This window comes from Haliotis rufescens, unplaced genomic scaffold (genome assembly GCF_023055435.1).
Source record: "Haliotis rufescens isolate VD_foot unplaced genomic scaffold, xgHalRufe1.0.p SCAF_8, whole genome shotgun sequence".
NCBI classification, from domain to species: Eukaryota; Metazoa; Mollusca; class Gastropoda; order Lepetellida; family Haliotidae; genus Haliotis; species Haliotis rufescens.
Genome location: NW_025964372.1, coordinates 21,345,117 through 21,397,160, shown reverse-complemented (window position 1 = coordinate 21,397,160; position 52,044 = coordinate 21,345,117). Strand labels below are relative to the sequence as shown.

The 52,044-nt window shown below is 40.9% G+C and overlaps 3 protein-coding genes and 1 long non-coding RNA gene across 6 annotated transcripts in view; all 4 read right to left on the bottom strand.

The window, feature by feature from the left end:
* Window positions 1–451, bottom strand: part of LOC125376946 (sodium- and chloride-dependent glycine transporter 2-like) — a 3,366-nt gene extending 2,915 nt beyond the window's left edge. Inside the window, exon 1 of the mRNA XM_048389549.1 lies at window positions 362–451. Within this exon, the coding sequence (XP_048245506.1) occupies window positions 362–430 (69 nt within the window). The 5' untranslated portion in view covers window positions 431–451. The remainder of the gene's footprint in view (window positions 1–361) is intronic.
* A 9,968-nt stretch (window positions 452–10,419) lies between these two features.
* On the bottom strand, window positions 10,420–13,097 carry LOC124115760. The gene is made up of 3 exons (XR_006858019.2): window positions 13,068–13,097; window positions 11,247–11,424; window positions 10,420–10,549 (listed from the first exon to the last, which is right to left on the bottom strand). It is a non-coding gene; the product is annotated as an uncharacterized LOC124115760 (long non-coding RNA).
* A 2,129-nt stretch (window positions 13,098–15,226) lies between these two features.
* LOC124115733 (ankyrin-3-like) lies at window positions 15,227–32,799 on the bottom strand. Of its 3 annotated transcripts, none has more exons than XM_048389008.1 (8): window positions 32,406–32,799; window positions 28,986–29,998; window positions 28,450–28,578; window positions 26,493–26,650; window positions 25,587–25,701; window positions 23,797–23,932; window positions 20,026–21,065; window positions 15,227–17,011 (listed from the first exon to the last, which is right to left on the bottom strand). In XM_048389008.1, exons 1-8 carry the CDS (start codon window positions 32,587–32,589, stop codon window positions 16,988–16,990), a joined length of 2,799 nt encoding a protein of 932 aa, XP_048244965.1. In that variant the 5' UTR covers window positions 32,590–32,799; the 3' UTR covers window positions 15,227–16,987. The 3 variants fall into 3 exon arrangements, with proteins under 3 accessions (XP_048244965.1, XP_048244964.1, XP_046332790.2); XM_048389007.1 differs by lacking the exon at window positions 15,227–17,011 and having other exon boundaries at window positions 18,700–20,257; window positions 20,357–21,065; XM_046476834.2 differs by lacking the exon at window positions 15,227–17,011 and having other exon boundaries at window positions 18,700–21,065; window positions 32,406–32,798.
* A 5,803-nt stretch (window positions 32,800–38,602) lies between these two features.
* On the bottom strand, window positions 38,603–50,956 carry LOC125376987 (serine-rich adhesin for platelets-like; the record flags this gene model as incomplete). The annotated part of the gene is made up of 9 exons (XM_048389742.1): window positions 38,603–39,036; window positions 40,042–40,339; window positions 41,333–42,033; window positions 42,961–43,485; window positions 46,444–46,752; window positions 48,421–48,858; window positions 49,249–49,924; window positions 50,786–50,869; window positions 50,912–50,956. Coding segments are annotated over 9 exons (3,510 nt in total), but the record flags the coding sequence as incomplete, so codon positions are not given.
* Between the last annotated feature and the right edge of the window lie 1,088 nt (window positions 50,957–52,044).

Genomic DNA, 52,044 nt, shown 5'->3' with positions numbered 1-52,044 from the left:
ATCCTATCTCCACCCAGGTATCTGGAGAAGGTCAGGTTCAAATATAAAATATATGACGTCAACGCCAGAGGATAAAAGTCATTAGCATCCGTGGAAACAGATTATATTGGGCGTAGAGGGTAAAATAGTGTTGAACATTATAAGAATGGATGACGTCAAGTGTTCGCGAAGAGGGTCTGCATGCCTTGTCTTACCGGTAGAACCGACTAATAAACTTCCCAAACTCATTACAGGTACAAACCGGACCGGGTTGCATGACTTGCATATCATCGTACCTGACCGCATGCATCGTTGCTAAAATATTTAATCACTTGTTAAGTAAATTAGTTAGATCTACAACAAACAATGAATCAAATCTAACCAGAAGCATGGCTGGGGTGACATAACACCATGTAATCTTGAAGAACAGAGGAGCTGGTCTGCCAATCATCAGTTCGACGTCGTCACTGAAACGGTCAATACCTGGAAACAATATACTACCCGTGAAGATTCCGGGTTAGAATTGGTCTTCAGCAACCCATGCTTGCCGTAAAAGGTGACTATGCTTGTCGTAAAAGGCGACTAACAGGATCGGCTGGTCAGGCTCGCTGTCTTGGTTGATGCATGTCATCGTATCCCAATCGTGTAGAGACCCGTGAAGATTCCGGGGTAGAATAGGTCTTCAGCAACCCTAGCTTGACGTAAAAGGTGACTATGCTTGTCGTAAAAGGCGACTAACGGGATCGGGTGGTCAAGCTCGCTGTCTTGGTTGATGCATGTCATCGATCACAATTGCGTGGATCGATTCTCATGAAGTCAATCACTGGATTGTCTGGTCCAGACTCGATTAGTTCCAGACCACTGTCATATAGCTGGAATATTGCTGAGTGCGGCGTTAAACAACAAACAAACAAACAAAGAATAAACATTTGTAAATGTCTATAAACACCTTTGTGAATGTCTTTAAACATGTGTTAATTTCTATAAACATGAGATTTTGAAAAACAAAACCACTGAAAAACATCTCAAATATGATTTATTTCTGGGGGTGTCCTACAATATCAATAGTGCTATTACAGCTAGTGGGGAGAGTTTGTGGCATTTGGTTGACAGTCATATGCTGATTACACGTTAAAAAATACAAAACTGTACTTCATACATGAAAAATAGTTCACCTTATGAAGCAAGGGCGTCTCCTTTCTTACCAGCGAACGAAATACATGATCGAATGGTCAAAGTGATGGGGAATGATGACCCTCATGCCACGATTGGAAGTCGATGGCCCAGAGAGTTAAAAACGTAAAAGTAATGGATCTATCCCGTGAATTTGTAGTTTCAGTGGGTAGAATTGAACGCATCATTTACCAACACAATGACATTTCTAATGTGTCTTATGAGTACCCAGGAACCATCATCTGCTTGATCTTCACCAAATGATTGTGTACAGTCAAGAGTCCCTTGAACACGGATGAAAAAAAGTTTGTACCATGCTTGGTAACGGGTGATGAGACGTGAATCAGTGAAATGGAAGCATGTGGCATCTTCTGCACCTTGGTTTGTTGTTTAACGCCGCACTCAGCAATATTCCAGCTATATGAAAGCGGTCTAGAACTAATCGAGTCTGGACCAGACAATCCAGTGATTAATATCATGAGCATCGATCCACGCAATTGGGATCGATGACATGCATCAACCAAGTCAGCGAGCCTGACCACCCGATCCCGTTAGTCGCCTTTTACGACAAGCATAGTCACCTTTTACGGCAAGCATGGGTTGCTGAAGACCAATTCTATCCCGGAATCTTCACGGGCTTCTTATGCACCTAAGCAGGTTTGGACCCAACCCTCAGCTGGAACGATTATGCCTACAGTATCCCCGCACCCTTCACGTCCAGTCCAATAGTTATCCAATTCGATATTATTAACATTATCCAATTACATATACGAGATTAGAATCGAGTCACGCTATCATGGTGATCTTTTAAAGTGTCAATGTGTTTGGTTGGATGTTTTGTTTACAATAAAAACATGAGCGTAATGAGGAAAAAATTCAATCATCTGCTTCATTGAACTGTTTGAAAGCATTATTCAATTCATACCATAGATCCATGCAACTGTGACAGACTCCACCAAACCTGTGAAAATGAGAAAAATGGCAACAAGGTACCAGTCCAGCAACTGGAACACGTACACTCCACCCTGGAAAAGCAGAGGGGAATGGTGAAAAAGGTTATTAGGTTGCCCATATAAATGGTGATGCACTAAGGTTTAGAACAAATGTGACCAACAGTTTACACAGAGCGTGGACACTTCGGGGATACGGCATCATGCATTTCCCCTTCCTAGTCATGTAACCCGTGAAGATTCCGGGGTAGAAATAGGTCTTCAGCAACCCATGCTTGCCGTAAAAGGTGACTATGCTTGTCGTAAAAGGCGACTAACGGGATCGGGTGGTCGGGCTCGCTGACTTGGTTGATGCATGCTCATGATATTAATCACTGGATTGTCTGGTCCAGACTCGATTATTTACAGACAGCCGCCATATAGCTGTAATATTGCTGAGTGCGGCGTTAAACAACAAACCAAAACCAAACCAAATCCTAGTCATGGGAAGGTGACACATTGACTGGTCATGTCAAGGGTGAAGGACGCATCTTGAAGGAAAGCTCGCTTGATAATTCCTCAAGGGACATTTGCTGTATGTTAATAACACTTGGAACTCGTTATCCTTGGGTTGGGGCCGCTAGCCGTAAAGACTTTGAGAAACCTACGCACAATGGCAAGGTAACCGCGAAGGTCATTCGTAAAGAAGGTTTGCAAATTTTGTGATTATCATATAAAAAATCGTGCTTATGTTGTTTGAGTACTCTTCTATGACAAGTGATGGCATTTTATCTTATGAAATCAGACGTAGGTGACCTTATTTCAATGAGTAGCATATTCTATTTTATTCTATTTCATCTTTAGTGTTGAACCACAAGGTCACAGTGAAGGTCATTCGTAAAGTACATGTATATTTTTGAGTTTTTAGTAAATGCCTTTTTCTTTTTTAAGTCTTATGTATGTTTTCGTTATATCATTTGAATACATATGTATCACAAGTGATAGCAATCTTGATAATTTATTAAAGGACAAATTCATTATCAATAACATTAAGTAAAAAAAGTATACTTTGTTCGCGTACGTAAACGGAAGGAGTATACGCTGTAATAGGATGAAATTTGGTGTACATCACCCTTAGACAGTGGTATTGTATTGTAACGTGTTGAACGGCTTTCAAGGACAAGGTCACAGAAACGATCGTCCGTAATGTAGTTCTGCCCGTTTTTGTACTGACCTAACCACCTTTTGTAAAGAATTGCATTAGATACGTGTTTCCCAAATTGGTGTCATTAAAACAGAAGTGCTTATAATTTGTGTCTCACGCTTGCTATTTTGTTTGGCATTAGAGGAGATGTGTAGTCAAAGTTTGTTTGGTTGGTTTGTTTGTTGTTTAACGCCGCACTCTGCAATATTCCAGCTATATGACGGCGGTCTGTAAATAATCGAGTCTGGACCAGACAATCCAGTGATTAATATCATGAGCATCGATCCACGCAATTGGGATCGATGACGTGCATCAACCAAGTCAGCGAACCTGACCACCCGATCCCGTTAGACGCCTTTCACGACAAGCATGGTCGCCTTTTACGTCAAGCATGGGTTGCTTAAGATCTATTCTACCCCGGATCTTCACGGGTCTGTAGTGAAAGACGTAAAAGGAGAGGTACCGGTGAGGTCAACTGTAATCTGAAATGGTGAAGTCAAAATGTTCATGATACAGGCGTCTGGTGGGAAAGATTTTGGGGCATTCAGGGAACGGTTGTGATGGGGCTGGCTCCTTTTCTGATGATGATTTGATCTATTTTGGACAAGTTTCTTTGTAGAAGCATTTCGTCGTTACAAGAAAGACCCGAATTAAACATATGTCTGGGAATATATTGAACCTATACTTACTAATAGGTATTTGTTTAACAAAAATTAGATGATATGTTGATCAAAAGTCTGATTGTATGTTGAAAAATATCAGGAGACATGTTAAACATATGGTTGGTGATATGTTGAACATATAACTGTTGATTATATGTTGAAAAAAGGACTGATGATATTCTGATCACATGTATGAGGTTATGTTAAACAAAGGTTAATGCCATTTGGAATACATGTATGATGTTATGCTGAAAAAATACCTATACTGACCTCAGTGGTCATCACAAGCCCAATGAAGAATGATACAAGACAGTAAACGCCATTCACTAGTAACCTCCACCTCAGAAGGGCTGGGTATTGATCTAAGATGGCAGTTACAGTTGTCTCAACCATCGAGAACCGAAAAAGGAAAACAAGGTGTAAGCTTTACGTGAATAAATTACTTTTATAAATAAATATTTATTTGTTTCCAAGGAACAATAATTTATCAGAATATTTTACGAACACAATTTATTGTTATGCTAAGAACTGCAGGGATGTAATCTCAATTAAGCTTCACTTGTGGAAATGACATGCATTTGTCATTTGAATGTTAGGAAAATCTTTAAAAAAAAATACTTTTATGGTTTTTCCATTTCATGTCGTTTTTACAAACAGAAAAAATCCAGTGACTCCCATGTTACAAAAAGAATGATTGCCATGATCTGTATCAGTTCCCCCTGATAAGTGATGTACTGTGATGAAATAACACTGGCCAAGTTCATCCTAAAAGTTCTGGAACGGTGAAACGTGCCTTGCATCTTTACATGACATAAAAGAATATTTGTACGATTAAATGGGTCATCATTTCTGAATAGATATCGAAACAAAGCAAGCTGTTTGGTGATATTTACTGTCGCTTGAGCCAGTGTATCTAGCAAAGTTCCACTCATTTGCAAATCATTTTCCCCCGATTGCCGCAAACCTGTGGCTACATGTAAATCTGTCTATAGAGCCTATTGGAACAATCTACTATTAGTACGCAGGAAGTGATGTAGGACTGTATGTTGAAACCATTGGAGCTTAATTTCCTAAAGTGCACCTAAAGTGAGTGAGTGAGCGAGAATGTTTTATGCTGCTCTTCGCAATATTCCAGCAATATCGCGGCGGGGGACACCTGAAATTGGCATCACAGTGTGACCATGTGGGGAATCGAACCCGGATCTTCAGCGTGACGAGCGAACGCTTTAACCACTAGGATACCCCACCGCCCATGCACCGTAAGACTACTCTACCATAATTTGTCTTCTGAAGAAAGCATGAAGAAGAATTGAGGTGATTTGGAACTGAGTTGGAAAAAGACATCTTTATGATGTTTTTTTTAGGATATTTAAATTTAATGTGGGTATATATTTCTTTATACAGTATTTTGAAACAAGAGTATACAAAGTTAATGTTGATGTTCCTACCATCGAGTCCAATGCAAGGAAGATGAGCATGATGAAGAACAAACAACTCCACAATTGAGGAAGCGGAAGTTGTGCAAGGGCTTCTGGGTAAATAACAAAGCCCAATCCAGGTCCTATTACAGAAAATGAATCATAAACATTTTTTTTCATTTTACATTGTCGTAAATACACGCGTGAGACTGTGTTATTATGTGTGTTTTGCTGGTATTGTATCCTGTCATCTGTTAAGGGTAGTTGGTTGGTTTGTTGTTTAACGCCGCACTCAGCAATATTCAAGCTATATGACGGCGGTCTGTAAATAATCGAGTCTGGACCAGACAATCCAGTGATTGCTATCATGAGCATCGCATTTGGGATCGATTACATGCATCAACTAAGTCAGCGAGTCTGCCCACCCGATCCCGTTAGTCGCCTTTTACGACAAGCATGGGTTGCTGAAGACCTATTCTACCCCGGAATGTAAAGGGTAGATACCTGTTATCTGAAACAGGGCATTGTCGAAATATAGGATTGTCAGGTTAAAATCTTGTTTGCAGTATGACACAATATGGATACCGTAGGTGAACGCGGTTGTAAAATTGAGAAAAATAAGTATTTAGATTTGTTTTTAGGCTTGATTGAAACGTTATAGATACTAGTATACGATTTAAATTGTTTCTAGGCATGTGTGAGACATAAAAACCTGATGAAACAACATCCGTTATTGGCACGTGGGCCTTGTGGGCCATGAACCCCAGGACTGAGAAGATAACAAGGCCACCAAACAGGCTTGTTCCTTCACACAAACATGTGAAAAGAATCGCATTCCTGAATTAAGAAGAAAAGAATTCTTATAATATTTTAAAACATACATTGGGATCTTGCTTAATGTTGAAATTGTAATGTTGACTTATTCAGACATTTTATGCGGTGAAAAACGATATGATTTCATTGTGATGAAAGAAACATGTAAAAATGTAAAAATAGTGCTACGGCACTGTAGCTCACGTGCATATGCAGTAAACAGTTCACAATGTCAACAGAGACATCAAATTTTCGTTTACATTGATATCCGTATATATTTTCCTCTGTGAATATATTAAAATATATCTGCAACAACAATAGTTTTATCACATTTCGTTCTTTTTTTAAAAAGAATTTCTTAACCTCAAAGGATTTGCTTGAATACTTAAGTAAAGAACCATATTCAGTTCTATCAAACATTTGTTTTTTCCACTCTGCAGTACACCTCTATTCTACACAACAAACGTAAGGAACAATTTCTTTCCTTGATCTGTGGGGAATTTGTCATACTTACATCTCAATCCAGTCCCAGACGAATTCGGAGGTAATTAAAAGTTCTCAAAATTATTCGGCTAAAATTACAAACATCTGCTGCAAATATTGCGGTTAAAACGTTACCATATTCCCCGCAAGAGTTAACACAAACCCAATTACTTCTCTATTTGTTTTAAATACCTTGCTAAATATTTAGACTTTTCAACTGTATGTAGTCAAAATTACTTAATTAATTACATAATAAATTTCCAATTTTGTTTGATTATTATATGATTCGTATTTTGTATGTTTGAATCACATGTTAAATGTTTGGCATCATTCGAGTGCAGAATTACATAGGTAAACTTAAAATAATGAAAATTAGTTAATTGATGGATTTTGAAAAAAAGAGCAAATTACGTGAATTTTCCTCAATTCTGCGGTCAGTTACTTTTCCTGTAAACCTTTCCGCGACCACGGAATTCGTCTGGGATTGTCCATCTTCAAAGGTGCAGGAAAAATGGTAAAAGATTCAAGCCAATGTTTACTTATATGAAGTTAAATGACGAAACAATATGTGAAATGCTGGAGTTTCGCCTAGATACCATCTGTGTGAAGTTTAGGGAGATGACATTAAGGCAAAGTAGTATCCACATTGGCACTATTCGTGGTCTTCTCCTTGCTGATCTATTTCCTTAACCTAATGGAATTTAGATATTCTGCTCGGGTTGGCAAAATCAAAACAGGGGAATTTGGTCCAATAACGGTCAAATACAGTCAACTACGTTTATAACGAACACGCTTATAACGAACTGTCTTTTTTTGTGCCTAAAATTTGCTGTAGTTATGTTGTATATATGCTTATAACGAACAACGGTTATAACGAACTAAAATTAGTAGTCCCTTTGAGTTCGTTATAACCGTAGTTTATTGTATTCAATTTTTTTCCACTGATTTACCAACCTGGACTAGAAATAAAAGAGCTCGGTGGAAACCACATCACCTGTTTCATATGAAGATCTATCCATAAAGTTTCAGAGTGATAACAATCATAAACGCCGTATGACAAGAGAATGCCCCCTTTCTACCAAGCTTTCAAAAATGCCATACAACTGTTGCACAATAGTTACAGCAAGAGAACCTTTCAAAAAGTTTAGGGTAGACATGTGAATGGCATTTCAAATCCGACGCTTCAGTGACCACAATTATATCCGATGCAATGTCCTATTTTGATTTCTACCATATGTTAAAGTGAATACTTGACTTGCCTTTGCATGTGTTAAAGACGGGTGGCACCGGTAGGGCGGGATACGATCTCCCTTTCGCAAACATCTGGCGTCATCACTTTTGGATAACGATTCATAAATACATGTAGTGATGAAGTAAGAATCGGATCGTTGACTGTACTGCTAGCAGAGATTTCATATGAGAATGGACAAGGTTATGTCGTTTTTAGTATTCGTGTTGGTGATTTTATGAAACTTCAAACTTATTTGGAGACAAAACTGTGTGCTGGGTTTCAGCTAATCTGGTCAAGACACATTCTGTTAGGACAATATCATTTGCGTCCATTGAAGTTAAGTGCCTCTCTTGAAGCTTTGATTGTTTTTATAGCCAGTATTATGTATGCAAGGGGTTGTCAATCTTGAGAATAATATCTTTGAACACTCTGTATAATTAATTTAACAAATAACGAACATTATGTTTGAACAAACAATGATATATTTAAGTGAAATTAAAGCGCCAGAAGCATTTCAATTATCATACGGAATCTCTACTAAATGCAGAGTTCATCACAGCTCCGGCAACACATGTACAGCTGCTCAGTACGGTAGAGTGGTAGAAATGATGTCTCCTGAGTCCAACATACATTTTGACAGAATGCAAGAGCATGGTCAGAATGCAAGAGCATGGTCAAAAGGCAAGTTCAAATCAAACTTATGATCATGAGAAATTTGACAATATGCTATAAGCGTGTTCTTCAATATGGCTGCCATAAATCGCATCAGAAATTTGGGTTCCATCATTCATGCGAACAAGAAAACCTGTGCAGATTGAGTATTGTTTGGTGCATTGGTTTTGGTGTACATGTTTGTAGATGGTGACATCTGGCAACAGGCAATAGACAACGGGCTCAGGACGGCGGACAAGACGCAACAACTTAAGCTCATTTGACTTTCAGTCAGATGAGATCATGTCAACGTATGCCATTTGTAGTTATGGGCATATTAACTTGAAAAGCCTGATATTACCTGAGGCAGTTGGTATTGAAATTGGTGTAGCTGGCCATGGTGATGATACAGCCCCAAGCCGGGCCCAGGGATTAGAATACCTGGAGACTGGCTTCTAACCACACCTGCAGTCAACACAGGGAAACTAACACTAACGTATTAAAATATATATATATGTATAGGGTAGTCACAAACATATTTTCTTTGCGATGCAATTCGCACATAAGGTCAGATTCTAGTTTTAGGTGTAAGTTCCTGGCCGACAGGTGGCGAAAATATACAATATAAAAGTATTTTCAATTTTGTTTCTGTTAAAATATATGTTACCTGTTCATGAATATGTTGCCTGTGATGACAATAAAATGCGCAGTTTCAATTGTGGTGAAAAGTTTGCCTTCAGTAGAATAAAACAATGCTGCTTTTCAGAATTTATTTTTATTCTACTGTTTATTGTTTAGGGTCGGTGGAATTCGTAAGCCATAAAGAAAAACGGGTCTAAGCTAAACCACCAAAATCACTGTATTACATACTGGATGATAATGTATATGATTCTCTTATGAGGGAATGTGTACTTACAGTGAAATCCCATGAAATCTATGGTAGTGGAAAACGACTGGTTTAACCCATAACATTGTGCAAAGCTATACTACAGCTGCCTCATATTGAAGCAATGTGTAGAGCCGATGACCAAATGCTGTTGTAAGTTTCAAGAGACTTATTACCGATGTAGGTGAGGTTAAATGGGGTGTAACGTCGCGTCCAAGATACTACCGATGTAATGATTGATCTACAGGTGCACTCGCTGGTTTCCCCTCGCTGTAATCAGGCCGTGCATTGATTGGTTGGTTAGAATCAGTGACCACCCCGCAAAACAGCCGAATGTATTCAGTGGTGGTGGAGGGTTGGTTGGTTGGTTTGTTGTTTAAAGCCGCAATATTCCAGCTATATGACGGCGGTCTGTAAATAATCGAGTCTGGACCAGACAATCCAGTGATTGATATCATGAGCATCGATCCAAGCAATTGGGATCGATGACATGCATCAACCAAGTCAGCGGGCCTGACCACAAGATCCCGTTATTTGCCTATTACGACAAGCATAATCGCCTTTTACAGCAAGCATGGGTTTTTGAAGACCTATTCTACCCCGGATCTTCACGGGTCCGGTGGTGGAGGGAGGTACTCAAGACAAACCCTTCAGATATTAACGCTGAGATGAAAATCACAATAGTTTCAATTAACAAATTAATGATCCAAGATCGAAAATATGTATAATTTCATGCATAGAGCTGTCTGTTTTGTTTATTTATTGAAATGTTACCTATATCTCTAGAAGTTTATAAATTCTCCTCAGAATCATAGATATAATGTCATTGGCACACATACAAGATACTTACAAAGTATTTCTTGTAACGAAATTCAAGAATTCACGCGTCACAACTACATCGCATCATGAATGTGTTCACGGGTGGTGGATGAACATTGTGTATACAAAGTATTGGCGATGAGTCAGTCGATATAAGATAGTCTACCTGTATCTCCAGGAGTTTACTGAAGTTTGGAGTGATGTAAAACAGAACTCCATCTGTTCCTCCAGGTAGAGTCAGACCACGAATCAGCAGGACAATCAGGACGACGTAGGGTACGGTAGCTGTCACGTACACAGCCTGAACATCAAAATAAGTTCAGTCTCAAACAACTTTATAATGTTAATAAGTGCCCCCATGATGCCAGGTGTATGAAAGATATACTTATGTAAATAGAGTTAATGATGATATTTGTGAATATTCTGTATTTACTATCTTAAATTAATTACCCAAAGTGTTATATTCAGTCATCATAAAATCATGAAAATCCAAGTACTCAGTAAAATGCATTTCTACAATCACAAAGATCAGTTCTGCGTCAGATTGGTCTGAATTGGGACACGCTCATTTACATCATCACAGAGTAGAAACAGGTGACACCAGACCCCTTCGCCTCCCTTTTGCCCTCAAAAATGCTCATTTCTGCAAACCATTCATAGGTAATAAAGAAATGAATTGGCTTTACATACTAATATATGTATATAACAAAATATTTTCTAAAACGTTTTTGGAATATTTGAGTCACCTCAAGGCATTATTTCAAAAGGGGGCGGTCGGGTAACCTAGTGGTAAAAGCGTTCGCTTGTTACGCCGAAGACGAGGATTCAATTCCCAAATGGGTACAATGTGTGAAGCCCATTTCTGGTTTCCCCCACTAAAAGTGGTGTAAAACCATACTCACTCACTCACTCACTCACTCAGTATTTCAAAAGATCAAAGAAGCAGGACTAACTCTAAAACCAAACAAACGTAATATGAGACAAAACAAGTCACCTACTTAGGGCATATCTTCAGTTAAAATGGCATCCATGTTGATCTACTTCAAAGATAGATTCAGTTACACAGATCCCACCCTCTTAAAATGTCCCTGACGTGTGTCTTCTCTTAGATCTGGTCCCCTATTAGCACAGACTTGTAGCAAATCTTCTGGCATCGCCTCCCCTCTATACAACCATCTGAAAAAAAGAAGTGTTTTTCGAATGGTCCAACAATTGCCAACAGGCATTCGATAAGCCCCCTTCCTTGCATATCCCAACCAAAACAAACCCTTCATCCTCACAACTGATGCATCTCAAACTGCAATTGGGTACATTTTAGACGAATTTGATTCCATGGTGTAACTTGGAATGATGTTGTTAATTCATGTCTTTGGCCAAACAAGTATCTTCCTGTTCTGTTTTTAGGAACAAACAATGCTGATTGGTAACGTTTCGTTTCCTCGTCAGTTTCCATGTAAGGGCATATGATCATTATGGTCATTTCCCATCGAATCAACAACTGTTATGGCCTCTTGAAATGGAGGATTTGATAAGATAAGGGTAACAGGCATGCTGTTCCTGTCAAAGATTATGGCTTTGCTCACGAAATATTCTGTATTGGCCATATTGTGGCCGAGACGTTTTATTGAGGCTGAGTTATTTTTTTTAAAGCAAATGGAGGCTGAGTATTTTTATTTAAACAAAATTATGAGCTGTATTTCTTTAAAAAAAACCAGCCTGCCCCCTCCTAGAAATCAAATGGCCCGCCCCTAATTATGTCTGTGAAATATTGTTTTTGAAGAAGGGAGATGGTGCACTGTGTTATCAACACCAAACTATTGACCATATTTTATGAGCGCTTCAGTTCGTACGTCCAGTTCTTGTGGTCTTCCGTATTAATACTGGTAGGAGTTATTTCCAGGAAGCATGCCCTCAAAGTAAATAGATTTATATTAATCGAGAGTTTACCTGTGTAGTTAAAAGAACCCAAGAAGTATTACAATCTCCAATCTCATGTCATATCAAATGTACGGACACGAATGTGTTATGCTCCTGAATATACATTAATTAAATCTAAGAATAAATTATTTGAACCCCGAACGTGCCAAATATTACATTACAATTAACTTTGCAAAACACAAACTCTTTCCTTTGTCAATGATGCAAATGTTGAGACACGACATGCATTTGTTAAAGGGATAAATGATTTGATTATTTTAAACATTAAGTTTTGCATCATAATAAGTATAGAGTTAATGCTCCCTTTAGAACAGAATGTGAGGAGGGGTGAAAATCGGATAAAAGCTGTCTCAAAACACGTATCTTGTTTCTCAATGTAAAATAACATTAATATTATCGTTTAACTCAAATGTTAATAATATGTCAATTATTAACATCACTACCATATTGAAAATTGAATAAGAACTTCTCAAAGAAAATTACAGTCATCATAAGGAGGGACATACACGCCAATATCTTGATTCATCACTGTTAAAACTGGTCAGATTAATAAAGAAAATGAAACACTAATGTTGATCTGCGCTATATACTAATCATGTACCAAAATACCACATACAGAAAAGTGCCATGTCACCGTATTTCACTTGGACTTGAGATTCTTGTGAACATTTCATCATTTTTAGAAGGGGCGGTCGGGTAGCCTAGTGGTTAAAGCGTTCGCTCGTCACGCCGAAGACCCGGAATCGATTCCCGACATGGGTACAATGTGTGAAGCCCAATTCTGGTTTCCCCCGCCGTGATATTGCTGGAATATTGCTAAAAGCGGCGTAAAACCATACTCACTCACTCACTCATTTTTAGACTTAAAATTAGATACTAACCGTGTTAGCCCTCCTGTGATCTCGAGTGTGTTTGCCAGTTAAACAGGGACTTCCTGTAACTTTCCACTGTGGGCGACATAATTGTCCCCATAAATAATTCATGAATAATGCAAAAGTGTCTCAATGCTATGAAGTACGTTGTAATACATATGCAGTGCATACTTGGTATACAGGATGATTTTCATATGCTAATAGACACAGATGTTGTCACAGATCTGTAAAGTTAACTTATTTGAGGCAGTTATGCAATTAATTACTTGAAACGTGTTGGACATGCCACCCCATGTACCGCGTGAGCCGCGTTTGCTTGAAACATGCATGCTCATCATCTCTTGGAGGCGACTAAAAATGACTTCAGGGAATGAAACATGATACAAATAACGAAATTATGTATGTACATGTACATTCAAAGGCATATGTTATTGTGACATACAAAAAACATTGAATTTGAATTAAAAAAATTACTGCCGTGGATGGAAGTATGGGCATGGCATGGAAATAACAGTGTCTGAAGGTCACGAGCAACAGTTCCTGTCATAAGTACTGTCACATGAGGGGCTCCAGAGGCAGCAGCGAGTGTGTCCATCTTGTACATTGATGCAGGAAAGGATGCATGAGGCGCCAAACGTTGAAGAAAGGCCCAGGGAATGCCATTATGCGTCTGAGGGAGAATAAGCCGAATCTTGCAAACTTGTTTGATTGTTAACAGCTCAGGGATGTTGCAGGCAGAAGGAAACGTAATGGACCATTTAAGTGGACACTTCTCTACTGACGTGCTGTCCACTGCAAGGTGTTGTCTGCACCACTGGAGACGTCCATGGTGATGCTCTGCGGTCACGATTGGTCGTCTGGCTGGGCTCTTCGCATGGATGGGATAGATGTGCTAACGTCGTCAGACTGTCCTCGCAGATCATGCTGTGTTTCTATTGAAGGCTGTGAGAGTTGTGTGGAACCTGTTTGAAAGATACATGGTTGGAATCCATATGTCTTGGCGAGGGTTCGTCATGGCTTGGCACCCACCTGGTTCTGTTGATGACGTCGTGGTAAGTGCTATACAGTGTTCCTGTACACTGACGGCGGTCTGTAAAATAATGGACCAGACAATCCAGTGACTGACATCATGAGCATCAATCAACGCAAATGGGATCGATGACATGCATCAACCAAGTCAGCGAGCCTGACCACCCGATCCCGTTAGTCGCCTCTTACGATAAGCATAGTCGCCTCGTACAAGCATTGTCGCCTTTTACGGCAAGCATGGGTTGCTGAAGACCTATTCTACCCCGGCTTACCACTTAGGCATGGTACTGACAAACCTAGAACCGGGTCGAACCGGGATTCGAACCCACAATCATCTGGGGTGCACATGGGCCACAACTCTGCACAGCGATTTGCAGCGCGTTGGACGACTCGCCCACCCGTGTCCTCTTGAAATCCCCTTGGAATGTTTCAACGCGACAAACTCCAGGTCAATTTTGCCTGGCAATCTATATCCTCTTTCATTTTTTTGCACAGCGATGATTACTGCTTGAAATTGTTCATGACAATGATGGATAGTGACCCCGCTCTGAAGTTCAGATACTCAAAGTCTGAACACACTGTTTAGATACACATCATAAATATATTGTGACTTGTGACATAGGATATTGTCTCTACTGACATGTTTTATTCTTGGAAACTGAATTTACTGAAATTTATAAATCGAATTGATCAGTCAGACAAATTGAAATAAATCACGTTTTTCAACCAATCAGTTCAAACAAAGCACACACTCTTATTCTTAGTATTCCAGCTATGAGCTTCGCACAGTGTACCCATGGGGTAATCAAACTCCCAGAATGAACGGAGGCTTTAAACACAATGCCACCTCTTTTCCCCCAGAGTTGAAATGATTTAACAGAATTGTATGAACATTTAAAGTTTCATTAAAATTTTTCCTGACAAAGGAGAATAAATGTTCAACATGGTGTAATTATTTTCTCAAAGTATACATTTATTTTGCAGGTGTAACAAAACGGTTATGACAAATTAGATAAGAACAAGAAAAGTGTGCCACAAGCGTTATGTCAATCAAAAATCTCAATATTTCAAATTGATATCAGTTACATATAACTGAATGTAGGTCATGTTCAGGTATGAAACACAAGTAACTCAATATCAATATTTTAAAATTTATCTGAAGGACACCAATAAAATACTATATATGTTTCTTTTTATTATTCAAAACATTTTAAATATTATAGTCAGTAATAAAATTCAATTCATTCAGTAAACATTTCGTGGTATATATGAAACTCTGTGCATCAAACGTCTCAATGACAGTTGCGATAACTGACATGGTAGGCAATTCCTATGACCTTCTTGTAACAAATGAAAACCACGCCCGAAAGTGGACATTAAAACACGTTCTACTGTTCCCACCTCTCAATGAGAGCTAATGTTGGTTAGCATATATAAAAGGCATTAGGTCACATAGACTTTATGTGAATTGTGAACACGATGTCTTTATGTCAGGCTCAGTAACTTAGTTGATTGTGTGTCATCATTAACCGACATCAGTCACTGGTTTGTCTGGTCCATACTTGATTATATACAGACTGCTTCCATATACCATGTAGCTTTAGATAGTATAATATTGTGTACAGAGTAACAGAAAGTATATGTTATTTATAGTCGACTGAAAACAGTTTTGCGCATTTTGAAAGCTTTTTGAATGAATGATGATAGGATTTGTTTGTTTGTTGTTTAACGCTGCACTCAGCAATATTCCAGCTATATGACGGCGGTCTGTAAAATAATCGAGTCTGGACCAGGCAATCCAGTGATTGACATCATGAGCATCGATCCACGCAATTGCGATCGATGACATGTATCAACCAAGTCAGCGAGCCTGACCACCCGATCCCGTTAGACGCCTTTTACGGCAAGCATAGTCGCCTTTTACGGCAAGTATGGGTTGCTGAAGAACTATTCTACCCCGGAATCTTCACGGGTCGAATGATGATAGGAAGACCTAAAACTCTAATAGAAATCTATGCTGGGTCTCCAAGCAATCTCATTAAAATGAGATCTTAGTTCTCTCTACCGCTAAGCAAAGATCTGAGGACATCCCATTAGGGTTCACGACCTTTCATCTGACCAATCGGAGCGTCGCTTACCAGATCATGAAAGTGACAGGCGGAATGCGATTTCCAATCATGCAGCCTCCAAAACTTTAAAACGGGTATTCCGAACGATAGTTACGGGCTTAACGACTGAATCTATACAATCTAGACCATGTATTAGCCATTCGAGAATGTACTTTCCAATTTTTTTAAGGGAGAATTTGTCAAAATATGTTTCGAAGCGTAGTCGCCAATTTGAAATTAGTGCCGTAAAGCACGAGAAAGCTGCCTTCTGATTGGCTAATATCAACTTCTTGTTAGTAATTTCATTGGTCGGTTAGAGTTCGTGAAAGGTCGGTCTAACGTGACCCGTAATGGGATGTCCTCAGATCTTTGTTTAGCGGCAGCGAGAACTAAGATCTGCTTTTAATGAGATTGGGTCTCCAAGTGGTAGGTATTTTTAATGGTGATCAAAACTTGACCACCTCAATGTTAAAAGTATGTAATCGGATATACGCCCGTGGAGATTGCTGTTGTCAAAAGACAAGCGGTGGTATATCCCCCGTGGGTTTTCCTGTCTGTGTCCGAGCGTTTTCAAACTGCTTCAAAGTTTCTGAAATATTAAGAACCGAGGAATATTCGCCATGAATCGGATATACTGTTAATATTCTGCAGTCGATAATACAAATGTTTCAACTATTTCCTTAAGCATACAACATCAATATACTAGTATAAAAGAATATTCAGTGGTAACAGTGTTTGGAGATACGCAAAGATAAGCATTTTGGTCAAATATTCTTTCCACACATACAGGTCTTACAAGTAGAGAAATCGTGCAACAGCTGTGACACTTGCACCACCCTTGATCAGAAGTACGCCTACAGATTCATGTCCTTTCTGACAAGCTTTATGTAGTGAGTGAGTGAGTGAGTGAGTGAGTGAGTGAGTGAGTGAGTGAGTGAGTGAGTTGGGTTTAACGCAGCTTTTAACAGTGTTCCAGTTATATCGCGGCATGTCAGCTTAATGTGGGAGGAAAGCCCGAAGTGATGCAGGTCTCAGACATTTACCACTTGGTGAAACCCACGAGCACTGGTATGGTGCTGACAAACCTATAAACATAATTGGGGCGAACCGGGAATCGAACCCACAATCATAGGTTTCTGGCGTGCCCAAGGGACGCAACTCTGCACAGCGAATCGCGGCGCCTTAGACGACTGGGCCACCCGTGCCCCCCTTTATGTAGTGCCGATCATCTGTCCTTATTACGAGCACAAACATTTGCACCACTCTTGATCAGAAGTGCAGCTACAGATTCATGTCCTTTCTGACAAGCTAGATGAAGAGCCGCCTATTCGGCCTTATCAACAGCTGTAACACTTGCACCACTCTTGATCAGAAGTGCAGCTGCAGATTCATGTCCATTCTCACAAGCTTCATGTAGTGCCGTCCATCCATTCTTGTATTCAGACGTAACTCTTCCATTCAGACAAGCTTGATGTAGTTTCGCCGATCTGTTCTTATTAACAGCTGTAACACTTGCACCACTCTTGATCAAAAGTGAGGCTATAGATTCATGTCCGTCCTGACAAGCTTGATGTAGGGAGGTCAGTCCTGCCGGCCATCTTGTTTTTTAAATGAAGATTATCACAATTCATCACATTTCAGCTTCATTAACAGAAAGAACAAGAATCATGCTTATGATGAATGTCTAAATAAAACATTATGCCTATTCTTGTTTTATTCTCTATGCTTATTTTGCCATGAATAGAATATTTATTCAAGAATGCAGCTTCTTTTGATTACCAGGGTATGCACTAATTTTCCAAAATGGTACCATCCAATCATGGTACCTTCGACGTTGAGTGTAAAACTAGGAGGTGTGCCGGGATTAACATTACAACAATACTTATATCACATGACAGATGGTGACTCTATCTATCGACTTAAACATCGTTCTGGAGCTTGCGGCGGGAAATATGAAAACAAAAATCATTCATAGGTAAGTTTACTAAAAATTTCAGTGAAAATTTTAAACTGGCGTCAAAACAAATAACTACTTTGCCATATCACAAAATGTTTTTGACATAAATTCAAAATGAAAAGTGTTTTTTATTAATTTTCACATAAACCAAAAGTTGATGCCTAAACATGCCTAAACCTGTATAAAATTATGTATGTACAAAATTAGCCTGAACTACCAACAAGATGTGCCGTCAATCCGTCCTAATTAACACCTGTAACATTTGCACCACTCTTGAAACAGTGCAGCTACAGATTCATGTCCATTCCAAGCTTTATGTAGTGCCGTGAATCTGTCCTTATTACAAGCATAAACATTTGCACCACACTTGATCAGAAGTGCGGCTACAGACTCATGTCCTTTCTGACAAGCTAGATGTAGAGCCGCCTATTCGGCCTTATCAACAGCTGTAACACTTGCACCACTCTTGATCAGAAGTGCAGCTACAGATCCATGTCCATTCTCACAAGCTTTATGTAGTGCCGTCCATCCATTCTTGTATTCAGACGTAACTCTTCCATTCAGACAAGCTTGATGTAGTTTCGCCGATCTGTCCTTATTAACAGCTGTAACACCTGCACCACTCTTGATCAGATCTGCGGCTACAGATTCATGTCCTTTCTGACACGCTTTATGTAGAGCCGATCATCTGTCCTTATCAACAGCTGTAACACTTGAACCACTCTTGATCAGAAGTGCGGCTACAGATTCATGTCCATTCTCACAAGGTTTATGTAGTGCCGATCATCTGTCCTTATTAACGGATCTTAACACTTCCACCACTCTTAATCATAAGTGAGATCGCAGACTCATGTCCATTTATACACGCTTCATGTAGCGCCGTGAGTCTGTCCTTATTCCGACTATAAACATTTGCACCACTTTTTATCAGAAGTGCGGCTACAGATGCATGTCCTTTCCGACAAGCTAGATGTAGAGGCGTCGATTCTTTCTTGTCTTCAGCTGTAACATTAGCACCACTCTTGATCAGAAGTGCGGCTACAGATTTATGTCCATTCAGAGAAGCTAAATGAAGTGCCGTCCATCCGTCTTTATCAACAGCTGTAACACTTGAACCACTCTTGATCAGAAGTGCGGCTTCAGATTCATGTCCATTCTGACAAGCTAGATGTAGAGCCGATCCTTTCTTATTAACAGCTGTAACATTTGCACCACTCTTGATCAGAAGTGCGGCTACAGATTCATGTCCATTCTGACAAGCTAGATGTAGTGCCGTCCATCCGTCTTTATCAACAGCTGTAACACTTGCACCACTCTTGATCAGAAGTGCAGCTACAGATTCATGTCCATTCTGACAAACTGGATGCAGTGCCGTCCATCCGTCTTTATCAACAGCTGTAACATTTGCACCACTCTTGATCAGAAGTGTGGCTACAGAGTCAAGTCCATTCTGACAAGCTAATAGTAGTGCCGATCCTTTCTTATTAACAGCTGTAACATTTGCACCACTCTTGATCAGAAGTGTGGCTACAGATTCATGTCCATTCTGACAAGCTAGATGTAGTGCCGTCCATCCGTCCTTATCAACAGCTGTAACACTTGCACCACTCTTGATCAGAAGTGTGGCTACAGATTCATTTCCATTCTCACAAACTGGATGTAGTGCCGTCAATCCGTCCTTATTAACAGCTGTAACACTTGCACCACTCTTAATCATAAGTGCAGCTACAGATTCATGTCCATTCTGACAAGCTAGATGAAGTGCCGTCCATCCATCCTTATCAACAGCTGTAACACTTGCACCACTCTTGATCAGAAGCGTGGCAACGGATTCATGTCCATTCTGACAAGCTAGATGTAGTGCCATCCATCTGTCCTTATCAACAGCTGTAACACTTGCACCACTCTTGATCAGAAGTGTGGCTACAGATTCATGTCCATTCTTACAAGCTAGATGTAGTGCCGACGATCCGTCTTTATTAACAGCTGTAACACTTGCACCATACTTGACCAGAAGTGCGGCTAACGTACCATGTCCATTCTGACAAGCTATATGTAGAACCGTACATCCTTCCTTGTCTTCAGCTGTAACACTTGCACCACTCTTGATCAGAACTTCGGCTACAGATTCATGTCCATTTTGACAAGCTAGATGTAGTGCCGTCCATCCGTTTTTATTAACAGCTGTAACACTTGCACCATACTTGACCAGAAGTGCGGCTAACGAACCATGTCCATTCTGACAAGCTATATGTAGAACTGTACATCCGTCCTTGTCTTCAGCCGTAACACTTGCACCACTCTTGATCAGAAGTGTGGCTACAGATTCATGTCCATTCTGACAAGCTTGATGTAGTGCCGTCCATCCGTCCTTATTAACAGCTGTAACACTTGCACCACTCTTGATCAGAAATTCGACTGCAGATTTATGTCCGTTACCAGAAGCAAAAAAAAGAGCCGTTGTTCCAGTTTCACTTTTGTCGTCAACATTTGCACCGCTTTTGATTAAAATGTGTGCTACATTCTCATGTCCATTTAAACAAGCAATGTGCAGTGGTAATATTCCCGCTAGATACGCATACTTCGTATCCATGATAGGACTGTACAAAGTAAGTTTAGCTCTTTTTTGTACGTCGCCCTTCCGCCTGGAAACAAGAACAGCAACAGCTTCGCCATGACCGTTTTCACAGGCACAGTGCAAAGGGGTCCACCCTCGGTCATCGGTACTCGCTACAAACTCGCCCTGGTCTATCAACAAATGCATGCGTCTAATATCTCCGAGGCTGGCTGCTTTATGTAAACTGTATCTCGTATCATCTATGCTGGTCGACCTATTGACTATTGTATACGCAAATGTTCTGGCCTTCGTTGACGCTGGATTATTTGTCAGCTTTTCACATGGAGACTCAAGCACTGCAAGAAGGACAACAATCTTTCAAATACAGAACCAAACAGGTTAATTTTTCATTTTGGCAATATATCTAAAATAAGTGAGTGAGTGAGTTTAATGCTGCTTTTAACAGTATTCCAGTTGTATTGCGGCGAGTCAGCTTAATGTGGGAGGAAAGCCCGAAGTGATGCAGGTCTCAGACGTTTACCACTTCATGAAACCCACGAGCACGGGTATGGTGCTGACAAACCTAGAAATATAATCGGGGCGAACCGGAATTCAAACCCACAATCATAGGTTTCTGGTGTGCCCAAGGGACGCAAATCGTGGCGCCTTAGACGACTGGGCCACCCGTGCCCACATATCTAAAATAATCACACTTTGAGCATTTAAAATATTATAACACTTATAATGTTTACAACTTGAAGAGACATTGAAGATATATTGGCTTTTGTACATGCTGTTTTCTTTGTAAATCACACAACATTTGCCAACATATAAAACTCACATATATTTGATGATCCTCTTTGGCCATTATCCATTGCAATGGATTAGTAACATTGGATTTGAATATATACAACGACAGTGTTTCAATAATCCAAAGAAATGTTTACGATTCCAACTATATTGTGAGCATGTGTTTATGAATCAGGATCACGAAAAGGCGAGCCTATCCTGTCCAGCTGGTAATGTGTCACAAACACATGCAAAGGCAAGTCAATTGTTCATCTGCAAAACGTGGAAACATATGGTACAAGTCAAAACAGGGAACTTAAGAACATATTTTAATAGTTGTCTCACTTATCATAACTGTTATCCAACCCCTCTACATTATGTTTTTTTGTGTGGCAAATCATGATTGGTTGAATATCCTATGATTGCAATAACAATATCAGGTTTTTGCCCATTGCGAATATAAAGGTGCGGACACTTTCCAGTTTGCCAGGCTTCACTCGTACTTGAATAACAAGAAATAACACACCAAAAAACCTGTAACATGAAACGATAATTATTTCAAATTTAACACCAGCTCTCGTTAAATTCTTGGACTTTTGAAAGGAATTACATTAATTGATAAGTTTTGAGGTATTATTTTATAAATTGGTAGTGCTAATTAGTAACTTAAATTGTTAGTGGATGTACCCTTAAGGGGGGTTGAAGAATTGTATTGTCCACCTGAGAGGGTATTTAAGTTCCACATCATTCAAAGTATTTTTATGTATGACAGAGTTATTCACGGAGTATATTTGTCATTTTACATTGATGGCTAAACTTGAATACAATTGCCAGCTGAAGAGGTGGTATAAATCCTGCTGGCGAACCATGAGGGAAGCAGTGTTATAAGTCCCTGGTGAATGAGTGAGGGAATGAGTTGGGTTTAACGCCACTTTTAACAGTATTCCAGTTATATTGCGGCGTGTCAGTTTAATGTGGGAGGAAAGCCCTAAGTGATGCAGATCTCAGACGTTTACCACTTCGGTGAAACCCACGAGCACGAGTATGGTGCTGACAAACCTAGAAACATAATCGGGGGGAACCGGGATTCGAACCCACAATCATAGGTTTCTGGCGTGCCCAAGGGACGCAACTCTGCACAGCGAATCACAGCGCCTTAGACGACTGGGCCACCCGTGCCCCCTCATAAGTCCTTGGTATGGTGGCTAATTTTTGTTGCTGGCGATCAAAAGCCCCTTTTTTTATATTGCACTGTTAATTGGTAGTTTATTCTTTTACATGCTCTCAAACTAGTTTTAAATACAATCTGTGATAATCTAGTTATCATACTGTCCTTCGATGACAGGATTTTATACACTCTGAATATATTTGTTTTTAATGTATACTTTTGTCAATGGCTGAAATATTGCCAGTCTGACGGAAATTTTTTAACTCACTCACTCTATCAGACTTCCATCCATTTCCAAACATAACGAAAGTTCCAGCTTGACCCCAATTCGATTCAAACGATGACATCAAAGAAGCTGTGGAGAACTTAATGGATAGCAAAACCGGACATCTATGAAACTGGGATAAAATCCCTCAACATCCCTGTTGAAGCGTATCAATGTGGAAAGGGATTTGGGTCAAGTCATTCCATGCGAAGCCCAAACCAAAGAGGCGACTAACGGGATCGGGTGATGAGGCTCACTGACTTGGTAGATGCATGTCATATAGATGGAATGTTGCTGAGTGAGGTGTTAAACAACAAACAAGCAAACTATGAACATTCTTCAAGAACACCGCTTTATGAATTATCCCTAACAGCTTGCATCTTACAGGACAGTGAGTGAGTGAGTGAGTTTGGTTTTACGCCGCTTTTAGCAATATTCCAGCAATATCACGGCGGGGGACACCACAAATGGGCTTCACACATTGTACCCATGTCGGGATTCGAACCCGGGTCTTCGGCGTGACGAGCGAACGCTTTAACCACTAGGCTACCCGACCGCCCCCTTACAGGACAGAGAAGTAGTAAAAGAATGCCGGGAAACAAATAATAATAAAAAAAATTGACATTAGAAGAAAGCCCTGTGATACTTGGGTTTGCGGATTCTAGTTTTGTTGTGGAATATATTGCTATTGGCAGGATCTGCTCACCTTGTCGCGAACACACTATTTGATAGTGATTCATAAACACATGCACATGATATAGTCGTCTGATATTACCAGTGATTATTTTTAAGAATACGGAAAGGGTTTTGTCCTTTGCATGTATTTGGGTTTTAGGTATATTTGGAAAACAATATTTATACTCACTGTCTGTGTCCATATCAGGCTGTGTATGTTCATCTGCATATTCCCGCAGTCTGCGCCAGATGTACCTCCTGTACCAGACAGTGTGGCAGCTCCTCATGACACTGGGAGGCACCTCCGATAGTACAGCTTCTAGTGCCTGTAACAATAAAGAGCCACTGGTGACGAAGTATTGACAACAAAAACAAAGCATTGTTCTTTAGTGTTTGCCCCATATTGAGGTGTATCATAATACGTCAACTGGAGCAATACCCTGGGGCAGTAGGGTAGCTAGTGGTTAAAGCTTTGGCTTATCATGCCGAAGACCTGGGTTCAAATTCATGCATGGGTACAATGTCTAAAGCCCATTTCTGGGGCCCCGTGCTGTGATATTGCTGGAACATTGCTAATGGGCGGCGTGAAATCAAATGAACTCACTCACTGAGATCCTGTTAAAAACAAGCACGAAATACTCATATCCCCCACCAATATGACATGTCCAGTTGTGTGCAAGGCAAGAAATATTGTACGATTTCAAGATCTGCTCCGGAAATGAGCAATGCCGCCATTTTCACTCTAAGTCAAAGTCGTTGGAAACTCGAAAAAAATATTTCTCAGAAATCCCAAACTATCAAAAGGCACTATTTTCCCACTAGACCCATATCCATCAATCTGTTGCGGACAGACGGAAGGGCCGGCGGACAGCATCCATTCTTATATCCCCTTCCACTCTGTATCGGGACCCGTGAAGAATCCGGGGTAGAATAGGTCTTCAGCAACCCATGCTTGCCGTAAAAGGTAACTATGCTTATCGTAAAAGGTGACTTACGGGATCGGGTGGTCAGGCTCGCTGACTTGGTTGATGTATGCCATCGATACCAATTGCGTGGATCGATGCTCATGATATTAATCACTGGATTGTCTGGTCCAGACTCGATTATTTACAGACCGCTGTCATATAGCTGGAATATTGCTGAGTGCGGCGTTAAACAACAAACCAAACCAACCAATCGTGGCGGGGGATAATGAACACATAAATGTTCAATCTCGATTAAGAGTGATAGAGTACATTGTACATATAAAATGATATTATAGAAAAACTCAAAACCCACATTGTCATTAGTTTTCTTCCAGAGATCCCTCTCTTTAGTGTTTAATACAAGCATATTGTTCCCCGCCAAAAAAACTTGTTAGTTTTATGGAAATTTAAATAAACATATATATATATCATAGAAACAGATCAGTATATTAATATAGATATGCATGTTAAGGTACTAACAGAAATTGGAATATTCTGTTTTGATATTGACACATTTGATTGGTCAGTAACCAAGAGCATGCTAATGCGATTTACATTTGAAATAAAGTTTCCGTGCTAGGTGGGATTTTAGAAGATGCAGTGAAAAAAGTCTAAATGATGAGAAATACATGCTGCATATTATATTTTAGCGATTCATAATAATTTTCTGTATATTGCTCTTATTATAATTGTTATTATACAATGATGAATGAGATTCATAAATCTAGTTCCCATTCGACTCGTGAAGATCCGGGGTAGAATACGTCTTCAGCAACCCATGCTTGCCATAAAAGGCGACTATGCTTGTCGTAAGAGGTGACTAATGGGATCGGCTGGTCAGGCTCGCTGACTTTTATTGATGCATGTCATCGTATCCCAATTGCGTGGATTGATGATCATGATTGGATTGTCTGGTCCAGACTCGATTATTTACAGACCGCCGTCATATAGCTGGAATATCGCTGAGTGTGGCGTTAAACAAACAAACAAACAAGTTCCCATTCAGTTGCCGTACCATATTCACAAAGATGCCACAGCTATGCTCATCTGTTTGACTGAGTACTGGATATTCTGTCGTTATCCATGTGACCACTGATCCATCAGCTCTCCTCAAACTGCATGTATATTTTCTGAAAAAAATAGATATTAGATCTAGAGTTTACTACCTCTATTTGTTTCCGCTGCCTCAAACCAACCTTCAACCTAGCGCTATACATTTAGGACAAGTTAACTACATATGTTTGTAGATGAGGCAGATTGCAGCTTTTGTTTCAAAATCGGTTCGAGACTTTAAGACTATCGCATTCATCAGTGTGTCCTTAAGCTGTACTTCCCACTGGAGTCTTCATCAATCGTAGGCTTAGAGCTGACATCACCTGTTAGCCCACTTATTCCACAGTGCTCTCAGTCATGCCCCGCTTGTACAGACTTCAGATATCCGGAAACCTCGGTTCCCGGACGATTTTCATTCAAAACGAAATAATTACTATATAAATTTACCCGTATATACAGAAATTCAGTTTCCGGAACCGGATGGTCATTTTCATACACAAAACACTGAAATGCACACAAAATTGTCTCAGTTACCCGGAAAATACACTTCCGCTGGTGGTAATCCTTCCGTTGGTGGAAATCCTTTGATTCGTGAGAAGTCAATTAACCAAGTGACACTGAATTACGTTTGAGACGAGCTTGTTTATTGTACATGTAATCCCATTCGATAATCCCATGTCATCTGTCATGAGTTGCATAATTGAAGGGAAGTAACTCTTCCAGTAAGAAGCTGGTTTCAGTTATACGGAAATTTGTTTATACTGACGAATTGTGAAATGATGCAAGTGTCCGTATAAACGAGGCAAGACTTTACACGTTTATCTCTACATCTATGGCACGTTTATAGCTGACCAAGCCCTCAAATTACCTCCAATGTTGAATAAGTTTGTCCTCTACATTAAGAGCACACTTAGAGTTGACCACGCCCACTGTTCCATCCTGGGCATTGGCGACCAGAAGCACCCAGTGTTTATTTAGTGGCATGTTCACTGGCATCACGATCCACGTGTAAGTTCCAAGTTCCTCCTAATATAAAATAAAATCCACAAAATCATTGCCAGAATCAAAAGAAATACCTTGATGATACCGACCGTATCACTAACAAGTATTAATAAATCACTTACAAATAGGAATGATACTGACCATATCACGAGCAATTCTGCTAACCAATTGCACCCGTCACAAACACATGCTAAGGCAAGTCAAGTGCTCGCTCGAGAAACACAGGAAAATAATTATGGTACAAGTCAAAATGTGGAATTGCATCAGACATTTTTTTTGTCACTGATGAGTTAAATCATGTTAAATTTGGATATGCCCTCCACATGCATACAATAGAACTTTCTCAATGCTTTCCAGACTTATGCCTAGTCCCCAAACATAGAAAGAGGCACCCACATTTATATTGAGAAGGGAGCTCCAGTGAGATGGGGACAATCTAAAATGTGGAAAGGGCTTTGTCACTTTTATTTACAGTAAGGGTTGGTTGAAAAGGAAAATAATATGGTCTTGAATGTTTTACCCTGATCAAGCAAGATTCGTTTGATGCTCTTTAACCACAGAGAAATATGGATATCTACAGATATGTATTGTAATTTACATTAATGAATTATAATTTCATTTGATCAATTTTACAGATATTAGCTAACATTATCTTATGGTTACAGATTAACATTATATGCTTAAATATCAACTGTACTTGAAATACATTTCCATGATCGCCTGTGTTCTTTCAAAATCATATCCAAACAATTACCCTTCCCCTGTTTTGGATACATGTATATGACATTTATTTGGAAACAACTATGTAATTGATCTTTTTAAACTCAATGACCAAAGTGGTAAACGTCTGAGGCGTGCATCACTTCAGGTTTTCCTCCCACATTAATCTGACAGTCTGTGATATAATTGGATACTGTTCAAAGTGGCCATTAAACCTAACTCAGTCACTAACTAAACTCAACTGGTGCGCTGATGTACTGAAAATGCTTTTGGTATTCATAAAAATACCGATATTCTAGTGAGAGTGAATTGGGTTTACGACGCTTTTAACAGTATTCCAGTTATATCACGGTGTGTCGGCTTAATGTGGGAGGAAAGCCCAAAGTGATGCAGGTCTTAGACGTTTACCACTTCGGTGAAACCCATGAGCACAGGTATGGTGCTGACAAAACTAGAAACATAATCAGGCGAACCGGGATTCGAACCCACAATTTTAGGTTTCTTGCATGCCCAAGGGACGCAACTCTGCACAGCGAATTACGGTGCCATTGACACCTGGGCCAACCATGCGTCCACCGTTATTCGAAAGGATAATGTTCAGAAAATACATGCATCTACATTAAAATGCAAGTATTCTTAAGTGAACTACCAAAGCCATTCAGACCCTTCCGTGCTGAGGTTTTACTTATCGGTTTTGACAAGACATGTAGTGTGTTCACTGCTGTGATCGTCGACTTCGATGGTTGTGAAGTCAGTGATAACATGGACCAACAAGGGACATACAAACTGCACGTGACTGTCAGTGTTACTTTTACCATCAGCGTTGACTTTACACACATGACCAATTAAGTTATACATGGCGTGTTGACATAGGTACAGTGAGGATATTCTTGTTAAAGAAAAAATGCTGATCTAAACCTTCAAGGAACTGTTACAAAACTGACCTCATATCTTTCAGAGCTCGAATTAGATGCTAAACAAAGATCCATAACCGAATCAAAGATTTACCATGTGTCTTTAATTTCCATCTTTGGTCGAAAACCTAATGCGAGTACTTTTCTCATTCCTTTCCACATGAATGTACATGACTATGCTATCCATACCTTGCAAGGAGGCCCGTCATACTCGTCTTTCTCCCAATCGCTGACCAGGAAGGAATCAAGTACAATGCAGTGATGGCTGCTGCTCCTATTCCAAGTGGTCTGCAGGACATGCATGTATGCTTGCATGACCTACAATGGAGGGACAAAGGTATTTACAAAACAAATTCATATTGCAAAACCCCTACGTCACATGTTTTAACTAGCAACTTACAAAAAAACATCATTGCAACATGTATCCTGTCTGAAATCCTCAGGTAACAACGATGGAGCGATTTAATATGTTACTTGGCCTGAGAGCAATTTCCACTATTGGAACAAATATTTTTTCATTATATCATAATATTATATAATTTTCATCTTTAATAATGTTATTGCTAATATCGTTCTTTGACATGGCCTACCAACCACAAGCGAGAAGAAGATTGTCCCAATCTATTTTATACTTTTGAAAATATTAGAATAATAATTTGCAGAATTGAAGGACATAATTCATGATGAGCAAAAGATGAGAAAGCTAGAAAAACCATAAAAATTACCTCATCACCAAGCCATGCTGTCGGATCGAGGAGATGATTCCTCTGTATGCTGTGGGGCCCCACCTTGCACATCTGAGGATCCGTCCCATCGTCGTCATCTGTCTCGGCGTAGTCACTCATCACATGTTGTGGGTACATATAGAGGGTGTCAACAAACTCTGTGATGTCCGTCTTCATGTGATATGCACCTACTATGACAGCTGATATCAGACTGAGATACGTCTCCGGGCACTGGTCATCACCGAGAATGTCCGGGCTAAGTCGTGACCACTTCAACCTGTCACTGACTTCTGCGAGGTCATTTCTCCATTGACTGTTTATGTCAGCGATTAATGATAAACACGGACTGTCAAGGGAAGTATACGTGGTGTTTTTCTCCCAGTATTGTGTCAGGTTCAACACACACCTTGCGATAACGATATGTGTACGTTTGTTCAGCACACTTTCGGTGAATGATCTGAGATTGGTTGGTCTTTCATCAGGTTGATGACTAACACATTCGGTGGTTATGTTGTCAATCGAATTGTTTTCTGTTATTTGTTCGCTTTCTGAACATTTAGGAGTTTTCACACACATATTCACAATATCAGGGTCATGTTTCCTTTTCTTCGAGCTAACTTCACCTGAGGAAGGCTGGGAAGTAGGAGAGTTCGTATTTGCAGGATCATGATCACATTCCATATCACTTGTCTCCCTTTCTCCACCATCTTCATCTCCAGAACCAGCTTTTCTTACGCCAGGGTTCACCACCTCAGATCCAAGGGGGAGGGCCGCATTCAAACGTTTCTCATATTTTGGATCCGATAACGCTTCTGTGTGTTTTCCTATGTAGTGTACTAACATATATTTCACGTCTGCCCCGAGCAAGTTGTATGCCTGTCGTTTAAAAGACTTGGTGGTGCTGCCATCACTTTTATAAGCCACGAAGTACTGCTTGACGACCTTGGGTGCAGGGTTGGGTTGTTCCTGGGAACCAATATGCTTGAAGTGGTAGCTGTCATTCTTCCATGAGTCTGTAGAGCAAAAACCAACCAGTTACAAATATGTCAATAACGCAATGCATTAAAAGACGTACGTTTTTTGTGTTTTTGTTTGTTTTGTTCAAACGGTTCGCGTTAGTTGATGTAGTGTTTTCTGGAATCTGCTGCAATGAACATAATACATTATTATTAACACAGGTCCATCCATCAAAATAGAGTGAGTGAGTGAGTAAGTATGGTTTTACGCCGCTTTAGGCAAAATTCCAGCAATATCATGGCAGGGGACACCAGAAATGGGCTTCACACTATGTATCCATGTCGGGAATCGAACCCGGGTCTTTGGCATGACAAGCGAACGCTTTAACAACTAGGCTACCCGACCGCCCCCCATCAAAATAGAATGATCAACAAGGATCTCAGTGTCTCCCAACAACTATCAGGATGTCACGCTGTTCACAGCTAACAGTCTAAATCCAAATTCAATAGTTTAAGGTAAGTGATAGTTTAAAGTTATGTGAGTGAGGTTACATTTAAATTCAAGTCAGCTGAAAATAAGACTATAACACGTTCTTGATTATGAATACATTGACACATCTAAATATACTGAAGTGCAAAAGAAACATCACCCCCCATTGCATGAAAAGTTGTCATTTGAATATCTGGGTAATTTTTGTCAAAGTATCTCCAACTTAACATTACCTTGTCCGGAAAAATGAAATTTGAGGATAAAAAAACAAAGCAGATGACAATAAAACTGATCGTCCAAACGCTTCATGGCAACAGTCATGGTAACCCGATGCACGTGAGTTCCGTACAAATTGAAATGCACATGCGTTCCCCCATTTCCTGCCCTATAAAAATCCACCCAGATCCGATAACATTCATTCGTTATTGAATTGCTACCACATGCCAAGATTGACAAGAAATCAGCAACACCAAGCCCTTGGACGATTGCAAGCTGGATAAACCGCCCGGCAAGTAGCCAATGCATTTCAAGTCCACCTAAGGACCATATACAGGCTCCAGCAATGGTACCAGACCACCAACACTACAGATGACCTACCACGTAGTGGAAGACCAAGGGTCACCATCTGATGTCAGGGTCGTCAGATTGTGCGACAGCATCTTCAAGATCGCTTTGAAACTGCTCGACAGACCATGGGGACACACCAGCGACACATTAGTGAGGGCACCGTGCGTCGACGATTGACGAGCTGACACCTCGACTGTCACAGGCCACACCGAGGACCCATTCTGACACCATGTCATCCCCGGGACTGTCTTCAGTGCGCAACACAGCACCAGCATTGGTGCCACCAGCAGTGGAGAAGAGTCCTCTTCTTAGACGAGAGCGGTTACTGTATCTCAACAGCAGATGGCAGAGAGAAAGAGAGAGACTGGTGGGTTGGTCCGAGCATCATGGTGTGGGATAGAATTGGTCTTGCACAGAGGGTCAGCCTTGTTCTTCCAGAACATGGGTCCAGGGAGAGGCAATGGTGTCACAGTAGCTAGGTACATTGATCAAGTCTTGAGACCACATGGCATACCTCATTTGGCACATCGCCGCAATCGCCGCAACCTTGATGATCAGTTTTGTCGAGTTTCATCTTTTTGATATGTCTCAAAGTATGTTTACAGTGATTGGACAAATAAGATTTCTCATGTATCTATCCATGGTGAGGTTTCTTTTGCAGTTCAGTATATATCAACACAAGTTGATAAAATTGGAAAAACTCTGAGGCTTGCAAGTGTTGATATATTTGATATCAAAAGACACGAAGATGAGATTTTATTTATCATCCAAAATCATTCTTCCAACTTTTTCAGTTTGTAGACAGTAATAAGCAGTGTCTTAAGTGTAAAGAGTACTGCTTACAGCTTCAGTAGCAGAGCCATTAGCAATGTCACTTGATTTTGACATCATGGTAACCAAACACGTCACAATGGTCTGCAAAGCATTAGATTGTCTGGTCCAGACTCAATTATTTACAGACCGCCGTCATATAGCTGGAATATTGCTGAGTGTGCCGTAAAACAACAAACAAGCAAACAAACAAACAGTGCCGGTTTCTCCATCTATATGTCAATGTGGCATCCAGGAGGTTTACACTCTAAAAACCCATAAGGTTCAACACATACGTGGGTGAACATTCCACTGAAGCATGAGCAACTTATCAATGACTTACAATCAGGAAAGTAGTCAGTTATTATCTGACCTCAGGTCATCACCATGGAGTAGCCAATCACGGGCCTGGAATTCCACATCACACACACACACACACACACACACATATATATGTATGATACCTAGGCTGTTATCTCAAGTGGGTTTCTCCCTTAATTAATATTGTCAGAAGTATGCATTTTCATTTAAGTCTAAACAGAGACCATATTATATGGTCTCTGGTCTAAACTTCAAGACATGCAGTATTTAACCTACCTTCCACCGAGTCTGCCTCCACCCTGTACAAGTACCCGTCTCCTCCATGGGGTTGAGCTGGGGTTGTTACTATAGCCCGTTTGTCATCAGGGTTGTCCAGTATCTCCAACACTTCAGTGAGCTTCAGTGCCTTGTTCCTCCCCGTGAAGTACGGAGCTGTCACCTCTCTGTCTTCGCTATCCATAGCTTTAGCTATCCAATATTTGCTGTGCTGCTATGGCCGCCCCAATCTTTCTGTACAACGCATAATGAAAGAGAAACTAGGACTGTCGTATAGACAGTGACGTGGCGCTTTGTATACGACATGAATCTTGGCTGCCTGCCAGGTAGTTGTGCAAATGCGGGTACATGCAATCAATGCCGCAGCCTGGTTTCCTGGGTATGCTACACTGACCAAGGCACAAGCTCCTTCCCAGCGCGTGACACCTTCGTTACACACTCTCCGCGAACGGGCTATCGCTGTGAGGAGCTTGACCCAGGCAATGGCGGCCTCCATAAGACAAACAAACATGGCGGACACGAAATGTATAAACTATAGAAAAACGCTAGAACGGGTGGTTAAGTTTTTTTCTTAGCATTTTCATGAATGCTCTTGCTATATATACGTCGCGATAATAACGTCCATTGTTACTGTTAGTGAAGGAAAACATTATTTAAGCTGTTTCGAGACTCGAAAGTGGTCGTCACATCGGTGAAATGTAAACAATGACACACACACCATTTTCAACAGTGATATATGCGTTAATATTTCGTGTCAGCTCACTGTTGTCCCGAAATCCTACATATAATACATTGAATTAAACAACCACGTTAATGGAATACCGTTAGCATCTTTATTTTAGCAAATTTGATGACGCAAATGTCGCCGATTATGCCCGGTTTTCTCCCATTGTAAAATGTCGGGTTTAGCGGAATTATTGAACGCCCACTATAAATTACCATAAAAAAATCTAACACTTATGATCCGTAATAATGGTATTTAATGATAGGGTTTGTCTTTGGTTCTGATATTTGGATTCTGGATTTTATTCACCTGAAAAGCCATTTATTTTGCATTTGTTTGTTTTCTTATTACATCGTGAAATTAATCAGTGTAGCGCCAGCGCAGCATACCCAAGGGACCAGGCTGCAAACCCTTTCTATATCCAATAGAAATCTCTGCATAAAGCAGAGTCGACAGTACGATACCGTCAATATCATAAACATGTGTTTATGGATCACAATCGAATAGTGATTATACCAACTGGTTGCGAAAAGGTGAGCGTATCCTGCCCCACTGCCGTCACAAACACATGCAAATGCACGCCATATGTTCACTAGGAAAAACACGGGAACATATCCTGAAGTCCTGTGTTCTTGAATACTGTTGAAGACAGAACGAGTTACAGCTTTAACTTTAAGATTTAAAGGACATTCACGACAGAATGTAGGAGCAAGGGAACAATTACGTTTTACATTTTAACGATGACATTAAGGACATTCGAGACAGAGTTATAGTGAGTGTGAGTGAGTGAGTTGGGTTTAACGACGCTTTTAACATTATTCCAGTTATATCACGGCGTGTCAGCCTTATGTGGGAGGAAAGCCCGAAGTGATGCAGGTCTAAGATGTTTACCACTTCGGTTAAACCCACGAGCACGGGTATGGTGCTGACAAACCTGGAAACAGTGGGGCAGACTTGATTATTTGCAGACCGCCGTCAAATATCTACCGATAGGTTAGGTTAGGTTAGGTTTTGGATATATGCAGTATGAAGACCCTTTAATTAAAAGTTAGGAAGCATTTAAACTTGTAGTTGAGGAGTGGGAAACAATGAAAACGCGTTAAAATTGCACTCCCAAAACAGACTCCAGTATGGCTGCTAAACCATGATACTTTTTAACAAAGTCAATATTTTTAGAAAAAATGTCCAACCTCTGACAGAAACATGAGTGAGTGAGTGAGTTGTGTTTAACGCCGCTTTTAACAGTATTCCAGTTATATCACGGCGTGTCGGCTTAATGTGGGAGGAAAGAACGAAGTGATGCAGGTCTCAGACGTTTACCACCTCGGTTAAACCCACGAGCACGGGTATGGTGCTGACAAACCTGGAAACATAATCGGGGCGAACCGGGATTCGAACCCACAATCATAGGTTTCTGGCGTGCCCAAGGGACGCAACTCTGCACAGCGAATCGCGGCGCCTTAGACGACTGGGCCACCCGTGCCCCTCCACCGAAATAGATGCCATTGGGCGCATTGGGGCAACCTTGATTATTTGCAGACCGCCGTCATATAGCTTGAATGTTGCTGAGTGCAGAGTTAAACAACAAACCAACCATTCTCTGCAATTTCGTACATGTTACATTAAACTGTTTTCAAAGGCTGAACATGCGAAAACACAAAACTCCGACTACTTAAGGGTTAATTTATGTAGTTATTCCCGGTCAAGTGCAAAAATTATATTCAGTGGTAATGTTCAATAAATTCAATCTAAAGCTATGAATAGGATTTTCACCAGCTTTTGGTTCTGCAGAGATTTTGGAAACACGACTTCAGTGATGAGTTTGGCACCCGATACTTTTATGGCTAGTCATTTGGGTGGTAGCAAAACTTGTCACATACCTAAACATAATAAAAGTAATAACTCAAGACTTTCTGTCTGAATTTTATTCTATTTTCACGCAATATATACATTGATGTATGAAAAGAGTCATCCGCTGATCGCAGTACTGGGTGAGTGAGTGAGTGAGTATGGTTTTACGCTGCTTTTAGCAATATTCCAGCAATATCACGGCGGTGAACACCAGAAATGGGCTTTACACATTGTACCCATGTCGGGAATCGAACCCAGGTTTTCGGCGTGACGAGCGAACGCTTTAACCACTAGGCTACCCGACCGCCCTGCACCCCGCCATGAAGATCCGGGGTAGAAAAGATCCAAATGAATATTACTTTTGCTGGCGTCTCCTTTATGTTATCTGAACAATGTCGTTATTTTTTATTTTGAGATATTATACCTTGTGATTATTATTAAGTTAAGCCAATGCGCTGGGTGCAAATAGGCCTTTAATTGGCTCTCGCCGCCCGTAAAATGTAACACCACCACCCATTTCCACCCTCGCCGAACTAGGCTGGAATTAAAGAGCTATATATTAGCTGGACTAACTAGAGTATGCACAATCCAATCGTCGCGTGACGAAGTCGACATCCGGTTCGTGAACTGCCGTGCAGATTTCGGTCGATTGGTGGATTTGCAGAGCATGTGTACCGCCAAATCGGCGTCAACAGATATTTTCCGAACCTTTCATGTTTTTTATCAAAGTGCTCACGTGATTTAATGCATTTCGCTTAGTAAGACTCGTTTTATCACGTATATATTTTGATTATCAAGGGCGCAGTGATTTTTATTTAAGCAAATGCAAGTGATATGAGAGGTGGAATCTGATAGGTCAATAGGAAGGACATAGAAGGGACATAACTTGTAAAAGCCGATGGTAGCGCTACGATCGAGCCCAGAAATTCCAGCCTAAAGTACTCACGGAAATGAAATAAACCCTGTTTTTTCGATCTCAGATTTTAAATAAATGCAGTTAATATACAAAATATATAAATATTCAAACAACTCAATTAGTACTAATTTGGCCTTGGCACAAATACAGCGTATCAAAGGGTTTTTTATGTCTTTTTGTCAGTGGTTAGTGATTTATGAGTGGCATTGTGGGATAGTGAATCATCGTCAACATATCAGAACGTTAAAGTAACATATTCCCTTCTCAAACAACAACTTACATGTCATTATTATTATGTACATAAACATAGCTGGGTTTTTTATTGTTGTTTTGATAACTTTTTTTCCAAGGCTAATTTGCATATGCCCAAAGCCTGTTTCTGCCATGTCAATTTGGACTTAGTTTATTTTTGAATGTTGAAAGTGCCAACAAATTACCTCCTGTAAAGTACATTTTGTATTGAATCCTGAGATAAAACTAGCAAATCCAGACTAGTACTTTTCCAGTTGTTTTGTTATTTCGTATTTACATCTACGTAATGCTTTGTGTCGATTATGAAATCCAGCAACACAGATTTTTTTCATTTCCATGAATACTTTAGTATAGAAACTGGACTTTTACAGACAGTTAACTCCCTTGCCTCGAGAAGATGCTAATATTATCACACTTGGTTTCATTCTCACTGGGCGTATATATACACTTTGTCCTTTGATGCAAGTCTATTCTCTGAACAAATTTCAGAAGAGACATATTTCCCAAAGAGACTTGTTGAGCTAATTGAAGCCCATACAGCTTCCGACCCGTGAAGATCCGGGTTAGAATAGGTCTTCATGATCAGCAACCCATGCTTGCCGTAAAAGATGACAATGCTTGTCGTAAAAGGCGACTAACGAGATCGGGTGGTCAGGCTCACTGACCCGGTTCATGCATGTCATCGATCCCAATTGCGTGGATCGATGCTCATGATGTCAATCACTGGATTGTCTGGTCAAGACACTATTATTTACAGACCGCCGTCATATAGCTGGAATACCGCTGAGTGCGGCGTTAAACAACAAACAAACAAACATTCAGCAGCTATATGATTCAAGCTTGGTTACCCTCCGTCCACACAATGCGGGATCTTTGTGCTAAACACAATACGAATGAAACAGCTTATAGGTCTGTAAATTTCTCATCCGACAAAATCGGCGTTACGATCGATACTCTGTCTCGAACAATGAGAACATCAGAAAAAGTGAAGAAATCAGCACCAAGGAACCAACAACACATACAAAAGTGTACATAGGAACTTTATCGATGTTGTGTTCCACTGGGAATACAATTTGTCTTTCAGACACACGAGAACATGGATAAACACTTGGGATAAACTGTCACTCCCATTTCATTATAACAACATGAATGTGAGATATGGGAAGATGGAGAATGCAGTAATCTGAGCTGGGGATAAAAAACTTTTAATTCCCTTTCCATTGTGAAACACAACAATAAGCAGCCTCGAGAATCCACCGAAATAGTGAGTGAGTGAGTGAGTTGGGTTTAACGCCGCTTTTAACACTATTCCAGTCATATCCCGGCGTGTTAGCTTAATGTGGGCGGAAAGCCCGAAGTGATGCAGGTCTCAGACGTTTACCACTTCGGTGAAACCCACGAGCACGGGTATGGTGCTGACAAACCTAGAAACATAATTGGGGCGAACCGGGATTCGAACCCACAATCATAGGTTTCTGGCGTGCCCAAGGAACGCAACTCTGCACAGCGAATCGCGGCGCCTTAGATGACTGGGCCACCCGTGCCCCTCCACCGAAATAGATGCCATTTGGCGCTAAATAGTTGTGAATATGATATGAATGGAAAATCAGTGATGACACCAGGTGTTCTCGAAAAGGTTAAGCATATCCTGTCCTACCGGTAGCAAAGTTTAGTAGGAAACTCACATGGATGGATTGGTTGGTTGGTTGGTTGATTAACGCCGCACTCAGCAGTATTCCAGCTATGTGACGGCGGTCTGTAAATAATCGAGTCTGGTCCAGACAATCCATCTTTCCATTATGCCAAGTTCCCACATAAAGAATTGACGTATTCGACGAAATATGCGCCCACGGCGATATTTGTTGAGATATTGGCTTGTGAACAATCCCAATTAGCACCCCTTCCGACTGATCACTGTACACAAAACTAATTTATTCGTGTATAATACACATTCGTATTTTATATGCATCTTAATTATGGGCAATTAAATTCTGGAAAATATATCTGTTGTGTATAATACGCACAGACTTTTCCTTTTGTATTATTTCAGGCTGACAGCATAAACCACGAAATGTACGATCTATCAACTCTGTTTTTGTCTCACCAAAATTATATTGTAATAAGAGCCCCCTATTTCTAATTTTGAGACCGCCCTGGTCGCTTATTACGTCGAATATGATATGATTATCAAGTCTAGGCCAGCCACGTGTCCCTGACAGTACTTGGCCCTTACTTGTCTCGGCACCAGTGTCTGCTCATGTCGCAGGTAAAAGTATCTAGGTCACGAAGCAGTAACATCTCTGACATCACGGACCATCTTTGAACTGGGGGCAATGCTAACTTATCTCTCTGTGCCATCGGGTTACTTGTCCGTCAATATAAACCCAGAACCATAAAGAGATGCATCTCACTGAAGCAAGAGCAATTTCGAACAGTTGATCATGAAATGTTTCATCATGGCAGAAGAGAAATCTTAAACTTGGGAAGACCTTTGGTCTTCGCAGCAAGGGTTGTTACTGTAGATGTCACATCATTGTGATTGTTGGTTACTGTAGGAGCATCATCATTTGTGATTACTGTAGATGCAGCATTATTGTTGGTAACTGGGATTGCAGCATCATTGGTTACTGCAGATGTAGCATCATTGGTGGTAACTGGGGTTGTAGCATCATTGGTTACTGCAGATGTAGCATCATTGGTGGTAACTGGGGTTGTAGCATCATTGGTTACTGCAGATGTAGCATCATTGGTGGTAACTGGGGTTGTAGCATCATTGGTTACTGTAGATGTAGCATCATTGGTGGTAACTGGAGGTGTAGCATCATTGTTGGTTACTGTAGATGTAGCATCATTGTTGGTCACTGGAGGTGTAGCATCAGTGTTGGTTACTGTAGATGTAGCATCAGTGTTGGTTACTGTAGATGTAGCATCATTGGTGCTAACTGGGGTTGTAGCATCAGTGTTGGTTACTGTAGATGTAGCATCATTGTTGGTCACTGGAGGTGTAGCATCAGTGTTGGTTACTGTAGATGTAGCATCAGTGTTGGTAACTGGAGGTGTAGCATCATTGTTGGTTACTGTAGATGTAGCATCAGTGTTGGTTACTGTTGATGTAGCATCAGTGTTGGTTACTGTAGATGTAGCATCATTGTTGGTCACTGGAGGTGTAGCATCATTGGTGGTAACTGGGGTTGTAGCATCAGTGTTGGTTACTGGAGGTGTAGCATCATTGGTGGTAACTGGGGTTGTAGCATCAGTGTTGGTTACTGTAGATGTAGCATCAGTGTTGGTTACTGTAGATGTAGCATCATTGGTGCTAACTGGGGTTGTAGCATCAGTGTTGGTTACTGTAGATGTAGCATCATTGTTGGTCACTGGAGGTGTAGCATCAGTGTTGGTTACTGTAGATGTAGCATCAGTGTTGGTTACTGTAGATGTAGCATCATTGGTGCTAACTGGGGTTGTAGCATCAGTGTTGGTTACTGTAGATGTAGCATCATTGGTGGTAACTGGGGTTGTAGCATCATTGTTGGTCACTGGAGGTGTAGCATCAGTGTTGGTTACTGTAGATGTAGCATCAGTGTTGGTTACTGTAGATGTAGCATCATTGGTGCTAACTGGGGTTGTAGCATCAGTGTTGGTTACTGGAGGTGTAGCATCATTGGTGGTAACTGGGGTTGTAGCATCATTGTTGGTCACTGGAGGTGTAGCATCAGTGTTGGTTACTGTAGATGTAGCATCATTGTTGGTTACTGTAGATGTAGCATCAGTGTTGGTTACTGTAGATGTAGCATCAGTGTTGGTTACTGTAGATGTAGCATCAGTGTTGGTTACTGTAGATGTAGCATCAGTGTTGGTTACTGTAGATGTAGCATCAGTGTTGGTTACTGTAGATGTAGCATCAGTGTTGGTCACTGGAGGTGTAGCATCAGTGTTGGTTACTGTAGATGTAGCATCAGTGTTGGTCACTGGAGGTGTAGCATCATTGGTGGTAACTGGGGTTGTAGCATCAGTGTTGGTTACTGTAGATGTAGCATCATTGGTGGTAACTGGGGTTGTAGCATCATTGTTGGTTACTGTAGATGTAGCATCAGTGTTGGTCACTGGAGGTGTAGCATCATTGGTGGTAACTGGGGTTGTAGCATCAGTGTTGGTTACTGTAGATGTAGCATCATTGTTGGTCACTGGAGGTGTAGCATCATTGGTGGTAACTGGGGTTGTAGCATCAGTGTTTGTTACTGTTGATGTAGCATCAGTGTTGGTTACTGTAGATGTAGCATCATTGGTGGTAACTGGGGTTGTAGCATCATTGTTGGTTACTGTAGATGTAGCATCAGTGTTGGTTACTGTAGATGTAGCATCATTGTTGGTCACTGGAGGTGTAGCATCATTGGTGGTAACTGGGGTTGTAGCATCAGTGTTGGTTACTGTAGATGTAGCATCAGTGTTGGTCACTGGAGGTGTAGCATCAGTGTTGGTTACTGTAGATGTAGCATCAGTGTTGGTCACTGGAGGTGTAGCATCATTGGTGGTAACTGGGGTTGTAGCATCAGTGTTGGTTACTGTAGATGTAGCATCATTGGTGGTAACTGGGGTTGTAGCATCATTGTTGGTTACTGTAGATGTAGCATCAGTGTTGGTCACTGGAGGTGTAGCATCATTGGTGGTAACTGGGGTTGTAGCATCAGTGTTGGTTACTGTAGATGTAGCATCATTGTTGGTCACTGGAGGTGTAGCATCATTGGTGGTAACTGGGGTTGTAGCATCAGTGTTTGTTACTGTTGATGTAGCATCAGTGTTGGTTACTGTAGATGTAGCATCATTGGTGGTAACTGGGGTTGTAGCATCATTGTTGGTAACTGGAGGTGTAGCATCATTGGTGGTAACTGGGGTTGTAGCATCAGTGTTGGTTACTGTAGATGTAGCATCATTGGTGGTAACTGGGGTTGTAGCATCATTGTTGGTTACTGTAGATGTAGCATCAGTGTTGGTTACTGTAGATGTAGCATCATTGTTGGTTACTGTAGATGTAGCATCATTGTTGGTCACTGGAGGTGTAGCATCAGTGTTGGTTACTGTAGATGTAGCATCAGTGTTGGTTACTGTAGATGTAGCATCAGTGTTGGTCACTGGAGGTGTAGCATCAGTGTTGGTTACTGTAGATGTAGCATCAGTGTTGGTTACTGTAGATGTAGCATCAGTGTTGGTCACTGGAGGTGTAGCATCAGTGTTGGTTACTGTAGATGTAGCATCATTGTTGGTCACTGGAGGTGTAGCATCATTGGTGGTAACTGGGGTTGTAGCATCAGTGTTGGTTACTGTAGATGTAGCATCATTGGTGGTAACTGGGGTTGTAGCATCATTGTTGGTCACTGTAGATGTAGCATTATTGTTGGTCACTGGAGGTGTAGCATCATTGGTGGTAACTGGGGTTGTAGCATCAGTGTTGGTCACTGGAGGTGTAGCATCATTGGTGGTAACTGGGGTTGTAGCATCAGTGTTTGTTACTGTTGATGTAGCATCAGTGTTGGTTACTGTAGATGTAGCATCATTGTTGGTTACTGTTGATGAAGCATCAGTGTTGGTTACTGTAGATGTAGCATCATTGTTGGTCACTGGAGGTGTAGCATCATTGGTGGTAACTGGGGTTGTAGCATCAGTGTTGGTTACTGTAGATGTAGCATCATTGGTGGTAACTGGGGTTGTAGCATCATTGTTGGTTACTGTAGATGTAGCATTATTGTTGGTCACTGGAGGTGTAGCATCATTGGTGGTAACTGGGGTTGTAGCATCAGTGTTGGTCACTGGAGGTGTAGCATCATTGGTGGTAACTGGGGTTGTAGCATCAGTGTTTGTTACTGTTGATGTAGCATCAGTGTTGGTTACTGTAGATGTAGCATCAGTGTTGGTTACTGTTGATGTAGCATCAGTGTTGGTTACTGTAGATGTAGCATCATTGTTGGTCACTGGAGGTGTAGCATCATTGGTGGTAACTGGGGTTGTAGCATCAGTGTTGGTTACTGTAGATGTAGCATCATTGGTGGTAACTGGGGTTGTAGCATCATTGTTGGTTACTGTAGATGTAGCATTATTGTTGGTCACTGGAGGTGTAGCATCATTGGTGGTAACTGGGGTTGTAGCATCAGTGTTGGTCACTGGAGGTGTAGCATCATTGGTGGTAACTGGGGTTGTAGCATCAGTGTTTGTTACTGTTGATGTAGCATCATTGTTGGTTACTGTAGATGTAGCATTATTGTTGGTTACTGTAGATGTAGCATCATTGGTGGTAACTGGGGTTGTAGCATCATTGTTGGTTACTGTAGATGTAGCATCATTGGTGGTAACTGGGGTTGTAGCATCATTGGTGGTAACTGGGGTTGTAGCATCATTGTTGGTCACTGGAGATGTAGCATCATAGGTGGTTACCGTAGATGCAGCGTCAGTGTTGGTTACTGTAGACGTAGCATCAGTGTTGGTTACTGTAGACGTAGCATCAGTGTTGGCTACTGTAGACGTAGCATCAGTGTTGGCTACTGTAGACGTAGCATCAGTGTTGGCTACTGTAGACGTAGCATCATTGTTGGTCACTGGAGGTGTAGCATCATTGGTGGTAACTGGGGTTGTACCATCAGTGTTGGTTACTGTAGGAGCAGCATCATAGTTGGTTACTGTAGATGTAGGATCAGTGTTGGTTACTGTAGATGTAGCATCAGTGTTGGTTACTGTTGATGTAGCATCATTGGTTTCTGCAGATGTAGCATTATTGTTGGTCACTGGAGGTGTAGCATCATTGGTGGTAACTGGGGTTGTACCATCAGTGTTGGTTACTGTAGGAGCAGCATCATTGTTGGTTACTGTAGATGCAGCATCAGTGTTGGCTACTGTAGATGTAGCATCAGTGTTGGTTACTGTTGATGTAGCATTATTGTTGGTTACTGTAGATGTAGCATCATTGTTGGTCACTGGAGGTGTAGCATCATTGGTGGTAACTGGGGTTGTAGCATCAGTGTTGGTTACTGTAGGAGCAGCATCATAGTTGGTTACTGTAGATGTAAGATCAGTGTTGGTTACTGTAGATGCAGCATCAGTGTTGGCTACTGTAGACGTAGCATCAGTGTTGGCTACTGTAGACGTAGCATCAGTGTTGGCTACTGTAGACGTAGCATCAGTGTTGGCTACTGTAGACGTAGCATCAGTGTTGGTTACTGTAGATGTAGCATCATTGGTTACTGCAGATGTAGCATTATTGTTGGTCACTGGAGGTGTAGCATCATTGGTGGTAACTGGGGTTGTACCATCAGTGTTGGTTACTGTAGGAGCAGCATCATAGTTGGTTACTGTAGATGTAGGATCAGTGTTGGTTACTGTAGATGAAGCTTAATTGTTGGTTACTGTATATGTAGCATCAGTGTTGGTAACTGCAGATGTAGCATCATTGGTGGTAACTGCAGATGTAGCATCATTGGTGGTAACTGGGGTTGTAGCATCAGTGTTGGTTACTGTAGGAGCAGCATCATAGTTGGTTACTGTAGATGTAGGATCAGTGTTGGTTACTGTAGATGCAGCATCAGTGTTGGCTACTGTAGGAGCAGCATCATAGGTGGTTACTGTAGATGAAGCATCAGTGTTGGTTACTGTAGATGCAGCATCAGTGTTGGTTACTGTAAATGCAGCATCAGTGTTGGTTACTGTTGATGTAGCATCAGTGTTGGTTACTGTAGATGTAGCATCAGTGTTGGTTACTATAGATGTAACATTATTGTTGGTTACTGTAGATGCAGCATCAGTGTTGGTTAATGTAGATGTAGCATCAGTGTTGGTTACTGTAGATAAAGCTAAATTGTTGGTTACTGTAGATGTAGCATCAGTGTTGGTTACTGTAGATGTAGCCTCATTGGTGGTTACTGTAGATGTAGCATCAGTGTTGGTTACTGTAGATGTAGCATTAGGGTTGGTTACTATAGATGTAGCACCAGTGTTGGATACTGTAGATGTAGCATCAGTATTGGTTACTGCATATGTAGCATCAGTGTTGGCTACTGTAGGAGCAGCTTCAGTGTTGGTTTCTGTAGATGCAGCATCCTTGTTTGTTTCTGTAGATGTAGCATCATTGATGGTTACTGCAGAGGTAGCATCAGTGGTGGCTACTGTAGATATGGGATCAGTGTTGGTTACTCTAGATGTAGCATCAGTGTTGGTTACTGTTGATGTAGCATCAGTGTTGATTACTGTAGATGTAGCATCAGTGTTGGTTACTCTAGATGTAGCATCAGTGTTGGTTACTGTAGATGTAGCATCAGTGTTGGTTACTGAAGGAGCAATATCAGTGTTGGTTACTCTAGATGTAGCATCATTTTTGGTTACTGTAGATGTAGCATCAGTGTTGATTACTGTAGATGCAGCATCAGTGTTGGTTACTGTAGGAGCAGGATCATCAGTGGTTACTGTAGATGTAGCATCAGTGCTGGTTAGTGTAGATGCAGCATCATTCGTGGTTACTGTAGATGTAGCATCAGTGTTGGTTACTGTAGATGCAGCATCAGTGTTGGTTACTGTATATGAAGCATCATTGGTGGTTACTGTAGATGTATCACCAGTGCTGGTTACTGTAGATGTAGCATCAGTGTTGGCTACTGTAGATGTAGGATCATTGTCGGCTATTGTAGATGTAGCATCAGTGTTGGTTACTGTAGATGTAGCATCAGTGTTGGTTACTGTAGATGCAGCATCAGTGTTGGTTACTGTAGATGCAGCATCATTGTTGGTTACTGTAGAGGCAGCATCATAGGTGGTTACCTTAGATGTAGCATCAGTGTTGGTTACTGTAGATGAAGCTAAATTGTTGGTTACTGTATATGTAGCATCAGTGTTGGTTCCTGTAGATGTATCATCAGTGTTGGTTACTGTATATGTAGCATCAGTGTTGGTTCCTGTATATGTAGCATCAGTGTTGGTTACTGTAGATGTATCATCAGTGTTGGTTACTTTTGGAGCAGCATGATAGGTGGTTACTGTAGGAGCAGGATCATCTGTGGTTACTGTAGATGTAGCATCAGTGCTGGTTAGTGTAGATGCAGCATCATTGGTGGTTACTGTAGATGTATCACCAGTGCTGGTTACTGTAGATGTAGCATCAGTGTTGGCTACTGTAGATGTAGGATCATTGTCGGCTATTGTAGATGTAGCATCAGTGTTGGCTACTGTAGATGTAGGATCATTGTCGGCTATTGTAGATGTAGCATCAGTGTTGGTTACTGTAGATGTAGCATCATTGTTGGTTACTGTAGATGCAGCATCAGTGTTGGTTACAGTAGATGCAGCATCATTGTTGGTTACTGTAGAGGCAGCATCATTGGTGGTTACTATAGATGTAGCATCAGTGTTGGTTACTGTATATGTAGCATCAGTGTTGGTTACTCTAGATGTAGCATCAGTGTTGGCTACTGTAGATGTAGGATCATTGTCGGCTATTGTAGATGTAGCATCAGTGTTGGCTACTGTAGATGTAGGATCATTGTCGGCTATTGTAGATGGAGCATCAGTGTTGGTTACTGTAGATGTAGCATCATTGTTGGTTACTGTAGATGCAGCATCAGTGTTGGTTACTGTAGATGCAGCATCATTGTTGGTTACTGCAGAGGCAGCATCATTGGTGGTTACTATAGATGTAGCATCAGTGTTGGTTACTGTATATGTAGCATCAGTGTTGGTTACTATAGATGTAGCATCATTGTTGGTTACTGTAGATGCAGCATCAGTGTTGGTTACTGTAGATGCAGCATCATTGTTGGTTACTGTAGAGGCAGCATCATTGGTGGTTACTATAGATGTAGCATCAGTGTTTGTTACTGTATATGTAGCATCAGTGTTGGTTACTGTAGATGTAGCATCATAGTTGGTTACTGTAGATGTAGCATCAATGTTGGTTACTGTAGATGTAGCATCAGTGTTGGTTACTGTAGATGTAGCATCAGTGTTTGTTACTATAGATGTAGCATCAGTGTTGGTTACTGTAGGGGCAGCATCAGTGTTGGTTCCTGTAGATGTAGCATCAGTGTTTGTTACTATAGATGTAGCATCAGTGTTTGCTACTGTAGGAGCAGCTTCAGTGTTGGCTACTGTAGATGTAGCATGATTGTCGGCTACTGTAGACGTAGCATCAGTGTTGGCTACTGTAGATGTAGCATCAGTGTTGGCTACTGTAGACGTAGCATCAGTGTTGGTTACTGTAGATGCAGCATCCTTGTTTGTTACTGTAAATGTAGCATCATTGGTGGTTACTGTAGATATATCACCAGTGTTGGTTACTGTAGATGAAGCATCTTTGATGGTTACTGCAGAGGTAGCATCATTGGGGGTTACTGTAGATGTAGCATCATTGATGGTTACTGCAGAGGTAGCATCAGTGGTGGTTACTGTAGATGTAGGATCAGTGTTGATTACTGTAGATGCAGCATCAGTGTTTGTTACTGAAGATGAAGCATCATTGGTGGTTACTGCAGATGTATCACCAGTGCTGGTTACTGTAGATGAAGCATCTTTGATGGTTACTGCAGAGGTAGCATCATTGGGGGTTACTGTAGATGTAGCATCATTGATGGTTACTGCAGAGGTAGCATAAGTGTTGGTTACTATAGATGTAGCATCAGTGTTGATTACTGTAGATGTAGCATCAGTGTTGATTACTGTAGATGCAGCATCAGTGTTTGTTACTGAAGATGAAGCATCATTGGTGGTTACTGCAGATGTATCACCAGTGCTGGTTACTGTAGATGTAGTATCAGTGTTGGCTACTGTAGATGTAGCATCATTGTCGGTTACTGTAGATGTAGCATCATTGTTGGTTACTGTAGGAGCAGCATGATGGGTGGTTACTGTAGGAGCAGGATCATCTGTGGTTACTGTAGATGTATCATCAGTGTTGGCTACTGTAGATGTAGCATCATTGTCGGTTACTGTAGATGTAGCATCAGTGTTGGTTACTGTAGGAGCAGCATGATGGGTGGTTACTGTAGGAGCAGGATCATCTGTGGTTACTGTAGATGTAGCATCAGTGTTGGTTACTTTTGGAGCAGCATGATAGGTGGTTACTGTAGGAGCAGGATCATTTGTGGTTACTTTAGATGTAGCATCAGTGTTGGTTACTGTAGATGCAGCATCATTCGTGGTTACTGTAGATGTAGCATCAGTGTTGGTTACTGTAGGTGCAGCATCAGTGTTGGTTACTGTAGATGAAGCATCATTTGTGGTTACTGTAGATGTATCACCAGTGCTGGTTACTGTAGATGAAGCATCAGTGTTGGCTACTGTAGATGTAGCCTCATTGTTGGTTACTGTAGATGCAGCATCATTGTTTGCTACTGTAGATGTAGCATCAGTGTTTGTTACTGTAGATGCAGCATCATTGTTGGTTACTGTAGGAGCAGCATCATAGGTGGTTACTCTAGATGTAGCATCAGTGTTGGTTACTGTAGATGAAGCTAAGTTGTTGGTTACTGTATATGTAGCATCAGTGTTGGTTACTGTAGATATAGCATCAGTGTTGGTTACTATAAATGTAGGATCAGTGTTGGTTACTGTAGATGTAGCATCAGTATTGGTTACTGCATATGTAGCATCAGTGTTGGCTACTGTAGGAGCAGCTTCAGTGTTGGCTACTGTAGATGTAGCATCATTGTTAGTTACTGTAGACGTAGCATCAGTGTTGGCTACTGTAGACGTAGCATCAGTGTTGGTTACTGTAGATGCAGCTTCCTTGTTTGTTACTGTAGATGTAGCATCATTGGTGGTTCCTGTAGATGTATCACCAGTGTTGGTTACTGTAGATGTACCATAATTGTTTCTTACTGTAGATGCAGCATCAGTGTTGGTTACTGTAAATGTAGCATCATTGGTGGTTACTGTAGATGTATCACCAGTGTTGGTTACTGTAGATGTAGCATCATTGATGGTTACTGCAGAGGTAGCATCAGTGGTGGTTACTGTAGATGTAGGATCAGTGTTTGTTACTCTAGATGTAGCATCAGTGTTGGTTACTGTAGATGTAGCATCGGTGTTGATTACTGTAGATGCAGCTTCATAGTTGGTAACTGTAGTAGCAGGATCATCTGTGGTTACTGTAGATGTAGCATCAGTGTTGGTTAGTGTAGATGCAGCATCGTTCTTGGTTACTGTAGATGTAGCATCAGTGTTGGTTACTGTAGATGCAGCATTAGTGTTGGTTACTGTATATGAAGCATCATTGGTGGTTACTGTAGATGTATCATCAGTGCTGGTTACTGTAGATGTATCATCAGTGTTGGTTACTGTAGGAGCAGCAGCAGTGTTGGCTACTGTAGATGCAGCATCATTGTTGGCTACTGTAGGAGCAGCATCAGTGTTGGCTACTGTAGATACAGCATCAGTGTTGGCTACCGTAGATGCAGCATCAGTGTTGGCTACTGTAGGAGCAGCATCATAGGTGGTTACTGTAGATGTAGGATCAGTGTTGGTTACTGTAGATGCAGCATCAGTGTTGGCTAGTGTAGGAGCATCATCATTGTTGGTTACTGTAGATGAAGCATCAGTGTTGGTTACTGTAGATGTATGACCATTGTTGGTTACTGTAGATGCAGCATCATTTTTGGCTACTGTAGATGTAGTATCAGTGTTGGTTACTGTAGATGCAGCATCATTGTTGGCTACTGTAGGAGCATCATCATAGGTGGTTACTGTAGATGTAGCATCAGTGTTGGCTACTGTAGATGTAGCATCATTGTTGGCTACTGTAGGAGCAGCATCAGTGTTGGCTACTGTAGATACAGCATCAGTGTTGGCTACCGTAGATGCAGCATCAGTGTTGGCTACTGTAGGAGCAGCATCATAGGTGGTTACTGTAGATGTAGGATCAGTGTTGGTTACTGTAGATGCAGCATCAGTGTTGGCTAGTGTAGGAGCATCATCATTGTTGGTTACTGTAGATGTAGCACCATTGTTGGCTACTGTAGATGTAGCATCAGTGTTGGCTACTGTATATGTAGCATTATTATTGGTTACTGTAGATGTAGCATCAGTGTTGGTTACTGTAGATGTAGCATTATTATTGGTTACTGTAGATGTACCATCAGTGTTGGTTACTGTAGGAGCAGCATCAGTGTTTGTTACTGTAGATGTAGCATCAGTATTGGTTACTGTAGATGTAGCATTATTATTGGTTACTGTAGATGTAGCATCAGTGTTGGTTACTGTAGGAGCAGCTTCAGTGTTGGTTACTGTAGATGCAGCATCCTTGTTTGTTACTATAGATGTAGCATCATTGGTGGTTACTGTAGATGTATCATCAGTGTTGGAAACTATAGATGTAGCATCATTGTTGGTTACTGTAGATGTAGCATCAGTGTTGATTACTGTAGATGCAGCATCAGTGTTGGTTACTGTAGGAGCAGCATGATGGGTGGTTACTGTAGGAGCAGGATCATCTGTGCTTACTGTAGATGTAGCATCAGTGTTGATTACTGTAGATGCAGCATCAGTGTTGGTTACTTTTGGAGCAGCATGATATGTGGTTACTGTAGGAGCAGGATCATTTGTGGTTACTGTAGATGTAGCATTAGTGTTGGTTAGTGAAGATGCAGCATCATTCTTTGTTACTGTAGATGTAGCATCAGTGTTGGTTACTGTAGATGAAGCATCATTGGTGGTTACTGTAGATGCAGCATCAGTGTTGGTTACTGTAGATGGAGCATCATTGGTGGTTACTGTAGATGTATCACCAGTGCTGGTTACTGTAGATGTAGCCTCATTGTTGGTTACTGTAGATGTAGCATCAGTGTTGGTTACTGTAGATGTAGCATCATTGTTGGTAACTGTAGATGTAGGATCAGTGTTGGTTACTGTAGATGTAGCCTCATTGTTGGTTACTGTAGATGTAGCATCAGTGTTGGTTACTGTAGATGTAGTATCAGTGTTGGTTACTGTAGATGTAGCATCAGTGTTGGTTACTGTAGATGTATCATCAGTGTTGGTTACTGTAGATGCAGCATCAGTGTTGGTTACTGTAGATGTAGCATAAGTGTTGGTTACTGTAGATGTAGCCTCATTGTTGGTTACTGTAGATGTAGCATCAGTGTTGGTTACTGTATATGTAGCATCAGTGTTGGTTACTATAGATGTAACATCAGTGTTGGTTACTGTAGATGTAGCATCAGTGGAGGTTACTGTAGATGTATTACCAGTGTTTGTTACTGTAGATGTAACACCATTGGTGGTTTCTGTAGATGTATCACCAGTGTTGGTTACTGTAGATGTAGCACCATTGGTGGTTTCTGTAGATGTAGCATCAGTGTTGGCTAATGTAGATGTAGCATCAGGGTTGGTTACTGTCGATGTAGCCTCATTGTTGGTTACTGTAGATGTAGCCTCATTGTTGGTTACTGTAGATGTAGCATCAGTGTTGGTTACTGTAGATGTAGTATCAGTGTTGGTTACTGTAGGGGCAACATCATTGGTGGTTACTGTATATGTAGCATCAGTGTTGGTTACTGTATGGGAAGTATCAGTGTTGGTTACTGTAGATGTAGAATCAGTGTTGGTTACTGTAGATGTAGGATCAGTGTTGGTTACTATAGATGTAGCATCAGTGTTGGTTACTGAAGATGTAGCATCAGTGTTGGTTACTATAGATGTAGCATCAGTGTTGGTTACTGTAGATGTAGCATCAGTGTTGGTTACTGTCGATGTAGCCTCATTGTTGGTTACTGTAGATGTAGCCTGATTGTTGGTTACTGTAGATGTAGCATCTGTGGAGGTTACTGTAGATGTAGCATCATTGTTGGTTACTGTAGATGTAGCATCAGTGTTGGTTACTGTAGATGTAGCATCAGTGTTGGTTACTGTAGATGTAGCATCAGTGTTGGTTACTGTCGATGTAGCGTCAGTGTTTGTTACTGTAGATGTAGCATCAGTGTTTGTTACTGTAGATGTAGCATCATGATTGGTTACTCTAGATGTAGCATCATTATTAGTTACTGTAGATGTAGCCTCATTATTGGTTACTGTAGATGTAGCATTATTGGTAGTTACTGTAGATGTAGCATCACTGTTGGTTGCTGTAGATGTAGCATCAGTGTGGGTTACTGTCGATGTAGCCTCATTGTTGGTTACTGTAGATGAAGTATTATTGGTGGTTACTGTAGATGTAGCATTAGTGTTGGTTACTGTTGATGTAGCATTAGTGTTGGTTCCTGTAGATGTAGTATCAGTGTTGGTTACTGTAGATGTAGCATCCTTGTTGGTTACTGTAGATGTAGCATCAGTGTTGGTTACTGTAGATGTAGCCTCATTGTTGGTTACTGTAGATGTAGCATCAGTGTTGGTTACTGTAGATGTAGCATCATGATTGGTAACTCTAGATGTAGCATCATTATTAGTTACTGTAGATGTAGCCTCATTATTGGTTACTGTAGATGAAGCATCAGTGTTGGTTACTGTAGATTTAGGATCAGTATTGGTTACTGTGGAGGTATCACCAATGTTGGTTACTGTAGATGTAACATCTGTGTTGGTTACTGTCGATGTAGCATCAGTGTTGGTTAATATAGATGTAGGATCAGTATTTGTTAGTGTAGATGTATCACCAGTGTTGGTTACTGTAGATGTTGCATCAGTGTTGGCTACTGTAGATGTAGCATCAGTGTTGGTTACTGTAGATGTAGCATCAGTGTTGGTTACTGTAGATGTAGGATGAGTGTTTGTTAGTGTAGATGTATCACCAGTGTTCATTACTGTAGATGTAGGATCAGTGTTGGTTACTGTAGATGTAGCATCAGTGTTGGTTACTGTATGAGCAGCATCATTGGTGGTTTCTGTAGATGTAGCATCAGTGTTAGTTACTGTAGATGTAGCATCAGTGTTGGTTA

What these genes read in the sequence shown, in the direction of transcription:
- LOC124115733 (XM_046476834.2), bottom strand. Translation starts at nt 32,589, where the DNA reads ATGGATAGCGAAGACAGAGAGGTGACAGCTCCGTACTTCACGGGGAGG. An exon ending in CAGCATGGCTTGGTGATGAG is followed by an intron (nt 28,579 to 28,985) that starts GTAATTTTTATG and finishes CCTCCATTGTAG; the next exon opens with GTCATGCAAGCATACATGCA. An exon ending in GTGGCATCTTTGTGAATATG is followed by an intron (nt 23,933 to 25,586) that starts GTACGGCAACTG and finishes TTATTGTTACAG; the next exon opens with GCACTAGAAGCTGTACTATC.